Genomic DNA, 62,668 nt, shown 5'->3' on the forward strand with positions numbered 1-62,668 from the left:
AATGTAAGATAATAGGATAGAACAGCCACTCACACATTGTAAATGTCATAAAGTCTTAGACACGGTGGTACATGTTGATCACAGATGTTTAAAGTGTCTCCATTGTCTAGACTTGGGGCGATTTATATCTTGACATATAATTGTAAAGACGCTTGTGTATGGTAGAAGGTCGTGTGTTATCATCTGGCTTTCTTAGGGTGTTTCTGTCGTTGGGTTGCTGTCTCATTAATCTCATCTTGTATTTGCAATCATCAATTTTATAATAATTAGTTTTCATTCTCGGACAACTAATGTACCGCAAACTGAGAGTACTTCTAATAAAATACTATCAACTGTACCATCTCTAATAAAATACTATCAACTGTACCATCAAATGATCAGAAAACCTTATTCAATATGTTGTAAATTGAGGTTTCTGCTTGCAAAAGTTAGAATTACCAACTATCATGTCTGACAAAAGGAATGTCAGACTGCCCATCAATGGCCCTTAATTGGGACATTAAACATTCTCCTTTATACTTCATCAGATAATAATACAGAACTGTTGGGTAATATAGTCTTAGATGCATGATTTTTTATTAGTTGTTAGTGGCTTCGAAATTTCTGTCAGTAACTGTGAGTACTCTCAGATCTGAACTTAATAGTGTCTTTTGGTTGTTGGTATGTAGAAATACCCGGCAGTATTTATATTTGTATCCATCTGATTGGTTAAGCCTATTTCAACTGATTTTTTATTTCGTTCTTACAGTTTCACCACATTCTGTATGTGTGTGCCTGTCCCAGTCAGGAGCCTGTAATTCAGTGTTTGTCGTTCTGTTAACATATTTGTGTCTCGTTAATTTTTTGTACATAAATAAGGCAGTTAGTTTTCTCGTTTGAATTGTTTTACATTTGTCATTTCGGGGCCTTTTATAGCTGACTATACGGTATGGGATTTGTTCATTGTTGAAGGCCGCACGGTGACCTACAGTTGTTAATTTCCGTGTCATTTAGTCTCTTGTAGAGAGTTGTCTCAATGGCAATCATACCACATCTCCTTGCTCGTAATCAATCCTACAGTATCCCCCCAAAAATAGAGGTCAACATTCGCGGTTTTCAACAATAAACAGAGATGTCTAAAGTCAACCTCTAAATGGTCCCAAGCCGAGATCTGATATCAATTCTTAAAATTGAGAATTTGCTGTCAACACCTCGGGTTAGTCACTGACAGCTATGTGCATGTTAACCAAATTGTAGTATTTGGTATCAAGCACGTGGACACTGCTTTCAAAATTATGTTACTTTTTTATTTCCCCGTTTTTTGTTTTTAACTTCGTTTTGCCTTTTTTTTATTTGACACATTGTACAAATGTTTATATGGGTAAATAAGGGTTAGCGTACTCTCATTTTCAACTGGTTTAAGGCACCACTCAGTAGTTTGTGCCTGTACCAAAACAGACTATGTAGACCGTGCTGTGGGTAAATCTGTAAATATAATTTCCCGGAGGAGTACGGGTTGATGGTTTGTATGATCTGATGTGCTGTCTTATGTTTATTTTTAGTTTGTTCACATTAAATGTAGAGAAAACAATGTATCCATGTAATGATTTGTTCTAACAATAGAGAACATCTGAAGTACTGATAAAATGACCACTGCATCCAGTGTGAAACAGAACAACTGAAGTACTGACAATAGAGAACATCTGAAGTACTGACAAAATGACCACTGGATCCAGTGTGAAACAGAACAACTGAAGTACTGACAATAGAGAACATCTGAAGTACTGACAAAATGACCACTGGATCCAGTGTGAAACATTCTCTATTTGTACTAACAATAAAGAACAACTTAAGTACTGACAAAATTACCACGGGATTCAGTGTAAAATAATATTCTCTACTCGAGACATTTGAATTGTAATGATACATGTAGCATAGTAATACGATTGAATAAACTTTCTAGACAAAGGGACATGTTTTTCTCTTCTCGAAGCTGGATTGGGAATACATTTCGGAGAAACTAACACGAAGCTGACAATCAGTGATACCTACACACTTCTATGCTCAATAAACAAGTTGAACATTTCAATTTGCAGGATTTTAATTTCACGGATGTTCAAGACATCCTCCACCCCAGTATAGAATTTTAATGGGTTTGATTATCCAAAAGGGTTAAGGTGTTATTGGTAGACTTGATCTTCTAGTTTTGAAAGTTTTATAAGCTCAACATATCGAGAACACAATTGTCTATTGTTGAAGGTATGTTTTGTTACGTACAATTTTTAGTGTGTGGTTGTCTTTAATCTTTCAGAGGATAGATCAACAAACATCGTCTTGTCAACACTGTATCCACCGAGATGGACAACTTATTTTCTTCATAGATACAAGAGAGAATATTCACAGAAAGCTTAATGTATTTGAGGAAATGCCAATCTTTGTAAAGCAGAATCAACCCTATTGCAAACATCTGAATTTTTTTTTGAAGCTTTTTGTTAGAGCTCATTGTTCTTTCACCTCAATTTTATAGGTACTTTGTGTAAAGAAGGTTATAAAACGGTATCCTCCAGCATGTCACAGACTTCTGCCAAATGGTTAACCAGAAAAACGATGGTATAGAGAAGATGTGGCATGATTGCCAATGAGACTGCTAGCCAAAAGAGACAAAATGACACCTATAGGTCTTGCTTTTCAAGAATAAAACTACATTTAAGGTTTGTCATCTGCATTTAAAAGTCCAACTGATCTTTAAAATATGTATTCATCCAAGGTCCAGGTTCATGTTCTCGTGTTTTATCCTTGGTATTTCCTGGTATTTTGTTAATAATGATCACTGCACATCATTGTAGTTTATAATTTTATTTGCAGAAAAATAAAACTTTTACAATTTATAATTCTTTGATATTCATGAAATATAATAAGTATACATAGGCAGTTACTCTTATCGTGCCCTTTAAAATAAAATATACTTCATAAACAGTTTCTTTGTATTTGCTTAATTTGAACACATTCTTACAACACTCAATATTTTGGGACAAATTTAAATGTAAGTTAATATAATAAAATAGAAAATACTAAACTATCATCTTATGCATCACTTCTGCTCATCTCTCGCAATAACTTTCAAATATACAAAATAATATATATATTATACCTCAAAAACAGTTAACACAAATATACTGGATCATTTCAAAGATATTTGCCATGCCAGGGATACATGTACTTAAATCTCGCTCAATACAAGTACATGCATTTCATAATAAAACTAAATCTAAAAGGATAGTAAAAAGTGGAAATATATATATATACAACCTATGGTAATAGAAGAATTATGAACTTCGATGTCCCTCTGCATCAGATTACATTGTCAATTTAACCAAAATGTTTAACCCTGATAAATTTATCCACGTCTGTTGGCTAGTTCTCGATATTGCCAACATTGTGTTGGTTTTTTTTTAAAACAAATATTGCAAAATATTAAAATGTTTGAAGCCTTTTGTAGCTAAACTTAGTTTCATTTTGTTCATTTGAAGCCTTTAGCAGCTATAAAATTTTGTTTTATCTTGTCTGTGAATAGGCAGCATTAATTTAAGTCCATAATCCTTAGAAAAAAGATACACTAGCTCTGCTAGCAGACAAAATTAACTCAGAAAGAAAAAAGAATGCATAGAAGTATTGAAATTTAAATATACAAGCTCTATATACAACATAGACTAGAATATCACTAACCACGTTCCCTGGCACGACTTATCCTTCACAACGAGCAAAGCCTAGTATAAAATATAAATGTAAAAAATTTGTCCAACATATAGCCATTTGATTCTACACAACATACACACCAGAAAATCTAATCAGATCAAACCATGAAAAACTCTTCCTTAAAACGAAAAAGCTCTTTCAATGTAAGGAATTTGCAGCTGTCCAATAGATTTTTGAATTCGAAACATCCTTTTCCATAGAAAAAAGACGCAGCTGGATTTATAACAAATTGTCCTGCCTCTTGTAAATTTCAATTTTAAATTACTTTGCCATTTGAAATATTGAAACATAGCAGTTTATTTCATTCTTGTTGAGCCATTTATAAGTTTATAATTAGGCAGAAGAATAAATTGACTGATTACTGATCAGAATTTCTGGTGTAAATATAGCTAATAAGCTAAACATATATCACAGTGTTATAATATTGGTTTGTCAGGAAGATCATTCTATATAAATCTTTATGAAAAATTTAACAAAATGCTAACTTGTTCGATGCTTGAATACATTTAAAGCACTACTTTTTGTTGTAAGTTCTTAGGAGTAAACATTTTGGCAAAGAAAATGTAAAAATTGAACCGAACTGAAAAATGTTAGCTTATAAAAGAAAAGATTCCATCAAGGACAAAATGGCCGAATACCTTTGCATAAGTTTAATGTACAAAAGTAACAAGTTTACAATACAACCATAATAACTGCATATCTTATTCGGAATACGTTCTATAAAATTGAAAATCTAAACTGAAATGATCCACATATCCACACACCCTTCTGTACTACAGAAAATATTGTGCAAAAATTGTTATATAATAATATAGAATAAAATCTTTCTTTATTTTTCAAGTACTATAAAATACTTTTGACAGTGGGATTAAAATATAATTTAAAACAAAAATAATATTGTGATTATCTGAAAACATTGAAGTGAGAAAATAACCCTATAATAAATGGGCATTTATTGCATATCTTGTTATGATGAAATTAAGTGGACCATATAATAAATACTGTGAGATGAGTTGAAGCTGAACAAAAATGGTATAAATATAATGGTTACATATACATGTATGGATGAAATTTTTTTCAGTATCTTTGAATATTTAAGTCTGCAAAAGCAGTAGGCCACAGTCGCCATTTGATTAAGTACTTGTACATAAAATGTTACTGTAGAATGGAAAATTTTCTTGGTGATTATATTTTCTAGTTTTAAGATTTAGATACCTTCATGCATGTTAACTTGGTCTTTAGGAATATCAGAATTGAGGACTTCAAATACCGAAATAGAACTCTAAAACATTTCGACTCAAAAAAAGTGAAAAATGAGTCAGAAGAAGTGAAAAATGAGGGGAAAATAGTCCACTCTACAGTATTTGATATGAAAAATCTTCTACGAATGACAAAGTCATAATGTTTACAATGAAAATATGTTAGGATTCCTCATGAAAATGTGATACAATGAGAAAATGTATCTAAATGACTGAATAAACAATTTAGTGTTTAACTGCATAGATTTTATAGTTTTTAAGTGATAAGGGGAGACAACCTCTCTAGAAGTGTAAAAAAAAGAAAATTTGTGTAGATGATAAAAAGCAATTTATATTTTGGATTATGAAAGATAAAATATCTTAAAAACAAGTAACAAAATAAAAACTCAACCATATGGAATGGAAAAATACAACCCTGAACTGTTTCCAGTTGGCTTTGGTCTTTCTTCTGCAAACTTTTACATAAAAATGGAATAACTTCTTCCCTAAATGAACAGTTCACAAATATATCTGATGCAAATGAAATGATTTATAAGGATTTATAAAATAAAAATGTATAATTGATACAGCGCAAGTAGATTAAATAACTAAATAAAACATCAGATTACCCAAAGAATAGTTTTTGGCATTAACAATTTATATATTTAACCAAAAAAAAAAAAACTTTGTACTAAAATTTCTGTTTTAAAATTTACTATGTCATGTATGTACCAAGAAGTTAGGAGGGGGAAAATGTTACCATAAAAAAATCAATACTACTTTGCAACTGTTAATAAAATGCAGATCTCTTCCAGCTCTGTCTATGAAAATAAATGCTTTATATAACTCTTAATAATATATATTATGTATATACAATATAAACATTTAATGAGACAATCAACAAACAAAATTGCACCAAAACATGAAAGATTCTTTTTAACATTATGCCTTAATAAATTAAAAGTTTAACCAAATAAAATTGTAAGCAGTCAAATCAATACCCTTACCTCATCTGCAACAATAAAGCTATATGCACTAAATTACATATAATTTGGTAAATTTGAATAATTATTTGAATTTGAAGTCAATTCTAACTACATTTCATATACATGAATTTATTCGAACCAAAAATGCAAAAAAACTAAAAAACCCAAAACAATTTCATTACACTCCTTAAAAAAAGGTAAACACTCTTTCTTAAAATCTTTGTTTTAAATGCTGCATGTTTTCACAACCTGCGTCCCAAAATAAAAACAAAAGCACTAACGAATTGAGCATTTAACAGTCTTGTAACGAATTACCAGTTCCTTTCTTCAGGAATAAATACAACAAAAATATCTTAAAGTTAACAAAAAAACTAAACTACAATATATTAACACAAGAATAAAATAATAATTGTTCATTTGGCCAAACTGGTACAAAAATAATATTTCAACATAAAAAAATAAACAATGCTATCACCATCTTGTGCTATAAATGTCAATACATGAACAATGGATTCAAAATAAAATGATTGAGAATACTAAGTTACTTAATCAAAACTTTGGTTTTAGCTGAAACTTATGAATGAAAAGGATCTGGTCAGTAAAAACCATGTTCTTCCTAGGGATACAATTAAGCTAAACAAGACCATGTTCATTTTTTTTATATATTATCCCCTCCCCCTTTTTTAAGTGAGTTCCAAGTTATAATGTTAGATGAATGATGACATGATTTAATTGACATTTGTAACACCTGAGGAGACAATAAATGCACAAATTGGTATGTAAACTATGTACGGTACCTATCATAAATAATAATAATATCCATGTTATATATAATAACTTAATCTCATATAGAGGCCGATTGTTGAATGCAGGAAAGTCTGGATGAAATGATAAATGACAAGTCCTGAATCTGTTATGAAAGTATTCGGATAGCCTGAGTTGGTGTTTGGAGACAAACTGGACAAAGACGGTCCATAACGGGCTTTCCCACAATCAAACTCGCACACTCCATACAAAACAGATTGTGTCCACATGGTACAAGAGCTGCTACAATGTTACTTTCTGAACACATTAAACACTGTCGACCATTAAGTGTTGGAACTTTAACAGGACAGGATATTCCTCCGATCATTTTTGGTGAATCCACAACACTGTTGATGATTGACGCACTAATGCTGTCACTGGACATCATATCTTGATCACATGAACTTGGAGCATAGCTTGCAGTAGTTGTGATGTTTCCAAAAGCAGTTGAAACAGTGGTGGTTGACGAGGGAATGAAATCACCATTCATATGACGGACTAGATCTGAGACTGGTGGTGAATTCTGACCACTGGACTGGCTGTTGGAATCTGTAAGTGGTGGTGATAGACTGTGTTGTGATGCTGCACTACCCAAACTACTGCAACGACGTTGGAAAGACGATCCCCCAAGTCCTGTGAGAGAATCTGGCCAAATGGAGTTTGAGGGTGGCATCTGGTCAAACTGTGGTGACCCTCCAAAACCTTCATCGTTGTCATACATACCGAAACCATTAGTGAAGCCAGTGTTCATTGTAAGAGGTGCAAAATCTGAAATCTTCGAGACTGGTGGGAAATTGAATACCGAGGATTGTGACATAAGCTTACTTCCATTTAGAGTGTTCTGATAATCGGTGAAGGAATTAAATCCATTCATTGACTTGAATGCTAGGAAATTGTTCCCATTCATTTCCTGAAAACCAGAGTCTATTCCATTGTTGTGGAAATCATCGTCTTGGCCCTCAATCTGACCTCCAGTACGGATTGCTATATGACTTTCTATTTCAATCTTGGCCTTATCCACATTTTCTGCCAGACCAGTTACCTCGAAAACAGGTTCTTTATCTCGACTAGGTGTAACAATATATGTGTGGGTCTGCTGCTGAATTCTTTTAATTGTAGCACCTTTAGGTCCAACTACAAGACCAACCACTTTGTAAGGAACACGGACCTGAATGGTCACCTGTCCTGGAGCGCTGGGACTAGGGGGTCCATTGCTGGAAACACTACTATTCCTCCGAGATGCTCTAATCTGACTAAAGTGCTCAGCTGCTGACAGAATCTCCCTTTTCGCCAAGTTGACATCTTCTTTTCTCCCTGTGACAACAAATACTGGTTCCTCTCCACGGACTGGTGTCTTAATGTAGGTGTTTGTCTTGGCCCTTAATGCTTTTATCTTGCAACCTGAAAAGTATAATATTAAATAAATTAAAACCCCATCAGTAATTTCTTTCAGAACTGACTGTAAACAATGTATAAAACTTAATAAAATAAATTTCATGGGCAGGTATCAGACATTGAACAATTACAGTAGTGATTAATTCATATACCATACTTTCCAAAGTAGTTTCTAAGAAAAATTGACATTGTGACCCACTCAATGTGGCCAGTATGTACATTGAAAGCCCTCTTGAAAACAAGTCTCTGGATCAAGATTAAAAGTATCAGTGACTTCCTACACTGCATGTACACAGATTTTAAGCTGCCGACCTACATATATTTTATGCATTTTCAACACATAAACTTACAATCGGGTTTGGAATAAAATAATATCCAAGCGAGTTTTCAAAAAAGAAAGTAAAAAGGTTAATTCCTTTTGATTAATATCCTAGAAAAAGTAATGTCCCTCTGAGGATAAAATTGATTGATTGTTGGTATTGATCACACTTTCATACCTCATGGCTATATAATGTGAGTCGGTTTTTAGGTTTGCAAGAAATTATACCCCCCCCCCCCCCCCCCCCACAAAAAAAGATAACATTTCAGCCAATCATTGCCTATAATTTCTAACCTCAAAGTCATTTGGCATGTTTCTGTTGGAAAGATGTCTTATTGGCAATCATACCATATCTTTTTATTTCTATATTAGACCTTTTATTTTTTAATTTCTGATAGTAATAAATAGATTTATCAAGAGTTTATAAATTCATTCAAAACTTGGTGCAACATATATGGAGCAGGATATGTGTTTGGGATTGAAATTCAAAAATTAACATATAAATGCAAACTGTGACAATAGTTGGGACCATTTTCTCCTTCCTGAGATATCTGTAATGCCTAAGATTTTGAAAAACAATTGGATAATTTATGCATTCCCATATTTGGGTGAATTTAAGAGAATAGACATGTTTAAGTACATCTGTGTATTATACAAAAATAAAATTTATTAGTTATTGGGGATTCACTGGTAGATATAATTAATTAATTCTACCTGATAAAATGAGCATAAAAGACACTATAATTGCTTCCAGGCTAAACAAATTTTCCTCCAAAGACCCCCCTTTTTTATTTCCAATTTCAGCTGCTCTTGTCTATTAATAATCTGTACATGCATCAAACATATATATATAAACATTACAGTGAAGATTTAAACTGATAACTAACCAGTACACCAAGCAAGCCCATCACAAAACTTGACAATTTTCCAGTGTTTTTTATAGATAAGATGAAACCATACTTATTAACAACACATTGTATATTTGCACCATTCATAATTTTCTCAAGTGTGTTATTCTGTCAAAGGAGAATCTTAGGTTAATAACTGACACAACATGTGGAATAATAATAGACCACAAATACTGTTTTATGGTTATTTACAAGTACATCATTGATACATATATATCCCAATACATTTGTATCTCTTTCTATTCATAAAATTCATTAATTCATGTATGCATTTAATATTGAAAATTCTTGACCATAAGCAAAAATGCTAAATCTATCAATGTGAATGTGAACATTTAATGGAGGAAAATCCCTACTCAAATATAAAATGAATACAACTTTCTTGTCATTGTTCTTTATTGTGAACATCAATTAGACGGTTAGTTTTCTCATTTGAATTGTTTTTCATTTGTCATTTCGGGGCCTTTAATAGCAGACTATGCGGTATGGGCTTTGCTCATTGTTAAAGTCTGTTCTGATATAAATTTGTTCATTCATGTGTCATTTGCTCTCTTGTGGTGAGTTGGCAATCATACCACATCTTCTTTTTTTATATGGTTCTACCACATTTCTTGATCAAAAAATGTATTTGAACCAATGGATACACCAAAAAGATGTAGTATATGTACACCATTACATACCAAGAAAAAAAGTATGCCTCCTCTGACACTGTAGGAAGGCGTCCCAGAAAAAAAATTAAAATAGCCTTGCCAGACTAGTTGCAACCCTAACAGATCAAAAATTCAAAGAGGATATCCGTTAACTTCACAATGAATTTTCCCAAATATTTGGTACATGTATTAGTTGATGTTAAAGCCACTATTGTAATATATATCCAAAACAAAATTCATGTACAGAAGAACTTATTGAAAACAAATTAAGCCACTTCATTTAAAATTGTATTGTATAAATTTTGACTGTATATTACATGCAACTACATGTATGATAACATGAAGATTATAGCAACACTAATATACATGAAATCAACTTTTAAAGGGTAAATTGTTTGTCTCTTGAGAAAATAATTCTAATCAAAACTATATGCATGTACATGTACTAATAATTTCTTTATAATTGATGCAATATTATTGTAAATATGAAGAAGAAAAAATGAATCATTTAGGGCAGGACTTTTTAAAAACAAAAATTGTGCTTTTAAAACTTGTACAAATATATCTCCTCCTTTAGTATTACAGAGTTTTTTTTCAAAATTGATATTTTATTATTATATATTATCTTTTTATCTTATTATATTATCTTTTTTTAAATTTCAGATAATTTCACTTTAAAAGAAAAACAGACGTTCCTGTCCGCCTAGTGGCTACTTTGTGTCTCTTGTAAGTTTCAGCCTAAATTTCATATTTTACTTTTTTCATAATTATTTGAAAAAAGAAAAAAATCATCTGTTTTGCAATGAAATGCAATCTTACATACATTTAACGAAGTTGTCATGTTCGGATCTTGACTTCTGATGTATTTTAACCACAAACATTCTAAGCTTGAGTTCCTGCAAAATCTGAAGCCTTTCGAATCATCCCCGAATGTATATTTCCCCGTGGTTTTAGCAAGGCACATGGTCCACGAACAACACGTGCTTAACCCAAACAAAGCAAACGGTAATACTAAAGACCACAAAACAATTTTGATAAACAATATTATCATTTTGACAACACACAATATTAAATCAATTTTTAGCAATTACTCGACCCCGTATGAATTGAACCTTTTTCTCAATACAAAGTTTTAATCAGAAGCAATAACAGTTAGTCCTTTGTTCAAGTGCACCAACATTAGTTTCTTTGTTCAAAATACAAACACGTGGTCGCCAGATAATGTAAAGATGACGAATAGAACAAAAAAAATCGATAGTTACAATTCTGCAGCTTCATAGCTGTAAATCTATCTTGTAATGTATTAAATTAATGAATATTTGTGTACATGACATATTTACATTAAACATTCTTTTAGCTACCACGTGTGTCATCAAATATTACGCACTGGACCATAAATGATGTATATCCACATGAATGAATGGATTTATCAATATAGATATATTACCTTGTCTCCCAACTATTTCTGCGACATGCTCTGAACTTGGAACTGGAACACATTCAGTTGTATTTGCGCCGTTGTTTTTCTTCAGAAGCTCTGCAGCACTTTCACTTAAATCGTTCATATTAGAACTGTTATTATCTTCATCTAATCCAAGCATCGAAAGCTCAAAAGCTAAGTGCAGTGCCCGTTGTTCCTCTAAATTAGTGTTAACGGGTAAAGTCTCTGTGAATAAATTCGCTGGCATTGTGAAAATAATATAATATCCAAAGTTATAGCGTATAAAAATAGAAAATTTATATATATTCCATGTAAATGCACTAAATTCCTTTGTCAGTCAGTACCTCAGTTGCTGAGAGCGGAATACGAACTGTCTGCTATTTTTAATCACGATGTACAAAAGCCAATATGCCTTAGTGACGTCATTTTCCCAAGATTCCGCGGTATTTTCATAATTGAATCATTTCATTGGATGATCAATCAAATAGGGAGGAGTTAATGTCTTGACCTCGTGGGGATTTCAGGCATAACAATAACAACAGATTATATTTAGATATTGACAATAAAGCGGAAAAAGGCGCTAAATATACTAAGAATTTAAATGAAATCTTTGAAAAAAGAGTTTAAAATTCTTCATATGAAATAAAAAATATTAGCAATATTCCTGTAATTTCAAATCTTATTTATGTTTTAACCTTTCAAACTTCATATATATAGCCTAGTATAGTTATTATTAATTATAAAGTCTTTCTGTTTAGACCACGTGTAAAAGTCAAAATCCTAAAGTGTTACATATTATCTATTTATATATCTTATTTTTGATTCAAATTATTATTATGAAACCAACTTTCTTTATAACAAACTTCTGTCTGCAAGTTGGATGGTTCTATAGCCTGAATATATGATAGGGAGATATTTTTCAAGGAGATAAACTGTATTTGTCCTAATTTTATACATCTTTCAAATGAGGCAAAATTTGTTTGGTTATTTACTAATGAAAATCTGTCTGTACTTAACTATTTAGGGAGCAATATTATTACATGTCTAGATGTTAGACGAAATGTTAATTAATGCATGTAATAACATTGATAATTGTAATGATTTTATAGTTCTGATCCTGCCTGGAATTAAAATGTATATGATTTTTATAGCATGAAGATAATAACATCTGTCTGAACTTTTTTTTTAATGTTTCATTTTAGTTTATAAAAATATTTTTCTGTTACAAATCATGATATATTGTTTTATGTGTACATGTTATGCTGCCCATCAAGGGCCCTTGATTGGAATACTAAATATTCTTATTCTTATACTTATAGCAAATATTACATTGTAAACAAAAATAGAGTACTAGACATCCTGAAAATTGAAGAGCAACTTTGTGACCCTGGCTTTCTCTTTCAGTATGGTTAATTTTTTCATTAGTCAAATAACTAGACATGATTTATCAATACATATTACGTGTCAGTGGTATTTTCCTGCTTCTTTTGGTGGGAATTATAATGTATAATGCTTTTAGACTATATTTTAGAGATTGTCTTTAATAATCAATGAAGTCTTATGTTAGAGTATGCATTCAGAACTGAGACCAGTAGAACACAGTAGTTTCAGATTAGACATCTATACAGTTGAATTACAGTGCGAACTAAGAGGTGTCCGCCATGTGGGATGTACCTTAACTATTTTTATTAAAGAAAATAAGATATATTGATATAAACATAAAACATAAGACATAAGGCATAAGACATAAGACATAAGACATAAGACATAAGACATAAGACATAAGTCATAAGACATAAGACATAAGACATAAGACATAAGACATAAGACATAAGACATAAAGCTTTATTTAGAGTCGGTATATTCAATGTGGCGCATACCTAGAACTAAATTGAGGTGAATAAGATGAAGAAATATACATTTTGTTCTCAACGAAGGACATATTCTTAGTCTTCATTTTTTTAAAGATAATTGCTCTTTTGAAATTTATACTAACACCGATCTTTAGAACGCATAGGACAATACATAAAGATATTGTCAATCAAAGTATCTTATTAAGTGAGCCTGAAATAATTGTGTAAATAATTTTTTTTACCAAAATTATTTTAATACTTTTTCTTGTTTTCTACAACATCGAGTTTTTTCTTTATTTCATTAGACATTTCTTTTTTATTGTATATCAGTATTTTATATTGATATGTTTTTACTAAGATTAAGATAAGGTTTTGATGTGATATAAACGAAACATTATCTATAATTCCTCCATAATTATAGTTATTAAATACATGTCAGTCTTATGTATGTACATCCTGTGTAATAAATTAATTTTTGTAAAACCAGAGATAAGAAGCTGTTTTCACACCATGGGACCAGGGTAATAGACCTACAAGTTGTTACTTTTTATCGGAGGGCCACAGAGGTGTCATTACAGGAGTACACTTCCAACCAAAGGCACTTGGGGGAATTCGACTAATTGACGTGTAATTTGGGTTTCGATATAACGTCCTGTTTATTGTAAGGCCTGGCATCTGTAACTGAAGGATTAAACTCAAATGTGATTTTTTTACAACCCTTACGTAATTTACAAATGCCATCACCTGGGAGGTGTAAAATGGCACAGCTTCTTCAAGTATTTATTTCCTGCCTCTTTTAAGTATTACAGAGATACTTATGTATAAAAGGAAAGTTTTCTGAATTTATAAAAATTCAATTTTTAATTTAAGTAAAAAAAAAATTATATGTTTTAATATTTTTCAATGACAAATAATTCCGATTCATAAATTCATATTTTTTTCAAACTTACATTATGTTAATGAAGCTTCAAATGTGCCGTTTTGATAATTTCGGCCTAAATAAAGTATCTAAGTTAAAGAGGTACTTTGATTATTATTTTTATTTTTTGCTTGAAAACTCCTACAATATGAAAATTAGATCGATAGCAGGTTATTTTTCAACGGTAAGAAAAGGTAAACCAACAAAAGTTACTAACATTTAACAGTTATGCCAAGGATTTGTATTTATTCTGCAATCAGCCAATTTTTATAAAAAAAAAATCAGGTACACAAATCAATTGCACAAAAAAATCTTAATGAATCTTTTGTCTCCTGTTAACCCCAACTTGTAGTTGAGCAACCGGTTAGTTTTTTTCTTTTGGCGAAATAGTTCATTTTTTGGGTCCTCTTGTTGAGTCGATTTCTTAAAAAAAACCAAACCAGAGAGAACTATTAAGATTCAAACAATCAATATGAATGTAGGACAGAAAGGCACAGAACAAAAAGTCACAAACATAAAGTCACACGACAAAAAGTCACAATTCATTTTTGAGATTATGTTTCTATGAACAAAAAACACTTTTTTTTTGTTTTGTATTTTTCTTAAAGTTTTAAATATGAAGCAGTTTAGACTTCTGTAATAGTATTCTCAGGAAATAGTAGGGGAAGAGAGGTGTCCAATCTTAAATGAATGCAACAACCATTATGCTTTAATTCTAGATTAATAACAATAAGTCCATTTAGTGAGATATACATTTTGATGCTCTGTATAGCAATGCTTTCATAGCAATTATTGATAAAAGGCTCATTAAGAAACCTCGGTGTTATATTTTGATTGTTCCAATTAATGGTACGTTATTATTGTCACAACCCTGATTGGTCTCAAAGGGGATTAGACAATCAATTTAACGCGAATTTCAAAGAACTCATTTATACCGATGAAGCCATTAAGCACTTGAATTGTAACACAATCAAATCGTTACACAAACTCGTATGTTTGAATACGTTGTTTGTTATACATTAATGACACAAACAATTAGTTTCTGACTTGTTGTCCTCGGAATGGAGACATCGTGTTTTGGAAGAAATATAAATATAGTTATCAAAGGATAAAAAAAGATTAAAAATAATCAAATGATGCCGAGCATATTGAATAATTTGTGTTGTTCTTTAAAAGACATGACGCCAGCTAAGCATACAATACCAATACCGTGACAACATTTCTGGCATTAGACTTTTTTTTTACGAATGCGCTAAAAAATACTTTTTCAATGCTTGAGTAGAAAGTTGTGGTACTTAAACTTCTTACAGTCATTCTACTATAAAGCATTTCCTACGTTTCGAATTCGCAATCGGACTGTAAAGAAAAGCAAAAGCAAAAACAAACAAAAAACATTTACGGAAACTGTTTTATTTTTTATTAATTATTTTCCGGGTTTTTCAATGTCAGGTTCTTTTGTTCGAATTTACATATTTATCCGAAAGGTAAATAAGTAATTGTGGTTCTATTCATATAAAGTTCAACGAAGCGTCGAAATACATCAATTTAAGAAAAAAAGAAGAAAGGAAAATTTTAAATTTGTTTTATATGCCACGCGACTAGCCCGCTTTCTAATCGCGTGTCTATTGGTCTTGACTAAGTAACAGATGCGCAAAGAATATGTTTTGTATTTGAACATCTGCCCGATGACATCTTTGTTGTTTAGTCACTCGTAAAGGTAAAAGAACGGGAAATTTATATTTAATTTATTTGTTCATAATTAGCTGTTTAAAATAAAATGTGGGAAACTAACATTTAGCCCTGTATCTATACAAATCTGGTTCATTTATCTTTAAAAAACTTATTTGTACAAAATTGACGACGATACTGTTTTCAAACCATTTCAAATTATTTCACATTTGGGTATGCTACTTTTTAATGCTTGTAAATATAACTCATGATGAATTCTACAATAGGCCTTCAGTGAATAATAAAACCAATCTATATCACAGAAAAAAAACCACCAATCTACGCACATATAGAACTAATCCACTAATGCCCAAACATATCTATAGTACTGTATGGGGTCCACCCATTGCCAAACATATCTATCGTAGTGAATGGGGTCCACTCGTGACCAACATATCTATAGTACGGTATGGGGTCCATCAACGGCCAAACATATATATAGTACTGTTTGGGGTCCACTCAGGGCCAAACATATCTACAGTATCGTATGGGGTCCATCAATGGCCAAACATATCTTTAGTACTTAATGGAGTCACAAAAGACCAAACATGATGGGGTCCACCAATGGCCAAACATATCTGAACTGACAACTGTATAAGGTCTACTAATGGCAAAACATTTCTGTAGGACGATATGGCGTCCTCCAATGGCCAACATTTCTATAGTACTGTATGGGGTCCACCAATGGCCAAACATATCTATATAACTGTATCGGGTCCACCAATGGCCAACATTTCTATAGTACTGTATGGGTCCACGAATGGCCAACATTTCTATAGTACTGTATGGGGTCCATCAATGACCAAACATATCTATAGTACTGTATGGGGTCCATCAATGGCCAAACATATCTATAGTACTGTATGGGGTCCTCCAATGGCTAAACATATCTATGGTACTGTATGGGGTCCATCAATGGCTAAACATATCTATATAGTACTCTATGGGGTCCACCAATGGCTAAACATATATAGTACTATATGGGGTCTACCAATGGCCAAACATAACTATATACTGTATGGGGTACACCAATGGCCAAACATGTCTATAGTACTGTATGGGGTCCACCAATGGCCAAACATGTCTATAGTACTGTATGGGGTCCACCAATGGCCAACATATAAATAGTACTGTTTGGGGCCCACCCATGGCCAACATATATATAGTGTACTGTATGTTGTCAATCATTGGCCAAACATATCTATAGTACTGTATATGGTCCATCAATGGTCAAACATATCTTTAGTACTGTATAGGGTCCATCAATGGCCAAACATATCTATGGTACTCTATGGGGTCCACCAATGGCCATACATATCTATGGTACTGTATGGGGTCCACCCGTGGCCAAACATATCTATATACTCTATGGGGTCCACCAACGGCAAAACGTATATATAGTTTACTGTATGGGGTCCACCAATGGCCAAACATATCTATAGTACTGTATGGGGTCATCAATGGTCAAACATATCTATAGTACTGTATGATCTCCACCAATGGCCAAACATATCTATAGTACTCTATTGGGTCATCAATGGTCAAACATATCTATAGTACTGTATGGGGTCCACCAATGACCAAACATATCTATAGTACTGTATGGGGTCCACCAATTGCCAAACATATCTATAGTACTCTATTGGGTCCACCATTGGCTCAAAATATCTATAGTACTGTATAGGGTCCATCAATGGTCAAACATATCAATAGTGCTGTATAGGGTCCATCAATGGCCAAACATATCTATAGTATTCTATGGGGTCCACCAATGGCCATACATATCTATGGTACTGTATGGGATCCACCAATGGCCAAACATATCTATAGTACTGTATGGGGTCCACCCGTGGCCAAACATATCTATATACTGTATGGGGTCCACCAATGGCCAAACATATCTATAGTACCGTATGGGTTCCACCAATGGCCAAAGATATCTATAGTACTGTATAGGGTCAACCAATGGCCAAATACATATATATATACCGTTGTCATATTTTAAATATTATACCAGCTTAGATCTGTCAGGACTGTTTATTGGGACTTTATTCCACGCAGTTGTTTAACATCTCAACTGTCACCACCTTCGGGAATTTAGAGTTGTGCCAGTTCACATCGTAAATAACTATTTTTATTTTGGCATATCTAAGTAGTCTTTGCGCCGTGTTTGGAAATTTTAAAATTGTCCCAGCGTTCGCTCAAATTGTATAAATTTCAAGATTTTGATAGAGTCTTAATTTGAATTGACATGATTCATTTGTCATCGTGCAATTAACGAGGAAGGATATCTGTTATCCGAAATATCTAACATATTGTTCGTTTTATTGTGTTTTTGGTGATGTTGTACCCTTTTAGACTTGTTACATATTATATTTTGTAGTGTACTGAATCGTTTTTATGATCCATCGCCCCGTAAGATTTATCGTTGACTATTTATTCAGTCATTTTATATATATATATATATATATATATATATATATATATACATATATATTTGCGAAAGCAAATTTACATATCTAACATTGTTGGGTTGATGTTTAGACGAGTTGTATATATATATATCAATTTATAAAAAGTAATTTATTCTAGGTCAATGTACGGCCTTAAAGACGGAGCCATGGCTCACACAGAACAACAAGCTGTAAAGGGCCGGCCCAAAATTACTAGACGTGTAAAACCATTCAAACGGGAAAATCAAAGATCTAACATTGTTGGGTTGATCAACGCGAGTTGTATATATATATACAACTCGTCTAAACATCAACCCAACAATGTTAGATCTGTAAATTTGCTTTCGCAAATTTTTGGTTCTTCCCTCGCCGGGATTCGAACCCATGCTACTGTGATATCGTGACACCAAATCGCCTGCACTGCAGCCGTCCCGCTAGACCACACGACAATATAGATATAGGAAGATGTGGTATGAGTGCCAATGAGACAACTTGCCCTCCAAATAACAATTTATAAAAAGTAATTTATTCTAGGTCAATGTACGGCCTTAAAGACGGAGCCATGGCTCACACAGAACAACAAGCTGTAAAGGGCCGGCCCAAAATTACTAGACGTGTAAAACCATTCAAACGGGAAAATCAACGGTCTATTCTATATAAAAAAAAACCATTTGACCAAACATATCTATAGTACTGTATGGGGTCCACTCATGGCCAAACATATATTTAGTACTGTATGGGGTCCACCAATGGTCAAACATATATTTAGTACTGTATGGGGTCCACCAATGGCCAAACACATATATACTGTAGGTGGTCCATCAACGGCCAAACGTATCTACAGTATACTAGTACTGTATGAGGTCCAATAATGACCAAACAAATATATAGTTTACTGTATGGAGTCTACACATTGCCAACATATCTATAGTACTATATAGGGTCTACCAACGGCCAAACGTATCTATAGAATACTGCATGGGGTCCACCAATGGCCAAACGTATCTATAGTATACTGTGTGGGGTCCACACATTGCCAAGATTACTAATTTACAGCATAGTGCCATCGATGAGGGACGCCAAAAAGAACGAAGATGTTCAATGAACTTTTGAATAAAAGCTTACCTAACAATAAAGTTGTATACTTTTCATTTTTTTTTATGCCTACCTTCTGAACTATAGAACTTCTCCGAAGCGACGTAGAAGACTTGAATAAAGTCTCAAGGTCTTCAACGTTTATACAAACTTAATAATGTCAATTTATTGTTTTATTTTTTTCATCAAATGACAGATATAACCAGATATGCGGTCTCAATTTTTATGGTAAAAGTGGTTTTTTCCCTCGGTTTTATTAGTTTCTTCCTTGGGTATGTGTTCCAGCAATTTCAGTGGCCGACTTGTTATATTCCATTTTACAGAATCTACTGCAGCAACACATATATATGGCTATTATAAATTGTTTTATGTATGAAGAATTTTATGGCCGCCATCACGGAAAAGTCTGGGATTTGGAATTGGGGTGGGCTAAACTTTTTTGTGTGAATCACTCAGAAGGGTGCAGAAATGTGAACAACGGTTATCTAATGTTCTAATTTACCAACTCAAAACAGTTTCGAGTTGCATATATATACACATAAATGCCAAATGTTTGTTTGATATCATTTGTATTTTTCTGTGTACTTGCAGGATTTTGTTTGCTTACAAAACATGACCACGCACCTTTACAGTTTCAATTGTAGAATGACAAAACACAATGTAAACATCTAATTCAGAAACTTTGTTTTCACACCTTGATAAGTATTCCGGCAATAAGGCCACTGTAGTTCATTTATACTGAATTTTACGTGAAAAAAATACTTATAGTGCAAATCATTTCTGCATGGTAAAGGATAATTATGCCAAGACGTCAATGACACATTGCTGTGTTGTTTTATTAATATATAGTGAATGTCTCCTATAGCTACCAGAGACATTTTCCTCTATATTACATAGCCTGTTTTTATATTCGATTTATTCATTACCCATATTATTAATTACTAATTTTGACCGCAGTGCAAGCAAAATAAGTCGCATTCACAACAAGACATACCTTCAACTTATTTATGGAATTGTATACCAAGCTTTAGTTTCCAATGTAGTCTGCATGTTAACTTGTGCGTATCTTTTTTTTTTTTTTTTTTTTTTTTTTTTTTAAAGTTTTGTGTGTATGTGTTGTTTTAGTTTCTCTGTCTCTCTCTCTCCAGAATAATATTCCAGTCTTGGTCCTGTTTTGTCAAAGTCATGGCTTTTGATTTTAAGTGCTTTGGTTTGTTTTTTTTATTGAAGTTTTTTATTTGTTCGTTATTTGTTATTTAAATATATAATGCATATCTAATTTAGACAAATTTTCCTATTGTAAAGCCGTTTCCATTTAACTCTATGTAACAATATAAACATTCAAGATAAAATCGGATACATTTAAAAGCAAAATATTTTAAATTTTATCATAAGAAATAGTCATACATCGACCTGTCTACTTTTTTGGAGGGAAAAGGGGGGGGGGGGTGTATGGTGTTTTTTTTATGTTTTTTTTTACCGAAAAATGAAAATTCATAATGGCTTCTTGTCCGACTGTATAGAGGCTTTTGTATATTATTGTTCTTTTGGGAGAGTTGAGCACATGTACACTATAAGTGCTTATATATTTTCCCAAGTATAGTCATTGCATGCAATGTTGTGTTTAGTGTGTATTGGTGACTCAACTCAAGAACAGTAAAAAAGACTTGTGTCAACATTTATACGCGTATAATGTTTGTGCAATACTGAAGTTTTTGTTCACATATTTTATAAACAAAAATCTGTCACACTATAATGAAAGACAACCGAGTACATTAGTACGAACTTTTCTCAAGGACACACACACCAGTCAACAAAAACAGTCATTTAAAAACGTCTATGTTCCCAAGCTAGGCATGTCTATCGACCCTGACAGATACCACTTGCAAAAGAAAGGGTTCAAACTTCCTATTCCTCGACATATCATCCACCTATAGTCAAAGTATTATACGGCAGATGTGAGGCTGTGTCCCCTTGTCCATTCTAACTTAACAAAGAGTCTACTTGTCTGTTGTCCACAGTTCAAGGTTATCTGGTCAATGACAGACAAAGGGTGGGCGTTACTGGAACTTCTTTACAAAACCACAAGACTACAAAAATCATTAAAATGTTACACCACAGAAAAGTTTGTTGTCAAAACGTTAACAATAGCAATAATTCTTTTACAAATTTAAAATTCATTGGAGTGACCTGTAATTACATTTTAACTCTGACAAAAAGCACTCAGTTGGATTTTATGCTAAAATACCAGTTACTTTACGAGAGACCGGAAAGACAGAGTTATATGATACCGGACCTCAGGCAACATAACAACAAGCTATACCCTACGTGTGAACGGGACTTCACTTAAGTCAAAGGGGTTGCCATTTGTCAAATTCTTTCTAGATTTTCTAACTTTAATAAATATTTTTTGGTGGTGGTGGTGGTGGAAAGGGGGGTTGACGCCACAGTCTTCAGTAATTTTTATGCTGATTGCACATGTTGATTTAATAAATTTAATCTACTTCACAATTGACACCTTTTTACCTACTATATTTCATCGGGATCAAATTGATACATACGAGCATAAGTATGGTTTAAATACCAACCCTCACCCCATTGTGATCGACGTTTACACGTTAACAATTGCTTTGATTCCATCGACAGGTCTTTTCAGAAATTGGGGGGATCATTAATTGCACACGTTCATGCTTGTGTGGCTTACAAACTGATGTAGTTGCTGGCATCGTTTTGTATATATTAAATTGTACAAGAAGCGTTGTAGATCATAATTTTAAAGAACTTCATATCTCGCGTTTCTTCACGAGATTGGCACTCCTTTTTCTTATTAAAAGTTTTTCTTATTAAAAGTTACATTTAATGTTTGATCCCCGTTAACTGTTTTCACATATTAAAGACATTGATTTTTCCTTTGTTTAAAACACAGAAAACAGTTCAAACATATTTAAATCTTGTGTGTTACAGACGGTTTTGTTCCCGTCTGTAACAATGACTTTTTGTTTATTGAGTAAACATTGAGATTTAAGAAGATATTCGATGTTTGTTGTTTACTGTAATTGTGGGTTGCACCATAGTGTGAAGATTTTCCGACACACTTGAAGAAATTGATCAGTTTTGTTACAAACTATTGATTTTATTTTAAAGAATCCCCATTTTCCGGCCTATTTTTAAGATTGATAATTTCCAGATTCATATAAGTACTAAGGCTTTTCAAGACGAATATGTTTTTCTATGTTTGTATAACTTCTTTGACTGGGAGTCTTGTAATTAAGATCGAATGCATCTCAACATAGAGTTTCACGGTCTGGTCGTTAATGAAATATAGACAAAGACTGTTTTAACTGGTCTTCAGAGATGGTTTAAACTTTTATACATAGTGAAGAATTGAATGAGTTGAGCTCCATTAAATTTACGAACAAAGGCGGATTTTTTCTTACAAAGCTATAAGGATGACAATCGTTCGGAAGAGGGGGAAATGTTCTGTATAAGAAAAGTTTTGCTAAAATTAAATAACCACTAAGTTGGGACATGCTGCAAAATGAACCAACTATAGCCAAATCATTAATAACTACATGAAAATAATTTATAACCAGCGATATGTTATAATTTAGAATAATTTGTGGAGACCCGGAACAATACAGTAAAACATGCACAAAATGAACACTCTGCATGTCCTTGTTGTTGTTTTGATGATGGATTGCTGTCCTATTGACTTTCACCTACATTTCCTTCTGTCTTTTTAACTAGAGGCTCTCAAGACCTGACTTTTCTTGGGTTTTTGAAATTATGTAAAAAAAAAAAATTTGGCTACAAAGTTACAACACTTGGCCAGCACCTCAAAAGGAAAGGAACACACATGTTTGGTTTCATTCAATTCAGTGGTTCTCTAAAAGAAGAAATTTGTATGTATTTTGCATAGGATCCTATGTTAAACTAAGTCCCCCGTTGGCGGCCATCTTTGATGATGGATCGGCTACAAAGTAACAAAACTTGGTCAGCACCTCATAAGGAACATTCATGCTATGTTTGGTTTCATTCCATTCAGGGTTCTCTGAAAGAAGTCATTTGTATGCATTTCCCATAGGGTCCTATGTTAAACTAAGTCCCCCGCTGGCGCCCATCTTGGATGATGGATCGGCTACAAAGTAACAAAACTTGGTCAGCACCTCATAAGGAACATTCATGCTATGTTTGGTTTCATTCCATTCAGGGTTCTCTGAAAGAAGTCATTTGTATGCATTTCCCATAGGGTCCTATGTTAAACTAAGACCCCCGTTGGCGGCCATCTTGGATGATGGATTGGCTGCAAAGTAACAACACTTGGTCAGTACCTCATAAGGAACATTCATGCTATGTTTGGTTTCATTCCATTCAGTGGTTCTCTAAAAGAAGTCATGTGTATGCATTTCCCATAGGGTCCTATGTTAAACTAAGTCCCCCGCTGGCGGCCATCTTGGATGATGGATCGGCTACAAAGTAACAACACTTGGTCAGCACCTCATAAGGAACATTCATGCTATGTTTGGTTTCATTCTATTCAGTGGTTCTCTGAGAGAAGTCATTTGTATGCATTTCCCATATGGTCCTGTGTTAAACTAAGTCCCCCACTGGCGGCCATCTTGGATGATGGATCGGCTACAAAGTAACAACACTTGGTCAGTACCGCAGCAGAACTGGTCTATTAGGAATATGACAGTTGGTCTCAATTCGTTTATTTGTTGACATAGCCCAGTGTTTGAATCTGACAGATTTTATGAACCCCTCTTTTGAATTTACCTTGGATTCGATATTTTGATGAATATTTTTTTCTAATAAACAGGACATGCACTTAATTCTTTTGATACATTTTGTTTAGGTATATATAAGTACATTTTATTTATTTTAATATATTTTATAAAATGACTTATATTGTTCATTTTAATAACAACACCGTATTGTTTAAGTGAACAAGTTTCACCAATCTCCGTTAAAATATGCGTTGAATTTAAAATCTGTGTATTGGGTGTAAATGATATTTAAATAATTGTGTATTGAATGCTATTGAACAAAGATTTACTGTTTAGTTTTGTGTTTTAGTCCTTCGTCTATTATGAAACAGCAATATCATTTTACATGGTTAAAAACCAAGTATCACGTCAATCTAAATGACTGGCGAGATTTCATTTGTTAAAAAATACCGATTTTAAAGTCCTGTAAGTAATTCGGTACAAAATGTATATGCGAGTAATATAGCTCATAGTAGACATGAAACAAAATTTCGCGTAATTCAATAACTCAAGATCACTTGCTATATATATCAAAATTAAAGCTAAGAACTAACACACGAAATCTTACTCAAAACTCCTGTCCTGCTTTTTTCAAATTTCAGTCTGGCACATCTAAAAATCAAATTGAAATATTGTATAGTTTAAGAATTCTTGTGATATGACATAAATGAGTATAAGTTCTATCAAAATGAGTAGAAGTTCTATTAAAATATATCGTTAAGTGATCTTAATTTCTTTTTTTTTCCAACGGATTTTATTTGAGTTTTTTTTTTTAATTTGCTTTAACGCGTCTGTCTCATTTTCCGAAAATGGCGCGATTACACTTGACTATAAAGAAAACATTAATCATACTATCATTAATTCTCCTTTTGAAGAGGTACAAAAATTCAGAAGGTAAACACTAAAGGGTATAACTTAACACCAAATAAGATACTTAGTTCAAATATGGAATGTTTTTGTTTTCCTGTTCTTTGTCTTGGTCTAAGATTGGACATCTGCTCCGTTTTATAAGGTCATTTAAAAAAATTGAAGAAAGGTTAATCTGTAAAGTTAAACTAACTATGAAAAGATTACAGGTTGTTTCCAAAGGATAATTTCACCTGTATGTTAATGAGAAAGGTGAATAAAGTTATTACAATTTGATTTAACATTCGTCCTGGACTGCTGTACAGCAGACCAGCAGACGTTCATAGTGACGTAGTGGTACAGCTGGGTGATAAAGTTATTACAATGTTCAAGTCGATTGGTTAAAGACATTTTAAAACGAGACATAAGATGTTATAATAGATTTATTTTTTATATGTGAATTTGATCAGAAGTGTAACAAACAATGGATACACGGTTAAGTGGAAAGGGCGGTATAATTTGGTAATTTGAAATGCCAATGGGCACGCGCCAAGTACAGGTGATAAGTTCGCCGCGAAATAATAATTACTGTGTATTTATTTACGACCAGCAGGTGATAACATATACATTGAACAGGGTAAACAGAGACAGATGGCGTACGAATGAGAACTGAATTAAATAAACGACGATTACATAAAAAGTAATTTATAAGAAATCTAATCATTCAAGTGTTACGTTTTGTCAATTGCTTAAGTTAAACTAATATAAATTAAAAAAATATGAAAATACTGTTATTTGGTTTGTTCATGGAATCCAAAATATTATCACATGGGATACCTAAACAGAAAAAAGGTCATATGGGTTTACAGTGGACAATTAGCAGAACTGAAAATGTTTTAATTGGAATGAATGTACATGCATTAAAATCTTGAAACTGTTATATATCATGCACGATCAATAACAATCACTTGCCCTTTTATCTCAAATCGAAACATGAATTCATATGCGCAGACTTTTTAAACACGAATTGAAAAAGTGAAAGAGTTTGTAATATAATATATATAAAGTGCCTAGAAAATCAATCTAACGATGTTAGGGAGAGTAGCTTCCTCCCTTACCGGGGATGGAACCTGTACAGGGGCGGATCCAGCCATTTTAAAAAGGGGGGTTCCTAACCCCCCAGGACAAAGGGGGGGGGGTCCAATTACATGTCCCCATTCAAATGCATTGGTCGTCAAAAAAAGGGGGGGTTCCAATCCCCGGAACCCCCCCTCTGGATCCGCGCCTGCTGTACTCAGTTTTATTTCTAACTTCTACGACAACACCGCCAAGCATTGCGCAGAGACCTTATCCCTTATATATGTATATTTGTATGTGTAGTTATCATTAATTTATATAAAAAAAAAGATTGTTTACTTTGATTTCCCTTGACTTTACACAAAGTCAGTATTTTGGCTTACAGTTGGACAACTTCCCGATAACATGTCTCAATTGTATTTTTGCCTCATTTGTAATTAATGTTGTTGCATGATTTTGTTGAGGGTTGATAAATAGTGAACCCCGGGGAAAGCTTTGAAAGTTCTTTTTATCTATTTATTTATAAAGTCATATTACCGTTTCCCTCGAGTTATTCTTTGTTTTAAAAAGGCAATTAGATTAATAAGAATGCTTCTCATCACAGAAATGACATTTTTTTGTAATAAAAGAGTGTTACTGTAACATAAATATTCTTTTAGTTTGAAGGAACATATTTATACATGTTATATATAATGATTGTTTTCCAAACTTAAATAAAGTGATCGCGCCTTGATGTTGGTGTTATCAAAGCGTAAACTATTGTGCAAATACTTTCATTTTGGACACGGAAGTGCAGGAACAAGCCAGTTAGTTTGCTTTTTTGGCGATTACTTCATTTCTCGATATTGAAGGCATCAAAATAACTGAATTTTCACGCTGTCATCTAAAACGTAAACACATAGGACTATCTAGTAATATAAGCGCAAAAAGGTGCAATCTAATTAAAAACCGATCTCTCATCGCTCCTGTTTCTGATATGTCGCGTGGGAGATCTAACGAAACCCGCTTTGAGGTCACATGTGAGTGACCTCGTAGGTGTGTCTTTTTCGACCAATGAAATTGAGTCTTCCACGATCTTGGAAGTTTAACGTAAGGCAAAGGGATGTAACTCATTTTATTTACGACGAAATCGTCAGTCATAATAATTCATAAACTTTTTTGATTGGCTTATTAATAGGTCGTCAACTCATTTGCATATCTTTATAAATTCATGACTTTTAGTTCACTCACATGTGACCTCAAAGCCGGTTTCGTTAGATCTCCCACGCGACATATCAGAAACAGGAGCGATGAGAGATCGGTTTTTAATTAGATTGAAAAAGGTGAGGAGCAGGAGGGGTTAGATTCATAAATCGTCACCTTTATTCGATTTGATAAAATATTTGCCAATTATTTATTGTCTGATTTTTTCGACTTCGTGTTCAATGTACGCTAAACTTGTAAAATTGAAGATTGAAGGAAGCAAAGAATAAAAATGTAGGCTCTGTGCATACTATTATTTGTCTTTTTGTCTTTTTTATTTTTAGCCATGGCGTTGTCACGGCAGTTTATTTTCGATCTTTGAGTTTGACTCTCCTTCTGGTATTTTTTATCCCCCCTTCTTAATAGCGATTGCTTAAAAAAATTCTTTGTCTAAGGGAACGACCATTTGATATTCTGGGGGGGGGGGGGTGGGGGAGGGGGGGTGCAGCAGGATTAGTTTTGGATCGTTTATTTATTTTTGTAAACTAAGAGGACAGATTATCTATTTTCTGCACTATTGAAGCAAGATTTTTCATTTTCATTAAAGCATGGAAGTAATATTACTTCCATGATTAAAGCAAGGGACTGATTATTTATTTTCACAACTATATTTATAATATTCGAAAACATATTTTTCTTTAATATTTGTTTATTATAAATAAATTAAAATAATACATGTATAGTCAAGTCATTATGTACCATTTAATCAGAATTAATCATTATCCTCTGCAGAAATGAATCTTCTTTATTCCCAACTGCATATAAAGTTTGGTTATACTAATCTCATTTAAAAGTTTGGAAACATGATTCGCCGACCGGAGCGAGGCACATTTTTTTGAAGGGTTGTGGAACTGCTGAAGGCCCAAGAAGCTATAGAACAAATGATGCAAAACCATGCATTCTGGGTGTTCCCCATATCCTTTCTTAATCTGAAAATGCAAGTTCTGTTTTAATAATTTTTTGACAATATTTTGGTCTCAAGGCAAAATGTATAGATTCAGTGTAAGACTTAAGTTTCTAGGGACAACATCAAAAGACCAATATGCATGATAAAGCAAAAAGGTAATTCACATAGATAAGTCTGTGGCTGCTGTTTTTTTTTTAAACTCATGATCAAGTTAATAACAAAATCACTGAATTACAAAATGAATGCAACACTAACAGAATACAGAAGGGCAATCAATGAACAAAAGACAAATAAATAAGAAACATTTATCCCGAAAAAATCAAGGGCTACCTCTGAGGGAGAACAGAACTTGCTTCTTGCAAGGCACTCACGGTGAACACAATTTGATATGGAGACATGCAAGCGTTTGGTTTTGAACTTTCCTACTTTAGTGCCTCAGTGTTGTTACGGCCCGTTAAATAAAAGTGAGGTAAGTGTTCGTGAGACAATATACCTCAAGTTAAATGAAATCAATTTTCAGACATTTCAAGTATATTTAAATAATATTTATACTTTAATTATTAAACGATTTGAGAAGTGTTTCCTGATTTTTTGTTTGGAAATAAGGTGAATTTATGAAGAATCTGGTGCCATCTCATACTTTCGATTAGACCTGCTGAGTTATTTATTTTCAATACAGAATATCAAATGGTCGTCCCCTAACATAATAGCTGCATGTGCATTGGTTTGCTTATCAAAAAGGTTGCAGGAGAGCAAAATGCGTGAATTCCAAAGAAGTCTCTACGTCTAAGGACACTGCAATTTAGAGAAAGCTGTTTTCAAATTTTAAAGATAACAGAGAAGACTGTTAGATAGACTAGATAAAAATAAAGAAAAAAGGTGAGGTATGTTAGTAAAACTTGTGACGGGAATTTTCTAGACTTTATCGTGCTTGGTCTAAAATAGTAATTATAGTATGTCAGAGTGGGAATACAAATTAAGAGCAGGTAGATTGGCAAATAACAGAACTATGTTTTATTTTTTTGCCGTAATATTTTATCCAGAATTCTGTATTCTAATGTAATTTCAAAGAATCGTTGAACAAACTTGGAAGTCAGAGGAGATGTGATGTACAGTAAAGTTGACTAACTGAAATGTTATATCTTTAGAAATTGCTACACGAACAAAACTTCTTGGATGAGATGATTATCGATTGGATGGAGGTCGCGTGATCCTACAGCAGACGACCATCGGAACTCCTCTTAGACAAACAGACAAGTTAATGAATCCTTAAAGCGTTTTAATTTCCCAATTTTTGATCAAAGGTTTGTTTAAAATATGAATTGATTATATATTGTTAGAAGTAAATCCATTGCATGCAATCTGTTTAGAATCACAGCATCCGTGCATATTGGATCCATTTATAAAACAATTATTATATAATTATTGACCAACAGCGTATAAAATCGTTTAGTTCTAGATACACTTCGTCTCTAATTTAAATACATGTCAAAACTGACTTGCACAGTCAGCGTTCCAGTTTTAGCTCTAAATAAATGCACGCAATTTCGAGGACCTGATATATACTTATGCTGCCATTATTTTATCTATGGACAACCACCGTAATCATATGTTAAAAATGACAGCAGAGTAGTCTCTGATACTACAGTCTCCTTGTATAAACAACGCAGTTAAACGTTGATATACTAATGTCCCATAGGAGTACAACGCCCTTGATAGTAGAGTCTCCTAGTAAAGACGAAAAGTACAGTCTTTGATACTAATGTCTCTGTAAAAGAGACAACAACGCACATGATTTGATACGAACATCTTATAGTATAAAGAAACAACAAAGTATAGGCTTCGAGACAAATGTTTCTAAGTCAAGACAGCCCATGTGTTATCAAATTGAATTGTAGATGGAGGTAAACTTCTACACATTTCGAGTAAATGAACAAAAAGTACTGCTTAATTCCTTTCTGTTGCGTTCTGTCATGTTACCTAATAAAAAGTAACAGCATAACCGTAATCGGTAACAGGAAGGATGTTCAAGACAATTTCACTGATGAATCAAAAAGTTAATCTACTATATGCCAACTATTTCAATAAATATAAGTTATCATCACCATATTAAATAAATTTCAAAGTAATATACAGTATATTGAATGAAAAAATAGGTTTTTTGCTTTTGATAACAGTAGAGAACATTGTGCAATTCTAGTATATATAGTAGATAGTAACAGAAACGAATTTTATTTTAGAATTTTTCATTACCTAGGCAGATTTTTCATCTTGCAAATACAGTTTCAAAGGATATATATATATGACATTGTTTTCTATTATCTTTCAATTGTGACCAATCTGAAATGATGTTTTTTTCTTAAACTATAAAATAAAGCTTCTGTTACCAATTCTGTCCTGTTACCGTTGTCCTGTTACTCAAGATTTTTTCAGGTTACCGACATATCTGACTATATTTTGTATATATCTAAACCTTTTGTATTACAAATGCTAAAATCAACAATTGTCATTTGATAAACTATTGCAGGATATACTAGTAACCCACAAAATAGTGTCTTAAACTTATTCCTTATTCCCATTAGAAACTTAAAATTGATTCATTTTGGTAGCAGGAAAGAACTGGATTTTTTTTTGTACCATTTTTGAAATTGCGATTGTTACCACATTTAAAAATTGTTTGAATTACGGACAACAGTTACTAGATCCTCAATGTGTGTTCTTCGAATTGTGCTATTAAAATAGTATGAAATTCAAAACAGTGTAGATGTGGCCATTGATTGACCCATCAAAATCATCCATTGACTGGGACAATTTACGTGAACGTTTGTCTGTAACAACCACTGTTCATGACGTACCTACGATAGACATTTAAACTGTGGGGTCACCAAAGGTTTCTTAACGCCTTTAATTATAAAATAATTCGAAAAATTAATCAGGAATAAACTTTGTGTTTTGATTTATATAATTGATATAAATCAAAATATCGTGTTATTTCTGATTAATTTTTCGAATTACTTTATTTAGGTTTTGAGAACCTTTGGTGACCCCATAGTTTAAGTTTCTTTAAAAAGTACATAGTGAGCATTGGTCGTTACATACAAACGTTCAACTAAATTGTCCCAGTCAATGAATGATTTTAATGTGTCACTGTTTTGAATTTCATACTACCGGGTCTAAAGACTTTGTTTTTGTTTTTTCTTATTGCCAAAAATTAGACTTTTTCAGATATTGTCTCATATAAGCGCACAACAAGACACAGACACAAATTACCGATCTAAGGGTACTGGCAGCTACTAAAAGCTAGTTCAAAGCCATTTTTGTGTTTTAGCTGGATACAATAAAAATGATGTGTTCTCCCTTACTGGAGAAAACCTCTGCATGTAATTGTAATAAAAAATAAGGACATTCTCCGAAGTTATTAGAAGGAATAAGCAATAATAGCTCCTGTACGGAACGGTTCTTGTTTCCTTAACTAAAGATATATTAATCGCGCTATCTGGGTTTTTTTTATCGATAAAGCAGCTTGTATAGTTTGTTCCTTTGAACCCAAAACAAAATTTTCCCAAAATTTAAATTCACTTCATTATTTACGCACTATCATCATGAAGGTATAAATGTCTTTAGCAGTTAATTTCATATAATCTCTATATATTGACGGAACTGTCAACATTAGGTATTGGTGTCTGTTATACTGGATTGCACAATAATTGATAAAATGTCACTGATAAAGGCAAATTTTGATTGCTTTCTATAAACTAATGTTTGATTCAAACAAATAGGGAGATCAAATAACCTTGGTTGTGATGTTCCATCTCCCAAGACAAGACTGTAAACAAAAACTGAGTAAATATTCATTCATTCCATGATCTTAAATGACCAGTACTTCATCAATATATAATTGTAACGGAAAGTTTGTTTGAATAAGGAGCTGGACACTGTCACATTGACCCGAAATATCAATTTAAAAAAAATACAATATCACGTCTCATGATACCAATTACTAGTAGTATTCGTGACGTCATATTTGATAATGTTTATGGTTCTAATGATATCAGTCTTATATTTTAGATAAAGCTAGACAATGACAATTGATTTAATGGATCTGTTATTTGTTTAATGTCTCAAGTAAAAAAAATATATGCATATTTCAGACTGTTGAAAGATCCCTTTTAAAAAAAATCAGTTATGTAAATTCTGCAAAACGGGCCAACTCGGATGAAGGGAGCTATAGACATAAATGGATTTAACCGACTAAAAGCAATATTCAGTTTAGTTGGTATAGATGTGTCTCAGTATTGAAACATGTTGCAACGATAAGAACGTAGCACTGCATGCCACCAGATGAGTTTCGAATTTTATGTATTACCCATATTCTGACCTACGTATTTATACATATACGTACAGCACGTGTCACTACTGTCGTTTTCCAAACCATATAGTCCTTGTTGAAAAGGGACGAGTACTTTTAAGTTGATAAATAATTGATTTGAAATGGTTTATGTTTTCAATAATTTAAATCATTGTAAGTATTTGTTAAATTTCTTCCCATCCGTTCTTTACTAGTATTGGGAATTTAAAAAAGTATCATTTGGACACCTTGCTTTAAAAAAACAACATATTATTCATTTATCAGTACAGGACCGGTTTATCGGTTGATCACATTGTTTTAAGAATTTTCCCCTTTGTGTTGATTATATTCTCGCCTTAATCTAGGAAATGCTCCATGATCTCGGACTGATCCATTCATTACCACCCACCCGTAGTCCTAGGAGACTATAGATCTGAACATGCATAGCTGGCTGTCTGGTACTAAGTAAAGTTTGTTACTGATTTATTAATTTGTCCATTGCGTGAGGAGGATATAACGTGTTAATATCAATGGCCACGAAGCATATGTCAGGGAATATATACACTCTAAAAATTGTGTTTAGAGCCTAAACACTTTCCTAAACACATTTGTGAAACCGATTTTTAACATGTTTTAAATCTAAACATGTTTAATATTTAATGTGCTAACAGTCTAAACGTGTCAAGCTATAACGTGCTTAGACTGTAAACATGTTTAGATGTAAAGTGTTTAGACTAGAAACATGTTTTGCTAAAAAGTGCTTAGACTGTAAACATGTTTATTTGTAAAGTGTTGTATCTTGAAACATGTTTAGCTCTGAAGTGTTTTGTCAGGAAACACGTTTAGCTGTGAAGTGTTTTTAATGTAAACATGTTTAGACCATAAAGGGTCGTGAAGAAACATGTTTATCGTTTTAGTGCGATAAGCCGTTATTTCATTAGACCCCAAATAAACTAATATTCCGGAAGGCTAGACTGTAAAACGTATGATAGCTCTCAATACTACATGTTTTCATACCATCACAAAAGGAGCCAAACGCATCAAACTAAGAAACTTGAATTTCCAAATCAAATTGATTGTGACTAATACCTTTTCAATCTGAATGAATATTTTCTTTAATTCAATTGTCGAAATGCGACTATTGCATTTTTTTTTTCATTTCAAATATTCATTAAACAGTCTAAAACTTTAGAAATGAAATTATTATTATACTAATTCTAGGATTAAAAACAAAATTACAACATATGAAACAAAGGAATTTATGTAATTGTTTATTTCCAGTTAATCATTGAACACAATCAAATATAAACTCATAAAATCATAAATTCATATCAACGTACACATATGGTACATATACATAATATTGACCAATCAAAACAATTTGAAATGTCCTGTTTTCATTTTACAAGTCAATAAGAGCTTCTCCTTTCTTAGTACCCAACTGCTGGTCACTGGCCTGAAAGATAGAAAAATATTGATAAGCAACTAAGTAGAATTAATCTAAAAATATAAGTATACCGGAACTACAACACCAAAAAGTAAATGCATAATTTAAGATCAAGATAACAACATTAGAACCGTGGTATAAAAGCATAAATGTACTGATGAGTCAATTGATATTTTATTATATAAAACTTCTTTTCATGCTAAATATCATTCATTTGATCAAATATATATATTGACATTTTTAAAATCAAATACACTTCGGATTCTTACCTAGCAATATAGTTTCTACTGTGCATTATCTCTTTTAGCATGTCAAGACAAATGATTTCCTCTGCACTTCTGATCACTTCTCTCATCTAGAATAAAACAATACATATCAATAAAAATATAAGAAAGCACAACCGCTTATAACTATTGAAGAAAAACAAACATGTTTTTATTTATTTTGAGCAAATGTTGATTGTGCATTTAGAAAGTGATTACTAAAAAAATGAACTCGATATGACACTGGTTTTGCGAATGATGCACTCGGCAGATTCCGCTTCCCTTCATGTTCCATTATAATCTGTCGAGGAACCCCACATGAAAATTGTCCTCACAAACTCCTTTCCAAGAACAAATATATATATATTATATAAAATAATAAGTGTTAGCTTGCATGATAGAACATTAAACAACTCTTATCTTTACACAAGATAGTTTGAACACTAAAAGCTCTTGCAGGCACTTGTTCCGTGGGATGGTTCCCCCTTTTTCTTCTCCTGCATTGACTATACGGCAGTGTACTTGTAAATAATACTTATAACTGTCAATAATCATTTAAAATTGGCAGTACGAAATAAAAATCAGTATAATTATAGCTCCTTACCTTTCTGAAACAGTTAAGTTACGGTCAGTTATGGTCAGAAGTAAACAGCGTGGCCTTTGACTTCGGGTTCTTTGTTTCTTCTTCCCGCTCAAAAATTAGCACGTGGTATGCATGCCGTCTTCAGCCTAAATGTGTTGTAATTCTAAACGTGTTTAGGAAAGTGTCTAAATATTGAAAGTGCTTAGAATTTAAACACGTTTAGCTTCATATACTTGACGATGTAGCTAAACATGTTTAGCACAACAACATGTTTATTGCAAAGTGCTGAGAGCCAAAACATGTTTAGTGCGAAGTGCTGAGAGCCAAAACATGTTTAGTTTTTAATGCTTAGAAATTAAACACTTTCCTAAGCACATAAGTCTTGCAACACGTTTAAATTCTAAGCACTATTTTTACAGTGTAGATAGCATTGTTAGATTAAACCCACGTGGGGAGAATGATTTAGTTTGATCTGCATTAATAATAGACAATATTTCCGACATGCATGGTTGTTCCAGATATATACGTTGTCTGACCAGGAAACTGAGAACTGAGAAAAAAATGACTTCCGATATGTTTCTACAAAAAAATAGCCTAGACTCATGACAGGAAAACAAGAAACTACCATGAGGGGGGGGGGGGGGGGGCAAGGGGTTTAACTGTTATGCTGTTATATGGGGCAATTTAATTCTTTGTTATCTGTTATTCTGAAAATATATTTGCTGTTAGCTGTTATTGTCTTATTCTTTGTTAGCTGTTATTGGGCTTTTAGTTTTTTTGTTATCTGTTATTGTGATAATGTATTTGCTGTTAACTGTTATTGAAAATTGGAATGTTAGCATTTTTTACAGGAAATTTTCGGTAGAAATTGAAGATCATTGGACATTGGGGTCCACCATACTAATAAGTTGGTCCCGTATTCGAAGAAGGATTCCATTAATATATACCCTTCACAGAAGTGAGGTCCAGGACAATTCCACTGTATATTAAGATTATCCTTTGTAATAAATTCCATTTTTTGGAACATGTATTTAGAATTATCTTATTTTTTTGTATAAAGATAATGTTCCTTGTTTCTCGTACCAACATATTAAATCAGAACAATTCTTAATATGACAAAAATGAAAACATATGGCCAGGAATATCTGACAAGAATCTCAATTAAGGACCAGGTCCTTACAAACAGTAACCTTTTATTTAATATGGTACATTGACTCAGCTATGTGATTCAAGCAGAACCAAACACATTGTACAATGAAAGTTCTAACCATGTACTGGGTTCCGAAGCTGCACATAGCTCATTACAAACAAAGATTTATTTTGTCTTCAAGCCATTGTTACCCTACTAAACTATGTATTCTACTTACTAGTACACTTGGTGCAATCAAAAGCCTGATAAAAAATTGTTCAAATTGAGCCTATGAAAATAGTGGAATAAATTACTTTTGAAGTGTCAAAAATTGGTTCGAGGTACTTGATAATTTGCATGCTTATAATTGGTGCTTTTGATTTTTCTACCCTATATACCACTTTGCCTCATAGTCTTATTAAGAAAAATTCACATACCTCATTAAATGGGAATTTAAAAAAAAAGTCAGAATGGGAATATATATTTTCAAACTTTTTTAGGTCATTTTTTAATAGCAACAAACACAAGAACTATATGTCAACTGGACCTGCTTTGATACCATAACTGCCCTTGAATTGGTGCTAGATATAATTTTTTCTCTTTGACATATTCCTCATTTCCATTCTCAATTTTATTACACACTATTTAAATTATAAGCATGTGTGAATGTGTGAGTTTCTATAACTGTTTAAAAATAAATGCTGAAGAAAGTATTCTATAACAAATAAACAGCTACGCCATGAGCGCATGATACGCCCGTCGCCCTTTTTGAAATATTCGATAACTTCCTTATGTCATATCAGATATTTATAAAAATTTAAAGAGAGCTTCAGTCAATATATATAAACAATACGCCAAAGTTTCATGAGAACTGCTGAAAACATTTTTGAGTTATTGTCCGAAAACTGGAAAATACCACCTTTTTTAATGAATAGAACCCCTCAACTCAATAACATAAAATCAAAAATTAACGAAAATAGAAAGGGCGCTTGCAACAATAGCTATAACGTAAAATCTAAAGTTTATAAAAATTGAAAGGGAGCTCATGTCAATAGATAAAATTACATAAAACCCCATTACTCAAAAACTTTAAATCTGAAATTTATAAAAAAAAAAAAAAAAACGGAGCTCACGTCAATAGATATAAACATTTTTCCAAAGTTTTATGCAAATTGGTTAAAGAGTGTTGGAGTTAATGTTTGACATGTTGACGACAGATTGACAACAGTATTCCATAATACGTCCCGTAAACAAGCGTATAAAAATATACTGAGTAGTAAACGCATTCTAGATACATAATTTTAAGAACATGTTCATAGAAAATGGAATTCATTACAAAGGATTATACCCGTAATAAGAAATACTGGATTTGTCAAGGTCACGACTTGTTTTAATATTTCATTTACTGTTATCTGTTTTTGCCCATTTTTATTTCTTGTTATCTGTTATAAGCCAAATCAATTTGCTGTTTTGCTGTTATTGGGACCCCCCTTGCCCCCCTCTACCATCATGAATTGACCACACGAGAACCGACGTTTAGTGTTGTTTGTCTGACTTTTCGTATGCTGATGCAGCGTAAAGCAAACACTGATAAATCAAAGTATTTCGAAAATTCATTTTTTTCTTTACGCTTTATTTATAATTATGACCACATCAATAATAATTCATGTCAACAAAGAAATGCTGACTATACTGGGTGTGTGATACCATCGGATAAGTAGTTCCATCACCAGTGGAATCGACCCAGTGGTTGTAAATAAACGTATCTGTGATTGATTAAAACATTGTACGCCAGACGCTCGTTTCGCCTACAGCTCGTCTACAGTGACCCAATGTTCAGCATATTATTTATTAAAACATTTTAATGCACCTTGAACTTTATATGCTTAAGGTGTTTTTTCAACATTAAACATGCACAATGCCTTTTCTGATAGATGTATACAAACATTTTCCAGACGATTTTTACAATTTTCAAACAACAAATTAACAAGCGATAAACTATTGAAGCTATATAGTTAAATTACGCAGAAATTTAAAGAACCAACGTTTTAAAGCGTCAACATAAATCTTGGGGAAATACCACTTAAAGCAAGTTTAACATTCAGAGAATGTAACCATTGATTTTATATTTTAAAAGTAGTATTTTTCGTTTTCCGCTATGCCTTTGAAATCAACATCGATTTTAACACATTTTTTTCTTTATATATAAGGTTCTAAAGAGCACCAGTGTCACTCAACAACCCAGACAACCGTCAATTTTACGAAAAATATGTGATTAATACAAGATATTTATTTTCAAAATAGATTTGGGCAAACATGCATGTCTAATATAGTCTCTATAGTAAATGATTTATTATTAAAAAAAAATACGTTTGCTGTTATATATCTTTTATGTGAATCTTGTTCTTTTGAAAGACATTGCAGAACAAAACAGAACCAAATTCGGCATATACTTGGTTTAATCATGGTAATATAGAACATTATATGAATTGTTAATTTTAACACAAGTTAAAGTACTCGTGGTTATACCATGGCGGTTAGTTTTTTATTTGGTGGAGGAAGGCAGAGTACCCAGAGAAAACCACCGACCTATGAAGACTGTATCAACAATCAAAATACAGAACAAACATGCAAGTTTGCTAAAAATAATATATGCAAAAATTAAGAAGATTTTACACACTTATTAAATTGAAAAATAACACAGATGCTTCAACACTTTTTGTGAATTGGAGAATTATAACTAATAACAGTGAAATAAAATAAAAACATGTAATTCAGTAAGAAAAAATAAACGCTGAATAAATCCTTTGATATTATGATATCGAAAGAAAAGTGAAAATCATTATTGTTTATATATTCTTAAACAAGTATACACTGTCATTATATATAAAGGTCAACAATTTATAGTGAACTAACTGAAAAATTAACATTTGTTGAAAAAAATAATGAAAACAACTTTTCGTCCAGGGACAGGTATTTCAGGTAAATTCAGGATGAGAAAATCTTGAGTGTATACAATAAAGCAATGAGCAGACTTATGAGGTATGGACAAAGAAGAAAATTTGCCAAATTTATAAGAGCCACGTTTAATAGGGAAGAGACACGAATATATATCCACCAACCATACAAAGGACAAAGATGAGCAGAAAACTAAAAATATCATGCATACATGTCAAATAAAGTAAATGCGGAAAACTACATCAAATGAAATACTTTGAAGTATGGAATGTTTCAGAACTTGAATTTTACTTTAATTTTCAATTGTATATGAACTACCCACAGATTCACTTTTGAGATATGCTAACAGATAATATTTCAGTATCAACAGAAACGTGCTACAGTGAAATATTGATAAAAATGTACTGTCGTTTACAGTCCTTATCCTGTATGTTTTATCAATGCTATTTATAATTAATCTCCCGCTGGAATTGTCAAAAACAATTAGCAAAATACCATCTGATAATTTGATAGATTGTATATAGCCCGTTAAGGATAATATAGGGCTGATAGTTTCTGGTGATAATTAATATAAAAGGTGTTACATTGCTACACAGAGCAAATTTATAATGTCAATATTGCTTTATATGTTTATTATATACTTGCTTACTGTATGTTTGAAAACACATTTCTAAAATGACTTGATTTCGGACAAATATGAACAGCTTGATATCACGTGAATCCATGCACATAGCATGCAGGTCTTAAAAATTTAATTAAACAACCTGAACATAGAAAACTTTTAAGAAAATTTCATTAAGATTAAACAATGGTATAAATCTCAGATCATTCCTCAGATTTTGCATAAAACGTGGAATTATTCGAAGTACCAAAACCAAGGTTTCTGACACCAAAAGAGACACTTACCAACTATATAGTTACATTGGTGTGCCAATTGAAAATGTCTACTTCACTGATATACATTTGGCGAGTATTTTTCAGTGTCTACTGAGTAATTATATAATTAATTCAGAGAAAGTAACGATCTTGTTGCATGATTTCAACCATATCACAGTATATCAATAATCGAAAAAGCAACAACAAATAAAAAAAAAAAATACACCGATTTCAATGATTTGTGAGTTTGAATACTCTGCAGCATTTTATCTGCAAGAAGTTAAGTTTATGTTTCCTTTTTTCTTTCTCTTCTTTTTATCAATAGAAGGTCACGAAGTATCATTATAATAGGATTCCAGGCGCGGATTAAGCCATTTTAAAAATGGGGGGTTCCCAACCTAGAGTAAAGGGGGTTCCAAGTATATGCTCCCATTCAAATGCATTGATCGGCCATAAAAAAAAGGGGGGTTCCAACACCCGGACCCCCCCCCCCTTGATCCGCCAATGGATTCTCAAACTGTACCCTTTGATTGCTTTTGAAGCCTTATGGCTTTGTATAGTCCTTATACTACTATTTTATTATGTTGCATCAGCTATTTGCCGCTGCACGCAAAACATCCATCTATTTGATCAATATTGCTTTTTTAACTTTCATAATTCATTTTTACAAAGAATTGATTAGAAGCGACACCTTTTAAAAAAAAGCCATATAAAAAAATAACGTAAATGGCCTCCTAAGGTAGCAGGATCATAGATCATGAATTTGAAGCCACGATACCATGTACTACCCACAGAGATCATGATATCGTATGAGGCTCACGGAAACAATGATGTAATAGACGGCTTGTGAACTGACACCATGACACCATAGACAGCTAAAGGAGGAGGTCAATATACCGTATTATAGACGGCTCACCGAGGTTACAAAATCAGAGATATTTGAAAACAAGACAACGGAAAACTCAAAGAGGCCAGGATACTGCAGACGGCTCATGAATGCAATGATACCGTAGACGGCTCATGAATGCAATGATACCGTAGACGGCTCGAGGAGGTTATATAGAATCATTGATGTTTGACACACATATATAACACTTCCTGTTTAATTGATACGACTCAGTAGAAAACCCACGAAATATATGCGCATATGTTTCTTTTTAAAGGTACACGATCAAAATCACTTTAAAATGTGCCTTAGAGATAGAACATGGAGTAATCTCAGATTAAACCGTACAATAAAATCTTTGAAGTAAACAAAGATTACATATCAAGTGAATTGTAATAAAGAATTGAACGTACACGACAGAAGTCAATATAATCCCTTTAGCACCTTTTGAGATATGAGTTTCAAATGCATGTTTGTTCTCATCTCAGGTGCATTAACAATATATATGGTATAGTAAATCATAACATTTTATGAACAATGTAAATGATTCTTCAAGAAAATGTTGGCGAAGGATATATTTGAAATCTTACACTTAATTGCAACTCTTATATTCCGCTCAAACTGGTGCTATGGGCAGTCTTAAATTTGGAGTAAGGTGACAGTTTTGTTAGCTCCGTGTTGAAGGCATCACGGTGACTTTGATTTGAAGAGACAACGATAAAACGCCATTCTTTGCTTTTTGTGATTTTGTAGCTATGCATGTACGAATTGTTTTGTAATGAGGAATACAAGACTCTAAATAAAAAAGCTTAATTGTGCTATTATAGTCGAGACAAGTCCATATGTCAACTCAGAAATGAACAGTACAGCTTATATCTTATATATATATAGTCAATGATAACTCTACCAAATTGGCGGAACTAGCTTTTACTAAGAAATTACACTAAACAATGCAATATAAGATCAAATTATTTTCCACAATCAATGACAGACCTCATATTTAAGGACTCGAGTTGATGTTAACGTTTAAACATGAAGCTTGATGAAATAGAATGAGTTTATTCCATATTGTATCAAAAAGTACCAGATGAGGCATACACAGATATTGATGTCAATATTTTAACCTTCTGGTCTCTTCTGAACGTGTTACGAATAACAAAACATAACAATCAGGGCAAACTTCAATGGAACATTTATTCTGTATTCTCTCCAAATATCTTACATTCACATATACTCAATTAAGAAATAGAAATACACAGGTTTTAACATTATACACCTTATGTGCTTTATTTTACAGCTTCGACACTAATATAAGAGGAAGCATGGGCAGTGAATTACCGCACCCGGATAACTCAGTCCCTCCCCGCGATAGACTGTCCCACTCTCGTTTTAGCAGACCAACACAAAAGTTGATTTATTCTTTTCATCGAACACATTCGATCATTTCTTTTAACAAGTAAGTGAGAACAAAGGTTATCTTACGAATAAGTAATAAAAACAAATGGACCAGAAAATTGATAAAAATTCATAGTTTTGTGCCAATAATTTCATTCATTTTTTCACATCATCAATAACAAGTCCTTAAGGTCTTATACTAAACTAGAAAATATACAAAGAATTCTTTATATACTTCAAATATATGTAACTTCACTTTAGAGTAATCGATATGCATCTAGTTTTGCATTTCAAACGCGAAGGTCAAGACATGTATACCAGGGGGACTCGTACAGAATGTTCCGAGGTAACACCCTACGCAATAAGATATCCCAAGTCATTTCCGGCTTACATCATTTTTACAAAGAGTTACAATGCATTGTTACATTACCTTTAAAAAAAATCGACACAATCGGTGCCTCAAAGTTCATTGATTTTGATTCACTTTGGTTATAAGTTGGATATTTGGCATAAAATTTTGTATTAGCATGGAAATATTAAATTTAATACTTAAAGTTTGATGGTTATAGTTATTCCCATAGCTTTGATTAAAGAGTCTTCATTGCAAGTGAGTTGAAATAGTATATACACGTACTAGTATTTATAAAGCAAATTACCATCCGCACTTAATTGTATCCAGAAAAGGTTGACCTTTCTGTCCACAAGCAAGTTGGCAAACTCTGCAATCAGAGGTGGAGTTTCAGTTTATATGTGGATCGTTGTAAAATTTTTAAAATTGCTTTTGTCATTTTTTTTTATATAATTTTATGCATTATCAAATTGTGACGACTATTTGAGTTGCTATTATAATATAGAAATAATTTGAAATTTCTTATATGGCATAACATAATCTATAGTGTTCTTTTTTATGTAATTCTTATCTGATATATATACATGTATGTGTATGAAAAGTATTTGCATCATACGTATTTAATTTTAATTTGACCTAAGTAACTCCCTTCTTAAACCTGTACCCAGTTTAATTACATTTTTTGGTACTGCTTGTCGTCTGCACATATTGCTCGATACATTCAGGTTTGTACTTCAAATAATACGTAATTTGTAAATCCGATCCATGTCTTTACCAAGCTAAGCACTCGACTGTAGATAGAACTTCATAAGTCAAACTATCTCTGTTTTACTTAAAGTTATTAAGCCATTGTAAGCCACAACGGTCAACTGTGGTTCTTTTTAATAAATGTTTTTCTCATAAGTGCTATGAATTGCCTGAAAGGCAAGCAAAAGACAAGTTAATGTCGCTCTATAAAATGTCACGATGACATCATTTAATTTAGTTCCTGGTATTCTCTTTGTTTTTTGTCGTTATTCATATCCTTGGGTAAACGCATGTCTTTGTTTTCCGATTCTGACGCTCTTCAGGATCTTATAATCTTGTCTGAAATCAACCTGACTCACACCATTAACATATTAATTTATTATGCCTCTTTTAACCTAACGCAAAAGACAAAAAAAAAGCAGTTTTGAGTCATATGATTAGACATTTCACAGGTCGTCATAGTGATTTTCATTCCATGTCTTTTCAATGTTGGTTTCTGCAATGAGAATTAGTCAGCAATAAAGAGTATGTGTGACCCGGAAGAGACAAACCATCTGCCACAAATCTTTTACTCGAAATGATGTTGCATTTTCATCGATAGTATTTCTAGGATAGTAGGAATCGAACAATTCAATCAAATGAATCATTAAGCTGATTGGATTAAAACTGAATTAAAGAAAAGTCAAACAAATCTGTCGTCTGACTCAGAAATCAATAACAAGTCTGAATATGAGTCAGGTGAGGATATAGTTTCATCTTTGATACAATATTCATTTTAATGACTTTATTTTCAAAATAAGACCAAGAAACACTCATGGATCGTGTTTATTGTGACGTATTATACATGGCAGATTTTTCGTCTTTGTCGTCTGGAGTTTCATGGTCACGCGCTTTATGAGGTTCGAATTTTTTTTCATAATAGAACAATATGATTTAAATTCATTGTTTTGTTGATTCTTTATAAATAATCATAAGCTGAAATGTGCATTCATTAAACATTGAAATGTTAATATTACACAACTAACCGAACATGGTTATAATCGTGATAGTGCTGACAATGCCTTGGAGAGCTTGGGAAGACATATATGCAAAAAAGATCCAATACTTCATAGCAGTTCTTTTTTAGCAGTCTGTCTGTATTATGGTCTGATATGAAGTAACGTGTTAAGAGCAATTAAGTTATTTAAAACGTATTTTTTTAATAGTCCGTGACTAGAAAACGTTATATTCCAAAAGCTTTCACAAGGATAAAATCATATATATGTAGTCACAGAGAAGCTATGAGAATGAGTATATATATGGTTAAACTTACACACCTGACTAACAGTGCAGCAAATATGCCATTTGCTAAAGCAATATTAAACAGAGAGCAAGGGTGCATTGAAAAATAACAGTCTTCTAACTTATTTTTTTTCTCCAATAGACAACGATATAGCCAATAATAATCAATTAATCTTGCCAGCTTTTATCCATAGTTGAAGCTCAGTGAGTTAAAGTGGGGGGGGGGGGGGGGGGGACAACACAAAAATATACCCTGATAATATACATATAGGATAAATCTAAAGTAAAGTGATAGAAACTTATATTAAAATACGTGATTGTGGTAAAGATTATTTTCTTTTTAAACGTCTTCGATGGCTATAGTTTTGTTTTGAGTTAATAATCACTCCATGTCGAAGAACTATATACAATAACAAAGTTACCGAAGAAAGATTTCAATAACTATACTCGTTGTTCAAACATGATGAATGTGCTTTTTATCGTTGTGCCAAGATCAATGTGAAGTCTGAAAATTAGCAACGATTTACCAGCTAATATAATTAGATAATAGTTACAGTAACGGCCGGTAATAGGACGAAATTCTACTTGATTGATGAGGAGTGAGATCCAGTTTGATGTAATTTGGTCTCGGTCAATATTTAAATCAACATCAATTCTTGCAAATGAAACTTTTTCGTTTGTATTTGCGTTTATTCAACTTTTTAGATTTGAGATGAATTTGCTTTATCATGAAAGTGAAACAGGATTTTTTTCTATAGATTAATTAATTATTGAAATACTTATTAAATTAATTTGATGTTATCATGAAGTGGTAAACATACATATTCACTAAGCACAAGTTTTTGAAAACAACCTTGTTCAATGTCATGCATTTGACCATCTTCTGAAATTTTATTCCGCACATATGTCGAAATTGTCAAACTTTATATATTTGGAATATTTACGATGTTTAAACTTTAAAAATAACTATGTCTGGAAAATAACGTGTACAATTTGACATGAGGCTCTAAATTTAAAAAAAAAAGTAGACAAAGCATGCATTCGTATTTTCTTTACGGTTTTTATGCGTGAATATGTTTGACACAAAAAACGTGTTCGGTTCAGAGATGTGTGTCATGGCGTGAGAAAACAGATGAATGTTAAGCATCAGTTCCGATTGTTTGACTTTGGAAATAAAGATTATTCCGACACGTCTACATTGTTATAACTCGAATTTCAGCGCCCTCTCTATATATATTCATTTCTCGAGGAAAGATCATACTGAGCGGAATATAATGACTGAATTATTCAGGTTAAGATAGCTTGGAACTAAAGTGACCATTAGCTCTTCCTTGTATATGAAATGGGTGTCTCCTTTGTGTGAATTTCAAAAGGTATTTTGGTCAAACCAAGATGGCTGATGAATTGGGTGGAATAAAAATTAAATTAGTAATTCACGCATCAGTTCATTCACAGAATCGAACAAATTGACGACACAAAGGTGATTGTATTACCGTACAAAGTCATCATTACGACTTTTGTGTAGCATGCAAAATACAAATCTATTTAACTAAGGTCTGCAAATGATTGTCACTTCCAACAAATCTATCTTGTAATCACCCATACAACGACCTGAAATCTATCCTTTAATCGCCTATTTCTGCATCATGTTTTTGTGCTTAAAAGGTTGTGAAATAGTTTCCGCAGCAGTAATATTGATTAAAAAAGGATGATGATTGACCTGCAAGCCACCGACTTAAAGAGATGTTGGAACTTAATTTACAAGAAAACATGTCACCATATTTCTAGTTCTGCAATGAAAACGTCTCTAACTAGCAGTAATAAATTTCTTCCATCCATTTATATTGAAGGAAACAACACTTAAACTACAATTAAATTTCTGTTTCAATTTTGTTTAAAAATGTGATTTGCATTCTAGAAATAATCACTGATTTTGTTTCGGATTTCATGCTAAGTGAATACAAAACGCAGAGGGACAGTTATCAGTAAATTAAATCAATTGGATGCAGAATGCTTTCTAAAATACGTATACATGTATATACTATAACAGCCTCCTGATATATATCTATTGAATAGTCAAGTAACATCAAATGACATTTTTTCTTGAATGTCACGTAAATAAAAAAATATTTTAATTGCCTTTATTTGAAATATAAAGTATATCCATGGTATGTTACTCTTTACGTTAGTCTTTTGTTTGATCATAATAATACCAAAGAAACACACATCAAACTTGATTTAACAGAGAGTAATGCACACATTTGTATTTTTTACTTTTAATATAGTTAATGCTTCAATTTAAGTATCATTTCACTATATATCGGCATCTTCCAGATGTCTAAAACTCGTATCTAACATTTGAATTTAAATAGAGAAGATAGTTCTTTTGATGTTTAATAATGTCTCTGATATGCAAAACTCTGATGGCTGACAAATTCCTATTCCTGAAGGACTTCTTATTAGGATGGGTTTCCATTAGATTAAAACAATTTATATTCTCTTGAAAATTGATTTTCTGTGTTGCCGATTGTTGGTTTTCTCATCTGTTATAACACCCTCTACTTTGATTGCGTGGAAATTGTCAGTTTTGTCAAAATCTATGAAGAAATATTCGGGTATTCTCGTTTCTGTAAACGTAGAACCTTTTAAGATGGACCGGTGCTACATGATAATTCCATGCAATTGTTATCGTAGTGTGATAAAATTATAATTATTCCCCGAGGAGGTAATAAACATTTGATATTTTCATTGTAAATATGCTATTCGATATTATTTTCCCAATGCAATTATTTGATATTCAAGCACCGTGAATTTTCGGTACTTTACTTTCGGATATCATTGTGAAAAAAACTGGATGTATTCAGAAACATTTCATAAGTCGAAATCATTAGAATACATGAACACTTCATCGTGCACCCGAAAGAGTATATAGTATATACAGACATGTCATTTTGTTAACTGCATGCGAAAATGAAACAATTCCCTGTGCTGGCAACCGTCGAGATCCAAAACCGTTCTTCTTGCACATGGTAGAGTATATTTACACCTCAACATACAACAGACCGAGTACAGGAACACTTCATCATGCGACAGGACAGAAATGCATTGAACGTTCGATCGACGAATTTAGAAAAAAAACAACATAAAAACTTAAGGCTAGACAGTAGTACTGGACAAATACTGGGTTCCCGTATTTAAGCATTGCGTCAAATTTATAATGGATATCCTTCAACTTGATCGGGGGAATATAACTTGCAATACAATTCAATGAGATATGTGACAGCCACGATAACGTATTATGAATACAGTTTTTATTATTAAATGTAGTGTTAAAATAACCTGTTTAATGGCCATTTTATTTTCATGTCAATGGAAGTTACTCCCAGCATACTTTTCTCTGCCATCAAAGTTTCTTAGCGATATCCACTCGAACACTTGTGATGAACAAGCTAATCATTGTTTACTGCCCAATACTTTACAGTCATATAAAGGTCAATGAAGGCATTTAAAATCGAAATCACATTATAGTTTATTATAGACAAACCTCACTCCTTAGATGGATGTAGAGGCTTGTAATGAGAACGTTCATTTTGACCTAAACTAAAACACAAATTTGAAAATTTGTTTTCATTATTGATATTTATGTAATTTATGAAATGGGGGTTGGGGTGGACTTTTTAATGTTTATATCTATATATTCATTAAAAAGACCATATATATTTACTCATCTTAGTAAAAATAACACTACTTTACCTAGTTTGTACATATATATGTAATAGAGGAACCAAACACAGTAACTTACTGAATAAAAAAGCTAAAGCGTAAGTTTTCCAGACCCGAGGTTGTTTATCCGAATCTACCACTTGTTCATTGAATACATTACTGATAACAAAATAACACTGTAAGAGTAACGTATCAATTACGGTGTAATCTCTTCTTCTCTCACTGTGTAAAAAAGAGTCAAAATAGACAGAATTATATACATTGACACCAGACGGAGTTAAACCCTATAAAAGGATATCATCTTCCTTTATGCACGATACACCCATCTTTTGATTCTACAGTCATATTTTCAGAAGCATATGTATGTCAAGATTCAGGAACATGCCAAACTAAACTGACAGAATGGGCGGTTGAATTTTGTATCTACAGAGGAGTTTACACGATAGTCTCATGTAATCGAACACAGAGACACTGAAACTTTAGAATGTGCTGTCGATCAAAGTCAGTCAAGATATCTATTGCGCAATTAGTACCAATTGGAATCTCGACTGACTGCATGTTAGAATAGCAATAATCTACCATACTTAACTATAAATACTATTGTAGAATATCTATCAAAATGCCCTCATGCTATTTCTATGACTTTGTTGTTGAAACTTATTGTTGAACACAATTTAGAAACCAATGCGTAATATGGACCGTACTTTGTTAGTGTCAGATTAATCAGTATGTTTTGTTGTAGAGATTTTCTGCACAATTTTCGTGGAGTAATTAGGTACTTTTAGGTGTGTTAGTTTTATAGTCTTGTTTATGTACTTCAATTTAGCACTGGTATCATAAAATAACATAAAGGCAATGATAATTTAGCGGGAACACCCCGTTTAGAATTATCGTGATTATACAGGAAGTAACACTTCCTTACCCTCGAGTCAGAGTATGCAGTTTCTGCTGTTAGTAGTCAGTATGTCAATAAAAGCCGAAATCTAAATTTTAAAATGTGAGCGTTTAACCTAATAAAAAAGGGCAAATCTCGATTTCTATTTTATTGTTGGTTATTTTCTTGATGATAAGCACATAATAGTATTCTCTTGCAAAGAGACAACATAATCCTACGATAAGATAAGATATATTTTATTACGATACTTAACAGTGAAGATGTTAGGGTTTGAATTATGATATTTAAGGAACCGAACATTTTTTTTTGTGTTTTTTATTTCCAATTTACAATAGAAACAAAACTATTTTCCATCTATCTTCGAAGACAAAATATTTATTTTCAGGAACCAAACATTTTAAAAGAAAACATGCTCCGCTACATGTATACAAAAGATGAGAATGTTCGGTGTCTATAAGTACTGTGTTAGTATGATCTTGACAACTATACTATGGATTTCAGCACACCTTCTCTGTATTTAGTGGTTATTGGAAAAATATTGATAATTTTTTGGAGTGTTTGCGGAAATCGGAGAAAGTGTGTATTTAAATGTGAATTTAGTGTACATTAAAGTCGTTGACAAACAATACTAAACACCGTACATCCGTTTTATTGAAGATCTGTGTAAACTCAAACAATGGAGTGCCTTGCATATTAAACTTTTCACTGATTAAAATCGAAACCTATAGATTTGTAAAGATCTCGGAAGCTATTTAAATGGAGCACCTTGATCTCGTTTTGTGGAAAGATTATTCCTTTGTTGTTATGCGGTTACAACTTGAAACATCATTATCCTAACAAGTTCAAATTTCAGATATAAAGGTATTTAACTTTTAAACTTTTTGAAGATTAACTTTTCTGTGAGATGACACTTTTGTTGTCTTCTGTTCGTTGTATTATGTAGTAATTACTTTTTGAATGCCGCGGTCAGTTTTTGATGGTCATTGTGGTCAAGAGGATCGTAATCAATAACCATTAATGTAAATTCTTACACTACAGATAAAGAAGAGGTTCCAATGTGATTAAGGAAGCCAGCTACTGTAATTTGTGATCGGTGTAGAATTGCGATTGAGTATACCACACACGATTTTGTCTATTGTAGGATGCCATTTCTTATGTGAATTCATGTAATTTGATTTTTTCATATATGTTTGCATCGTACGTAAAATATTTCCCTAATTCAATTAGAATGAATAAAATTGAAAACAGTATAATAAGGAAAACGACATTCACAACTTGTTGAATAGTCAGTCTATAAAACGTTGTTTAGTTGTTTCATTTGCTATATCATATCACATCATCTCCTTATTTTACATTCTGATTTTAATAGAACTTATATTTCAAAAATTAACAAAGAAAATTTATTGTAACATATTGTAGGTTTCGTGGTAACGTCCCAGCCTCTAGTGCGGGGGTAGTTGGTTCGACATCTCGCTCGTACATTACTTAAAATTTGGTATTTGCTGCTTCTTCGCTAAGACGGAATAATGTGTCAGGGTATGGAGACATATTATCATCTTACCGACTCAACATATCAATTTTATACTAAGCAGGTATCTTTTTCATGTCATATCATAATCTCGTCCTGGTAAACATGCGCTATTTGACACTGGACGTTAAACACAATCCAACCTCAGCAGTATCAATAGAAAATATGTCTTTGAAGTACTCTGAGATTTCTATATAAACGAATATAAAAGTATAAAAAAAATCTATCATGAATCAAATAAAATTAATTAGTTATATAACTAATAATATGAAATAATTTCTTGTATATCCTTAATATCCCATTTAAATCAATCTTAATTGCACAATTTTTATTGTCCTCAATTGCAATTAATTTACGTTAAAACAGTTTAAATGTTAAAAAAAATAGATATCAATCAAATAGTTAATAGATAGAGAAACGAAATAGATTTTTCACTTATCTTAAAATGATGCTGATATTTGATTGATACTAATTTAATTTTTTTTTTACTTTAACATTTATCACAAAGAAATTAAAATCAAACTTTGTGGCCATGACTCCGTCCATCATGCAATGAAAATTTAGCAGCTGTACGATGAACGCACCACAATCTGATACAAGTACCGAAACAACACCGGCAGATGGAGAACGAACAAAAAGAACGAACAAGAAAACAGCTGGGACAAATTCCAAAGCTCGATGAAGAAAAAGGTAATACATTAAAAACATGTTTGAAGTAAATGGCGGCAGGTGTGACTCTAGGTCGACCTAGTCAAACAGACACTTGTGAGGTAAATACATAAATTAACAGGTTAAAGTGTGTATCGCTGCACGTGCCACCACCTGTTACAAATCCTTTGATCAATCAACTAAGCTACATTTGAAATGAAAGATTATGAAGTAAAACGTATTCAAATAAGTAACATCTAAGTTTTACTATACACTAAAATAAAATAATATGTTTGCATTTAAACTGTGTTAATTCCATGAACTTTTGATCTTTTAATACCTGACAACACCGACAACTTCATTATTGCCGTTTAAAATTCAAAACATCTTATTTGTAGTACATGCTTCCGGGATATCAATTGAGCTTTTAATAACTAAAATTAAGTTGGTTAAGTGTGAAAGAGTGCACCATCCTTATAATGTCCAATATAACAGCTTGGGTATAAACGGACATCCGCTTCGTTTGACATATATATTGAATATTTGTCTCCTTGGCAATTATACTGGCCATCTCCTTAATTCAAAGCGGTACTAGACTAGTAATGACCGGAAATCTTTTTTTTTTTTTTTTATCAAAATGATGTGGATGCTTGAGCATCTGAGCATACATGCAAGCTACGCCACTGTATGCTGCACTCTCCTATTTGTTTTACATGTACAGAAACAAGTTTTATTTTTGCCACCACTTCGTTCGAGAGACAAAGGAAAATTCGAGGTTCGTCCGTCTGGTCTTGTTAAAGAGCTCTCAAACGTACAATTCTTGTCAGACTTTTGTCAAATTTTATACCAACAAGTGTTTGACGAGTTCGAAAATCAGTGCCAATCAATGATTTTATGAAATATTTATCAAAGACATGGAATAATCTTTTTTTGTATCATTCAGATAATCTTCGAAAATTTCCGATTAGAGGCTTCTTGCATTTACATATTCCTCAAATTTTCGTGTTTGTTTGTAGAGTCACATATATTAATTTTGAACTCGTTAATTAAAATCATAATCATAGAAAGAGGTCAACATGTTGGGTATTCAGTTTATAGTTAAATACTAGTAGATTAAAAAATAAATAAATAAAGGAAATATTTTAATGAGGCAATTAGTATTGGCGGATCCAGAATTTTCATAAAGTGGGTAGGGTACACTAACTGCCAAAGAGAGGACACGATCTAAGCATGCCTCTGTGATAATCTATATAATTTTACCAACAAATGGGGAGGCATTCTGTCCCCTTTATTCGCCTCTGATTAGAAACCAGAAACACTAAACAGACAACCAACAGTCCTCAAACACTAAACAAACAACTGTTTTCAATTATTAAAAAAACAAACAGCAATCCACGAGTCAACGAAACCCTAAACAAACACACAGCAGACGGCATAACACTAAACGGCAAAACATTAAACAGCCAAACAGCAGTCCACAAATCACTTAACAGTCCACGAACTAGATATACAACTTTTCACAAAACACAAAACTGCAAAGCTCAAGCGTGAGCAACACTATCACATCAACTAAAACCGTAGGTGAAATCTGCATGGTGCTCCGTAAAGGTGATAATTTCCTGTTTCATTGTTGATACTCGCCATGTTGCTGTTATCAATTAAATAAACGATGATAAGTTGCTTTTATAGAAGATTTAATTAATATAAAAAAAAAACAGATGCTTCGCAGGGCGTAGCTTTATACGACCGCAGAGGTTGAACCCTGAACGGTTGGGGCAAGTATGGACACAACATTCAAGCTGGATTCAGCTCTAAATTTGGATTGTGATTAAATAGTTGACACAGCATAGGTTTCTGACACAGAATGAATGTGTTCTAATGAACTTAAAATTTTTGTTTTCTCTTAGAGCAATTTACTATGCTGTTGAATATTAATCCTCTCAAAAAAATGTTTGAAGAAATTTTCTTTTTTATTTATGAAATTTCAAATGAGAAAAATTGAACCCAATTTTTTTAATCACATCCCCCTTTCCCTTATTCCAAAACTAATCTCAATTAAAATTTCTAATGGAGTTTGCAACAATAACTACTCATTTAAATACATCATAAAATATTAAGATGTAAAAAAACTGCTTGTTATCACTGAATGGTAAAGATTATTTTAATTTATCAGTTGGTAGTAAAAAGTGAATATACATTGTATATTGTATATAACAAAGATTTAAGTTGATTCTGGACAAAGAAAGATAACTCCAATTATAAAAAAAATCTTGCTATTGCACAATATTTTGCAATTAGATATTTCTTGCTTACTATTATGGACAAAGAAAGATAACTCTAATTAAAAAAAAATTTGCTATTTCACAATATTGTGCAATTAGATATTTCTTGCCATTGCGCAATACTGTGCAATTGAAAAGACTTGCTATTGCACAATACTTAATATAATAATTTTAGATCCTGATTTGGACCAACTTGAAAACTGGGCCCATAATAAAAAATCTAAGTACATTTTTGGATTCAGCATATCAAAGAACCCCAAGATTTCAATTTTTGTTAAAATCAGACTAAGTTTAATTTTGGACCCTTTGGACTTTAGTGTAGACCAATTTGAAAACAGGACCAAAAATGAAGAATCTACATACACAGTTAGATTTGGTATATCAAAGAACCCCATTTATTCAATTTTTGATGAAATCAAACAAAGTTTAATTTTGGACCCGGATTTGGACCAACTTGAAAACTGGGCCAATAATCAAGAATCTAAGTACATTTTTAGATTCAGCATATCAAAGAACCTAACTGATTCATTTTTTGTCAAAATCAAACTAAGTTTAATTTTGGACCCTTTGGACCTTAATGTAGACCAATTTGAAAACGGGACCAAAAGTTAAGAATCTACACACACAGTCATGACAGTTAGATTCGGCATATCAAAGAACCCCAATTATTCAATTTTGATGAAATCAAACAAAGTTTAATTTTGGACCCTTTGGGCCCCTTATTCTGTTGGGACCAAAACTCCCAAAATCAATACCAACCTTCCTTTTATGGTCATAAACCTTGTGTTTAAATTTCATAGATTTCTATTTACTTATACTAACGTTATGGTGCGAAAACCAAGAAAAATGCTTATTTGGGTCCCTATTTGGCCCCTAATTCCTAAACTGTTGGGACCTAAACTCCCAAAATCAATACCAACCTTCCTTTTGTAGTCATTAACATTGTGTTTAAATTTCATTGATTTCTATTTACTTAAACTAAAGTTATTGTGCGAAAACCAAGAATAATGCTTATTTGGGCCCTTTTTTTGCCCCTAATTCCTAAACTGTTGAAACCGAAACTCCCAAAATCAATCCCAACCATTCTTTTGTGGTCATAAACCTTGTGTCAAAATTTCATAGATTTCTATTAACTTAAACTAAAGTTATAGTGCGAAAACCAAGAAAATGCTTATTTGGGCCCTTTTTGGCCCCTAATTCCTAAAATGTTGGGACCAAAACTCCCAAAATCAATACCAACCTTCCTTTTGTGGTCATAAACCTTGTGTTAAAATTTCATAGATTTCCATTCACTTTTACTAAAGTTAGAGTGCGAAAACTAAAAGTATTCGGACGACGACGACGCCAACGTGATAGCAATATACGACGAAATTTTTTTCAAATTTTGCGGTCGTATAAAAAGGATTGGATTGTGAGTATACGACAAGTTAACACACCGATGCTCATCTGTTATACAGATATTTCATAACGGAAAACCAAATCATGTACATTTGTTTTAGGCTTTTTACTTTACCCATGGAAATAATTAATATTGAAATATTACTTCCATGCTTTACCGTTCAACAAGGATAACCCTACCTATACTGTCTTCCGTAATTTCATTACTTTTGTTTTCTAGAAGATAACAATACTGTTTATGTACAAAACTGAGGATGATTAAGTGATTGTCTTATTTGCATTTGCATATATTTATACATATGGTTAACCATTTGAGTGTAATAAATATGCAAAACAATAATAAATATCACAATCACTTAACCAAACATTTGTTTGTGTTCTTTCATTATAAAATGGTGATATTAATTTGCTTTCGGAAATGTATTGTCACAAAACGTCATCTTTATTTTGTGACGTCACAACGCACTTCCCTATCTATGCTGTCCTTGGACAAATAGCCTATTATTGACATCAATTATCATCTATTGATCTTATGACAGATATTTACATTAAAAAGGGATTATTGGATGTCATTGTCACAACTATTTACATAATCTAGGTATTTAAATATGATCCGATCGCCATTAAGGTAGCACAATACAAAGATTTTTCATCCCCAATCAGACATCTTTAAACTGATGTAATTCCACTCATCCTTCTTTAAATTTTATAAATGAGGTACCAAAAGAAAGAAGAATGATTTATCTTTCAAATTGTGATAATTTCATGATGACATAATTATTACATAATTAATTGTTATGTAATTAGTTGCTATATTGTGATATCATTACTTGAATGAATTTAGCTTCTTTGTTATTCATAGCATCCCAAAATATTTTATAGATTCTTGCACAACACAGTTTGACCTCCAAAACTGTGTCTCAGATTTTTCCTATTGTATTTCATTCTCTCATAAATCTTCAATGAAGTTTGCAACAGCAATTCATAAGAGATCACTAAATTCAATGTGGCATAAAATTTGTTCTATTGATGTTTTTGGAAATCTGAGACACAGTTTTGGAGGTCAAGCTGTGTTGTACAAGAATCTATAAAATATTTCGGGATGCTATGAAGAACAAAGAAGCTAAATTCATTCAAGTGTGGACATCACAATATAGCAACTAATTACATAATAATTGATTATGTAATAATTATGTCATAATGAAATTATCACAATTTGAAAGATTAATCTTTCTTCTTTCTTTTGGTACCTCATTTATAAAATATAAAGAAGGATGAAATGAATTACATCAGTTTAAAGTTGTCTGATTGGGAGTGAACAAATCTTTGTATTGTGCTACCTTAAACCTAGAATACTGGAATCAGAGTGACTAATCTGACAATTTGTTTGTTATAATCCCAGAGATTAGATCACAAAACAAATACACCGGACTTGTTTGTACCTAAACGTTTAGAAATTTAAGGTTAAACCTGGTCAAATATAACCATCTTTCAATGCTTGTTGGTCTTTCATTTGTATGGGTGAAATATGGTGTTTGTTCGCAATCATAAGGGAGCTACCATTTGATTTGTATGGGGGGGGGGGGGGGGGGGTGGGGGGGGGGGGGGCTAGGATGAAAAATTTTGTCCTGCTTTTTTTTTTAGTTGTAATCTCTGTCCTGCCTTTTTATTTTTTACTCTATTCGGTCCTGCCTTTTTTTTTACTAGTTTATCCTGACTTTTTCTACACAAATTGTCATCCTGCCTTTTTTTTTACCAAGTTGCTCATCCTGCCTTTTTTTTTAACTCAAAACTCCTGTCCTGCCTATTTTTTTCAAATTTCATCCTAGCCCCCCTATAAAAATCAAATGGTAGCTCCCTAAGACTTCATAAAAAAGTGTTAAAATTTGTTTTCACGCCTTGCCTGCAGTTAAATATTTATTATTTTTGAAATTCATTATTATATGAAACATTTTTATTTTAAGAATGAATCAAACCCATTACTACTGATGAATTAAACTTTATAGAAAAACAAAGGATACGGATATAAAAATAAGATTTGATATGATTGCAAATGAGACAACTCTCCACAAGTGACCAAATGACACAGAAATTAACAATTATAGCTCACTATACGGCCTTCAACAATCAGCATAGTAATCTATAAATGGCCCCAAATAGAGTATCACCGATCGTGCCAGGGCTAACAAGGTCGTTTAAAAATTCCATTTGTTTGTCCATCGATGACTCATAAAACAGTCGACCACAGAAAAAAACACACACAAAAAGCAAAGGAACAGTGCTTTTATTGCTGTGTCTTCTGCTCAAATCACAGTGGGGCCTCCAACACGGAGCCAAAAAAACTCTCAGCTAACTATTTAGTATAAGATAAAGACCGCCCCTAGCACCGACTTGAGCAGAAATTGTTCGTTATTTAAAATTAATCTGCTTAGGAATTTGAAAGGACCATACATTTTGTGCAATGAGGAAACCAATGCAACTGTTTATGAAGTCGAAAATACCTGCCTGAGCTAACATCTGACGCTATTTCATACTGGATATCATTTGTACACCATTTACACTGCAAGGACTTATCATTAATAATAATAGCGTTTCCGTGTAAAATTATGAAGAATCGTGCTTACGCGTATATTTTGTCCATTTTGTATTGCGTTTAATTTAATACCGCCGTACAATCATCATTAAGTTTGGTACAAGTCGATCAACTTAGCACTTTTCCTGGCATTATCTGTGAATTTTCACAGTTTTTTATTTTATAGCTAGCTTTTAACGTAGAGAACAAACATGCAATCCTTGTCCAAATTAATGTCAAGAATGAAATATGACAACATGTATATATCAAGATGATTTCTTCTGTCGGGGAGAGTTCGGTCCATCAAATCCAAGTCTGATTGAATTAATGAAGAGACCTCCGCGTGAAATGTCGCAATGAATAAGTCAAAATTGATGATAATTAATATTAATGGAAATATGACAGAAAAATTGCTTCATGGATACCGATAGTAAAACGTTCAAAACACGGAAGTCATGTAATGTACACGTAATAGCAATTGATAATACATTAATTATAATTTCTATACAGAAGTCAAAGAAGACTGTATTCAAACGATTTTAACAAGGAAACCATTTTTCTACCGATCTAAATACGGCCATATAGTATGTAACTAAACTGCGCAGACTTACTGTGTGTGATCTTTTTGGGGAGGTAAGAGTGAAACCTTCGTCTGGAACGGTAATTCGTCTGGAACAATATGCTTCAGTTGAATAGAATTGAGAATGGAAACCGCGGGTATGTCAAAGTTTATTTTTGGTGTGGCAAAAGATCGTTTGGTTGATTAAGTTATGTTTTACGTCAAGTTGCAAATATTTCATGAATGAAAATACTGGAAGATAGGATAGACTAGTTTCTACAATACTTCACGTTAGATATCATTTTTAAATCTATAAATAAACATTATATACTTTCAATGAGTTTGAGTCCTTTCTTAGGACCTGATATTATGGTTGAGTGTTGAAAGCCTTTATGAATATCTAAACTTATTTCAAATTTAAGTATTAAGGTTTCGTGGCGACACATGTGTTTAATAATCTCTTTGACCTAGACTTCTTCCGGTTATCCTATAAAACGCAGAGAAGCATATTTTTAAAAACAACTACGCAATTACAATCCGATAAATCGATTATCAGATTTTCCGTTTAATATATATATCGTAAAATATCAGTTGCGAGTTATAGTATGAAGGTTAACTCAAAAAGCTACATACTGTGGCGATAACAAAATGAAACACACAAAAAAAATAATTCCAACCTTTATATAATCGGTACTTTCAAGTTTGTTAATATCTATTGGTACTTTCAAGAGAACAATGTGAGCTTCAAATTTAGGGGTTTAACATTCAAATATGATAATTAGCCTCAGTCAACTGAATATAAAATATTCGTCACTACAATTTAAATAAGGCGGGACCAGAATTTTAAAAGAGGGGACCATTTAACTAGGCAACGTTCGGAGTTGGGTATTTAAAAAGTCTATGCATTAACCATATATGTAGCTCCATAATGGACCCATGTCCTCTCCAAATCTGCCTCTACTAATAAATCTATGCAGTGACAGCCAAATATACAGGAGTTAAAGTAAACGGCAAACTCGCAACCGAGTGAGACTAAGTGAGTCGAAAGAAAAGCCGTCTATACATGTATAATATTTCGAATTCGTAAAACGGGAATGTATTGTAATATGGTTGCACTTTAAAGGCACTTGTAATATAATTTTTAATCATATTGACGACAATAACAATCAAAAAGGATTAGCGGAAATAACAGAAACGTGTTCCATTTAGCACGAAAATGATTGTAACAGATCGTCAATATTTATCAGTAAAAACTGACAAGTATGTAAATATTACATAATGTAAAAGTAACACATGTTTTGTTACCATACATCCGGTGAAAAAGATTATAACCCGATAATAAAAAAAAGTTAAAAACAGATTTTGTTTGTATCTGTGTGTAAGTGCTAAATTTATCTTATCATCTTTAACCTTTTTTTTAAATAACATATATAAATGTTATCATGATCAAAGAGTGTAGATTTTTAGAGCTATAACATATCAGTAATAACACCTCCCGTCTATGAATAATTTTTGATTAGCACTTAAATGATAAGTTAACAGTTTATCATAATATAACAGAAATTCCGTTTAAATAATAAAAATGGGACAAGTAAAATTTACATGTTTTTTCACCTGGTAGTTTATATTTGCCAATTAAATTCACGTGTCTTCCTTCGTGTGAGGGAAGGGGGTGGGGGCTTGTTTTTCTCGGGGAAGCAATTATAATCAGTACAAAATACTTTTTCCAATAACATACAATGAAAAGGTATTTTCTTTTTTTTAGCATCACAGTTGCATTGTTTTTGTTGTTGCTAATTTCATTTATAGTTTGTCACTTCCCTTTTTATTCAAGAAATTTATTTTAAGATACAATTTGCAAAACAGAGTGTGGTCGGTGTCTTTTTACAGTTAGTTATACCATGGAAGTATTATATTGTCAATATAATACTTCCATGGTTATACATTTTGTATGATTTTTGCTTTTGGTTTCTTTTCAAGTGTTTCCTTTTTAGGGGTCTGTCAGTTTTTTTTTGTATTGGAAATAGGAAGGCTTTATGTGGTTTTTTTCTTGTTGAAAGCATGTATTTATAAAGAGACACAATCCTGCTTCTAGAGTTTTGAAATTGTGTTTTTAATCAGGTCAGAAAAATGTTAAAAATCCTACGGATAGTACGTCCTGTGCCAAATTTTTATGTTTGCACATGTTATACAATAACATAAATTTATTGATAGTGTTGTTAAAGTGCAGAGTTTTAATTAATTTCATTTTTAAAAGTGCATTTTTCAATTTATTATCTCAAATCCGATGCATGATGCATCTAAAGAATCTTAAAATGGCAACTTCCTTTTCTTTTTAATTAAAGGTCACGCAAAAGAATAGAATTGTATAATGTTTTAATGAAGATGATGACGTGATTGCATGTTATCATTGTTGGATTGTTTAATTTATGTTTTTGTATATTGAAAAGCGCAAGTAGATCTATCACTGGGCTACTAAACAACACAAAAAGACATAAAAACAAAACTGCAAAGAAACTTAAATTAATAGAAAATAATGATCAAGTTTCGGTGTTTTTGATAGCAACATGTATTGGATATATCCGTGGCTGTGTAATTGCATTGAATTGGTCCGCTGGCCTGTGCCATCTAAATCTCCGCTCCGTTAGTATAGCTATAAGTGAACAAAAACAGGGGTCCAGGTTATAAGTGCGTCAAGGTTATATCTTAAAATCAGTCAAGTGCAACCGAGTCCCCTACCCCCGTTATCCACACAATGGAATGGATACTGCATATGATAGTTTTTACATTTCTAGGCATTTTTACCATCGAAAATTCCATATTCCCGAAGTAAACAGACAGTCGTGAAATTTTTACGTATGTATAAAAATGGCAGTTCAAAATTTTCAAAAATGGTGATCTCTTATCTAGCAGAATGAAACTTTAATATCTATGAATTTGAGCATTTTTATACAGAATGGACATAATATCAATTTTTTGATTTTTTTTTGCGAAGTTTCCCTTTAAGATCTATTTAATGGCCCCTTTTAAATCGAGTATTTGCATAATATTTTACTTCAGTTATATTATGTTGACATGACCATTAGCGAGATAGAATTGGATATTACCAAATTAATGTTTACTGTTCTATCTTATCACGGAAAGAACAAGTGTAGCTATCAATTTACAAAGTGCAGTCTGTATAAATGTAAAAGTTTTCCCTTTGAGTGGGTGAATTACATAATATACAGTTAAAATTATGTATCCATTTCTAGGACAACCTTCTAACAACATTAAAAGATGCTATTAAAATTTGACAAAAAACAAAAATGCAAAACTGTGTTGTTGCCTTTTAAAACTTGTTTTTGTCGCCGCTGCGTGAGCAAAATGTTTATTTGCTAAAACCGCCCAGTGATGTTTTATATGGAACGTAGATTATGTTAATTAAATTAGGTCAGCCGATACCAAAAGATAAAGAAAGAAAAAGACAGCAATATATCCACGAGAAAATCAAAATAAGCCGTATGATTTATAGCACCTACACTAAGGCCGTGATTGAACTCAACTGCTTCAGAAGGTTCACCAGTGTCAACTTAACTTGTAACAACCGGCATGCTGCTCATGATAAGGAAAGCAGTATCCACTTGTAACACCCATAATATTGCTCATGATAAGTATAACAGTGTCCAATTGTAACAACCGCCATTCTGCTTATGTTAAGTATATACGTGTCCACTAGTAATACCCGTAAAGTGTTCATGATAAGTGCTGTGTGTCCACTAGACTAGTAACACCCGTCATATGGCTCAAGATAAGTACAGCAGTATCCTAATGTAACATCCGTCAAGTTGCTCATGATGAGTATAATAGTGTCCACTAGTTACACCGTTCATGTTGCTTATGATAAGTATAACAGCGTACACTAGTAACACCCATCATGTTGCTCATGATAAGTATAACAGTGTACACTAGTAAGACCCGTCATGTTACTCATGATAAGTATAACAGTGTACACTAGTAACGGCCGTCATGTTGCTCATGATGAGTATAACAGTGTTCACTAATAACTCCCGTCATGTTGCTCATGATAGGTAAAACAGTGTATAATAGTAATACCCGTCATGTTGCTCATGATAAGTATAACAGTGTACACTAGTAACGGCCGTCATTCTGTTATGATGAGTATAACAGTGTTCACTACTAACTCCCGTCATGTTGCTCATGATAAGTATAACAGTGTACACTAGTTAGACCAATCATGTTGCTCATGATAAGTATAACAGTGTACACTAGTAACGGCCGTCATGTTGCTCATGATGAGTATAACAGTGTTCACTAATGACTCCCGTCATGTTGTTCATGATAGGTAAAACAGTGAACAATAGTAACACCCGTCATGTTGCTCATGATAAGTACAACAGTGTACACTAGTAACGGCCGTCATGTTGCTCATGATAAGT

General features: G+C 32.5%; 1 protein-coding gene across 2 annotated transcripts; it reads right to left on the reverse strand.

Moving 5' to 3' along the window:
• Positions 1 to 2,819: 2,819 nt before the first annotated feature.
• Positions 2,820 to 11,900, reverse strand: LOC139520547 (RNA-binding protein MEX3B-like). Of its 2 annotated transcripts, none has more exons than XM_071313277.1 (2): positions 11,483 to 11,900; positions 2,820 to 8,164 (listed from the first exon to the last, which is right to left on the reverse strand). In XM_071313277.1, exons 1-2 carry the CDS (start codon positions 11,721 to 11,723, stop codon positions 6,873 to 6,875), a joined length of 1,533 nt encoding a protein of 510 aa, XP_071169378.1. In that variant the 5' UTR covers positions 11,724 to 11,900; the 3' UTR covers positions 2,820 to 6,872. The 2 variants fall into 2 exon arrangements, with proteins under 2 accessions (XP_071169378.1, XP_071169379.1); XM_071313278.1 differs by lacking the exon at positions 11,483 to 11,900 and adding an exon at positions 10,859 to 11,030.
• Positions 11,901 to 62,668: the final 50,768 nt, after the last annotated feature.

The sequence above is a fragment of the Mytilus edulis genome, chromosome 4 (assembly GCF_963676685.1).
Source record: "Mytilus edulis chromosome 4, xbMytEdul2.2, whole genome shotgun sequence".
NCBI classification, from domain to species: domain Eukaryota; kingdom Metazoa; phylum Mollusca; class Bivalvia; order Mytilida; family Mytilidae; genus Mytilus; species Mytilus edulis.

Coding starts and splice junctions, on each gene's coding strand:
- LOC139520547 (XM_071313277.1), bottom strand. CDS start 11,723: ATGCCAGCGAATTTATTCACAGAGACTTTACCCGTTAACACTAATTTA. Junction 8,165..11,482: donor AGAAATAGTTGGGAGACAAG/GTAATATATCTA, acceptor TATACTTTTCAG/GTTGCAAGATAAAAGCATTA.